This window comes from Paramisgurnus dabryanus, chromosome 10, assembly GCF_030506205.2.
Source record: "Paramisgurnus dabryanus chromosome 10, PD_genome_1.1, whole genome shotgun sequence".
Classification (NCBI taxonomy): domain Eukaryota; kingdom Metazoa; phylum Chordata; class Actinopteri; order Cypriniformes; family Cobitidae; genus Paramisgurnus; species Paramisgurnus dabryanus.
In genome coordinates, this window is record NC_133346.1 from 38059186 (window position 1) to 38131274 (window position 72089).

The 72089-nt window shown below is 39.2% G+C and overlaps 1 protein-coding gene and 4 long non-coding RNA genes across 7 annotated transcripts in view; 3 read left to right on the forward strand and 2 right to left on the reverse strand.

The window, feature by feature from the left end:
* Positions 1-23012: 23012 nt before the first annotated feature.
* Positions 23013-27846, forward strand: LOC135718166 (uncharacterized). Its single transcript, XR_010520620.1, has 10 exons — positions 23013-23151; positions 23718-23836; positions 24099-24123; positions 24209-24329; positions 24413-24495; positions 24595-24669; positions 26593-26666; positions 26870-26969; positions 27530-27592; positions 27711-27846. It is a non-coding gene; the product is annotated as an uncharacterized lncRNA (long non-coding RNA).
* Positions 23750-27837, reverse strand: LOC135718167 (uncharacterized). 2 transcript variants are annotated; one of them, XR_012337835.1, is made up of 7 exons: positions 27698-27825; positions 27123-27173; positions 26879-26933; positions 25716-26649; positions 24422-24475; positions 24218-24271; positions 23750-23889 (listed from the first exon to the last, which is right to left on the reverse strand). It is a non-coding gene; the product is annotated as an uncharacterized lncRNA (long non-coding RNA). The 2 variants fall into 2 exon arrangements; XR_012337834.1 differs by lacking the exon at positions 27123-27173 and having other exon boundaries at positions 27698-27837.
* Positions 27847-30824: 2978 nt separating the features above from the next.
* On the forward strand, positions 30825-36757 carry LOC135718165 (uncharacterized). 2 transcript variants are annotated; one of them, XR_010520619.2, is made up of 6 exons: positions 30825-30976; positions 32032-32335; positions 32516-32654; positions 33625-33684; positions 35059-35202; positions 35975-36757. It is a non-coding gene; the product is annotated as an uncharacterized lncRNA (long non-coding RNA). The 2 variants fall into 2 exon arrangements; XR_010520617.2 differs by lacking the exon at positions 35975-36757 and having other exon boundaries at positions 35059-35950.
* A 1814-nt stretch (positions 36758-38571) lies between these two features.
* Positions 38572-40603, forward strand: LOC141282937 (uncharacterized). The gene has a single exon (XM_073816129.1). The coding sequence runs from the start codon at positions 38572-38574 to the stop codon at positions 40162-40164; it is 1593 nt and encodes a 530-aa protein (XP_073672230.1). The 3' UTR covers positions 40165-40603.
* A 30880-nt stretch (positions 40604-71483) lies between these two features.
* LOC135718416 (uncharacterized) overlaps positions 71484-72089 on the reverse strand; it is a 742-nt gene continuing 136 nt past the window's right edge. Inside the window, exons 1-3 of the long non-coding RNA XR_010520772.2 lie at positions 72036-72089; positions 71825-71943; positions 71484-71740 (exon numbers count right to left, since the gene is read on the reverse strand). The exon at positions 72036-72089 is cut by the window's right edge and continues 136 nt beyond it. This is a non-coding gene — a long non-coding RNA (uncharacterized lncRNA). The remainder of the gene's footprint in view (positions 71741-71824; positions 71944-72035) is intronic.

Consider the following 72089-nt stretch of genomic DNA (forward strand, 5'->3'; position numbering starts at 1 on the left):
GGAGGTTGGTTTTAAATCGCCCTCGCGGTACTCTGATGTCATCCACTCATGTTTGAGTCTGTATCAGATGAAAATACAGATTTTGAGGAACAACTTATTGTTTGGAGATTGTCAATGGACGTTTCTGAGTGGTATGTTTGTTTTTTCAGTGTGGACCTGCAAAACGCCAAATGCATAAAAATTAATTAATATTGTAATGTCTTAGCATGATATGTTTTCTAAAATGTTTAAAAATGAACAAATCAGTTGTGCGAAACTACACAGAATTTTTTTTTGTTATGAAACATGTTCAATGGTTATGGGGTTGAACCCCTGGTTCAGTTTACCCCATCTGGTTCACTTTGCCCCACAGCCACCGTTTTGGGAAACTGCCTAGCTTAGTAATTCAGGCTAATCTTTAGCTAAATCATTCACATGGTTTTATACATTAGCCTATCACCAATATTTATGGTATAAATATTTAGACCTGGATAAATCTACTTTGACATAACAGCCATTATACCTGGTATGTATACATTTTACTTTGATAGGATAAAAACTGTTTTTTTTTTTTTTAAATCATACTTTAATCATAACTCTTTAATTTGTCCTTCTCTTTAACATAGCCAAATATAAATTATGGTTGCTACCTGTATTTGTGGTCACACGGCTACAAATCTGTATGGTTGCCTAGATAAAGGGGGTGGGTCAACTTACCCACTGGCTCACTTTGCCCCACTCTCCCCTACTTGGTATTGAGAAACGGGCATTGTTTATCGAAGCCGGAGCGCGAGCTACAAACTACAGAGCGAGTGCGCGGGTGCACAATGGTGAAAGAGCAACACACGATTTAAATAACTAAACCAGTGCTCGCAGTACAGACACTTTATATTTTAGCGTACTGCGTACCTTCACTTTCTTTTGCGTGCCACCACTTCTCATGTTGCTGGTACTTTGCCTTAAAGAGTCAAAGGGCGTTTCTATGTGGCGCTGCGCAGACAATTCGGCAACGAAGACATCAAAGTACCGCGAGAGCAAGTCGAAATGTTACAAATGGTCCGACTTTACCTTTGCTCTCGCGGTACTCTGATGTCATACGCCGACCAGTCAGCGCCGCACCATTTAAAGTCGAACACACAAAGCGTCAAGGCAGGGCCGCTGGAAGTCATTTTGAACAGGGGGTGCTGTGAATTTTTTTAACCAAAAAACCTATGAGCCTATAGGCCTATTTAAAATACATTTTAAAAATAAATACATTGAGATTTACTACTTTATTGTCATACACTTCAGGGCACACAGCCAGGGTCTGAAACACACAGACATCATCAGTTCTCAGATGAATATGCGCTATTAATCAGAAGCAAAAATACTTATCCCAGGGGGAATTACTTTCGTTACAATTTACATACAACATATAATATTATAACAACATATAATATTAATTAAACTTCACAGTTTTCAATGTCCATGCGGACGAACATATTTTACTTTCGTTTTTAAGTTAAGATCACACGTCGATTAACAGATGTAAAATATTCTCACATTAACATACCTAGTATATTTTTATATAGATCTTTTTTTACTAAATAGTACTATTACTGTCTTTTTTAAACATATAAATAATTCATAATTTGAACAAAAATAATAATGGGTTTAGTTCTGATATTGTATACTTTTATAAAGAAAAACATGGTGTATAATTACATTTTTAGAATAGGCTTTATATAAGGTTTGTACTGTAAAAATACTTTATTTGTTACAAACAAAAGATAAAGAATTTACAAACGTGTGGAGAGCCATTTCAGCACTTGGACAGCGAAATGTTTTTTTTAAAAGCATTACTTAAAATGTTTTCTCATCTCACCATATCTACAGGTGCAGAGTCATTATATACAATAAATCCGTTGGGTAGCATTTAAAAAAAAAACATTTAAAAGTAGATGCATTTGTTTAAAGCAAAGCATTTATTTACTTAGCTACAGATGAAGCAGCTCTTTGCGCCTTCTAACGTCTCATAATTGGTCATCATTTATGTCCAAGAGACTCAATAATAATCTGTTACATTTTAATCCTTTAATTTTTCATATTAAAAAGCGTTTTTGTGCTGCTGGGCATCCATGTAATAAACAAACCCGCGTTGTCATTCCGTTAATACGCATATTATCAACGCGCTCTTTACTCGAACAGAAAAAACTCGCCTCGCGAATTGCGCCGGTTGTATAATAGAGATTCCAAAGTCTCTCATGAGCTAGAGGACTAATATCCAGGGAGTTCAGTATTTCTGTGTGGGCATGCATCAGGGAAAGGTGTGTGAGTCTTTTCTGGGTCATGGTGCTGCATACCAATGTCTTCAAAAGATGCAAGGCGGAGAAAGTGCGCTCGGATGAGGCCACGGATAGGCACAGTAATGAAATTAAAATCCAAAATACACGTAATAACCTACGTGTGTCAAAAATAATTTCCTAAAATATTCATAAGTAATATATCAATTGTGCAAAATATTTTAACTTAAAAAAAAATATATTTCTCGCCTTCCCGCGACCATGGGTCAAGGTCTGGAGGAAAATGATACCTGCCCGGATCCCACGCACGCATCTGCAGTTATATACATTTTACAAAACCAGTATTCATTAGATTTTAAGAACTTTTTTGCCACTTTTAAAACTGTAAAACTAAATAAAAAAGATATCATATGCCGAATAAGCATGTAAGCATATGTTTTCTTTTTCGCTCCACGCAACACGGGTTTAAACGCCGTTTTTTTTCTAAAGAATAATGTTTACACTTTATTGGTGGTGGTTGAGAATAATTTATATTGCTTGCAGAATAATGTATATTGCATTTTAGCGCAATATAAATGTATCATATTGTATTCTTAAATTAAAGAATACTAATATATTTTTTACAACATTTTTAACTTTAAAACATACATATAAAGATGCTTTGTACAATAGCTTTGCTTCTGACAACAATTTTCTGTAATAAATCAGTAAATGAATCACAAAATGTGTTGAAAGTGGCGAATAAAATGCTTGTCAATTCAAACAAAGGTGTATAAAACCGCTTTAATTAACAATAACTAAACTGTGCTCTTTTGCATACCTCTACTTTTCTCATGTCTTTCTTTATACCACCTTTATCTTTTTAAAATCTTGCCACTTTTAGAAATAATTTGTTTGCATTTTTTGTATACTGCACACTTTATTTGCATCAACTATACCCATAATAACATTTTCTACGTTTTTCTTTCAATAAAAATAAACATATTTATTATTGTCTTAACTTAAAACTTTGTTTTTTAATTTATAAATTAGATTTTATATAAAAAAGTTTTAAAAGTGTTGACTGCGAACGTCTGAGATAAGATATCTGGAAGGACAATAATAACAAGGATAATATACGCCTATAATATATGTACATTTTTAATTAAAATGTCTGTTCTATTTCTAGCCATTTATTTTGTTTTGACCAACTAAAAAATACATAAGTGACATTAAGAGATTTTATAAAGTTACTTTAATCCATTATTTTAGTAATATATTTACAAAGCCACTGAAAAATATTTTTATTGTTATGAATAACGGCTGAAAGGATAAAAAAAAATCATAACACTGACTGCCTATATGCGCAAGAAAGGTATTATTAAAGTTTTAAATATGTAAAACTAAATAAAGATATCATATGCCCACTGTACAGTATGTAAGCATAGGCCCATGTTTTCTTGTTCGCTCTGCGTGGGTTTAAACGCCGTTTTTCTAAAGAATATTTTTTTAACTTTATTGGTGGTGGTTGAGAAGAATTCCTCTTTCCATATGTATAGCATTTTAGCGCAATATACATGTGTCATATTATTGTTCTTAATATATTAAGAACAATAATACTAATATATTTTTACAACATTTTTAACTTTAAAACATGTATTTTTATACCACATGAATCTCTTTAAAATATTAATACTTTTAGAAAAACGGACATAATTATTAATATTATAAACAAACAATGAAACGGTGTCAAAATTCGACAACACAAATAATTAAGATATTCATTGTAAATAGAGTTAAGGGTATTAGGCTCACACTAAATTCTTTGTTGCACTTAGTATAAATGCCCATTGCACGTACAGTCATCTTAATATATGTATGCGCTGTTATGCTGGCAAGAAGGGGTTGACGTCACTTTGCTGTTTTAATAGAAATATTAAATATTCAGCAATGCCCTTATTAACTTCTGGAAACAACCGCAATGACAACGCATATAAAAATGTAGTTTTTTATGCGCCACCTGGTGGATTTTCTGTGAAGCGAAACACATTAAGGGAAAAGGGAAAGTAGCCCCCCCGAAAACACTTGCAGAATTCTGCGTGACTCCGCGAGACGATTTGGCGAATGCCGCGGGAGAAAACGCGCGTTTTTAAAGGCCACATCTGTAAGAGACCGGACTCTATGGCTGTTTTAACTTTATTTGTTGTATTTCCAGCTTTAAAACACTGCCTTTTCCGACAATTGTTGTCTGATATGTCTGCTCAATTATGACTTGCTTATCAACAATGACATTTACGTTACATGTCTTAATAAATGAAACTGCCGTTTTTCCAAAATTCAAAGCATCGTTCTCACACAATAATGCAATTTAAACGAGTAACAGTTCATTTGCACCACTGTATGCGTATCGTGCTGACAAACATACACCTGATTTCACTGCTCTTGCGAAATCTAAAAACATATTCTGTCTTATTAGAAGCTAGCCTAATGTTTGCCAATTATTAAGATGGCTGTTGTAGTTGAAATAGGGCTACTGTAATAATTAGCTTTGACAAAAAACTGCATGAAACAATGTTATGTTCCATGTTATAAACTTTTTTGATATGTGCACTGAAGTGAGTAAATGAGTTAAATTCTCAATGAGTGTGATATGGATCTTATTTACCTATTTAAATGTAGAATAAAGCTTAATGTCAAGCATAAACTGAAAGCAGCTAAAATCCACAGATCTATTAGTTTTGTAATGTACTAGTTTTTGTTTCATGTGTAAAATTCCTGTAATTTCTGTGATTTTGGACATTAAGGGGAATTTTTTTTCAGCATTATATTGTTAACATAGTTACAACCATAAACTTCACATACCCACCACCTCAGTTTTAAATTAATGGCTCTTTGGAATGACATTAAGTGGGACCTAGGCTGTTACAGTATGTTTAATTGCAGTTTTTCACATGTGCAGTTTGTTGTTCATATTAAGCTGCAACTCATTTTACATTTACTTTTTCTAATTAAATAAAATTCATATAATAACTTCTGAACATAGCATTGCATTTGTGTTTAAAAAATTAGTTTTTGACTTAAAACAGTTGCATATTAAACTTAAATTTAGCTTATCCTTCCTATTTTGTTGTTTTTTGGGGGGCGTGTTAGAGTCAGATTCTGTTAGGTGGTCCTCAGAAAAATATTGGAAGATGAAGTGGTCCTTGGGCTGAAAAAGTTTGAGAAACACTGGTCTAAAGTATTAGCCTGGGTGCCAGCCGATCTTAGCCCCGCCCACCACGATTTGAAATACGGGGAAGATCGGTCTGGGGATTCACCGTTGAGGAGCTACTATGCGAATACCAAAACAGGCCGACGAATCAAATTGTGAGGGCGGGCTTTATACGATGATGGACAGATGATCAACAGTAACGTATCAACCACGTCACCAAAGAGCGCGTGTGTTCAATCTGTTTACAATGAAATGGCTGCAGCTGGTGAATTCAGATGTGTGGATTCTGACATTGAGTCTGTTCTAAAAGATATCGACAGAGCATTGATTTAAAAAGAGGAACAGAGAAACGCGAAGGCATTTGTTTATGTTTTCACCGTCCTTCCTATGGAGGACAAAGTTAAAGAAGCAACTGAAATGGGTATCACAGCGATGCAACTCGGCGTGCACGACGAGATGGATATAATTAGCGGTCGTTGCCAGCTTCTTTTCGGAAGCCTGGAATCGTGACTGCTGAATAAGTGGAGGGACATGCTAGGCTCCGATATTTTTCAAGCCAACGTAATGGGTAGCTATCGCTGGGATGAAGTTCAAATGGTAAGAGATAGTCTTACTGTATGACTTAGTAAATACTTAATGTTGTGATATAAATGAAATGTTGTAAACATAGTAGGTGTTGATGTACCTTCGCTAACTCAGACTTAGTATAATTACAATGATTTTAGTATCATTGTAGCGAAATTACTAGCAGTTCGGTCAGGCTGCTAAAGACGCCATTTCAACATCACACACTCCGTTGCTCTGATTGGTCGTATGTCTATCCAATTGAGTGCAGAGGCATTTTTCGGTTGAGACACGCCTCATAATTTTAGCTCAATGGAGCGGTATCAGACTCAAATTCTGACTAGAATTGAGTATGACAACGTCAGGCTACTAAAGTATGGCCATAGATATAAAATTTGTTCCCAATATTCAACAATTTGTTCCTTGGAATTAATTATTATAATATTTCGTAATTACTATTACAATTATTATTACTTCAAATTATGAATTAGCCTAGTAAAACATGTGGATGTCGTGGAAACAAATTGTTAATTTGAATTATATCTGGAGCTCCGTATCAAACTGGATCTTAGCTAACAAACAACTGTATGTAAATACAGAAAAACACACTACAAAAGTTACTACCTCATTTTAAAATATGATTTAAAAAAAACTTAACCGAACCATTAAGCAGACATATAATTTAGATGTAGGCAACAGTAAATAATAATAATAATAAATAATTATTCTTCTAAATATCAATTAAGCGTCATTAATAATACAAATAATAATACAAATATTACAAAACGTCATGCAATTATTACTGTGTCTTTAATCCAGCTCTTTAAACCCCCAAATAAAACAATTCTGTTTCTTTCCACTTCCCTGGTTTCTCTTCTTTGCCGTCTTCCATGTGTCAATGTCATAAAATGAGGGCGTGGGGGAGGTGGAGACTTGAATTTATATGGGCGTGTTATTCTAATGACGATCGTTTTCAGCCGCGGCATTTATGAAGGGCAGATACTGCTTACAGCTTCATAAATCAGGCGGTGAGAGGAGTGTAAGCATAATCTTACGCCAACATATACACCCGTTTCTACGTAAGAATGATAAATGAGGGCCATTGGATTTAGACGAATCACAAGAATGACCTATTTTGGGTAAAAACGGTGAATTTCGCCGAAAGGTGACAAGTTTGCACCCCTGTGTCTGGACTCTTATTTGTGTTTTTAAAATCATTATAGTAGAAATACAAGAAGGGACAAGCGTGATAAACTTATCAATGTTTGTTTACAGCTGCCGCCATTACTCCCTCACGTGTTGATCATGAAAGCAGTACATGTGTGCACATGCAAGTGATTCTGTGTTTAATAAACTTGCTGTGTGCAGATATACGCTTAGACGCAACTATAAAAGGATTGTACTGTTTGCAATCACGTATTTTATAAGAATACCAAAAGCGTGTCGAATTTCCTGACTCGTGTGTTTGTGTGTGTGCGTTCCCGTCACGTGAACTGTTTGACGGAAGGACAACGAAAACCCTCGCGTCTGGAGATACTGACACATATACGCAAGTAAATAAGGATTTAAATATCATGTTTGGTGCACTCGGATAAAACAACAAGGAATGGAGAGACTAGATTATGGATTGCGTATCCATTGACTACAGGAGGCACGAGTTATGCATATGGATGTCTCTGCTCTTTCACTTCAATGACGCGGGGGTGTGGCGATCTCATCTCATTACAGATAAAACAGGTAACAGGAGAAAGACGGTTCTTCTCCTCCTTCTCATAGGGCCTTTTTACACCTGGTTACTTCATTTGTTTTCTCTGATTGGATAGCTATCTGATTTGTAAAAACTGTTCCATTTACATTTGGCCACATAAATGTGTCTTGGCAAAACGGATATGTATCCGATCTTTTACCGCCGCCCAAAATGCAAATACACTATTTTTTTACTTCCCTTTAAAAAACTTAAGATGACGTTTATGCAACAATAGGCAGCACTTACTGTATGTTGTACTGTATGTTGGGCAGGGGACGCACTTCTCCTTGCTCGGCATGAGCTGAAGCTCGCAGTACAGCGCAGCAGAGAGTGACAGCGCGGTGATTTCATGTACAGATCCATGATGGGAAAAGCATTCACAAAACTCTCTTAAAGTTTTATTTCTTTGTGTAATTTCATTTGAGTTTTTCATTAGACTTTTATTGATTCTAGGAAGCTTTTTTACCCGCTGTCGTCGCTCCATAAAGCAACGAGCGTGTTGTCTTTGTTTGTTTGCCTCTTTGACGGCTTACGTTTGGGAGGAGTTATGCACTGAAAGATGTGGTTTCATCAACCAGATGTATTTACACTTGTCTAGTTTCATCTGAAATGCGTCCCAGACCACCTCCTGAAGTGGTTTGAGCGATCGGATTTAAATCCGTCTCGAAAACGTTTTGGAGGGCATTTACACCTGGTCTTTTTACGATCGGATAGCTATCCGATCAGAGAAAACGCATGAAGTAACCAGGTGTAAAAAGCCCCATACAGTTTACACTGAATGACAATATCTGTTTTCAATCTCACTTGCATCATTTAAAAGCAGACATTCCGCATTATGTAGACATGTATCTTTTGTTTCTATGACAAGTATTTGTTAAGTTATAGTAAATTTTTCTGACACGTTTCTGAAAGGACTCCACTGAGGGAGAGAGAACAAAACGTGCATCATGTTTATTTTCTTAATTTTGCGAAAAGCACAACATTCTGTTTTTATTGGGAGTGGACAGAAAAGAACTAGACACTTTAACGTTTTAAATGATGTATAAATCATATCTGTATGTCCAAATACATATATTTTTGTAATTAAGTAACATTATTTCATTACACGTAACTAGTCACTCCTCAACCATGCATACATTTTGTTATAAAATACAGATGTGGCCTTTAAAAATGCGCGTCTCTGAGAGCAGAATGTCGCGAGCACTTCCGAAATTCTGCGAGATCCCGCAGAAGGGGGGTTCGGTGGGGGACGCAGAAAATACAAAAACCTGTAGAGGGCAGTCGTGTTTCATGTAGGCCATACTGATGACAATGTGTGTGCTTGACTTCATGCCGAGCGTATACTGTATGATATTGAAGTAACATGACACGGATTATCGATGTTTAGGTGATAGACTTTGATGTCATACAAATGCTTGCTTACATTTCGTTGCCGAAGTTTTCTTTTACCAGTTACATAAACAGTCACATATTCTTCATAAAAATCCGACTCCAACGCGCATCAATTGTCCTATTTTTTCTGTGTACTTACAGTAGAAGAGACGTGATGTATGATAATCGAGTCTTATAACAAAATAATTCGCGAAGACCTTTGTAGAGACCGAGTGCATTTACGCAATATCATTAACTAGTTTATCTAATTTTACATTTAGTTCATTTTTGCATCTGAACGTTTTAATAGCTTTAACATGGTTGTGTTGCGCTTTTCTGCATTACTGAACAGTAGGCTACTTATTTCTCTATTTAAGACAGTCTGGCTGGGCGGTAATAGCGATACAGCAAACAGCGAAAAGTTTATAGGATTAGATATGGAAGTAAGCTTATGAAGAAAACAGCGGTCCTGACTCCTGGCTTTTTTTTATAAATTTGGCGCACGGCACGTGACATTGCAGTTCGGGGTTACGTTCAAATAATTTTCTTCAAAAGAATTATGCTCTGGCTCTGACCTGATTGTAAGAGGCTTATTAACTAATTCCGTCTTCGGGTTCGGACCTGATGTGATGGGAGGTTGATGTCAGAGCATTGGTTAAGTTATCAATCGTTCTTTTCCTCTTCTCTTATCATCCGCAGCTACATCCACTCTGTTCATCTGACGGGCCAAGGCTACTCACCTCTCTCTCTCTCTCTCTCTCTCTCAGACTGGAGCGCACACGTACTTTTAAACGTACACACACGTAGATCTGGACCATGGCTTTTTCCCTCAAACTCCTTGTCGCACCAGTGCGACCTGATATTTTTTTAAGTCGCACCATTGAGAAATTAGTCGCAAATTGGTCGCACTCTAGAGCCCTGTGATTTCTTCTCCTCATTTTGATATTATCCTTGGTCATCCCTGGCTCGTGGCACATAATCCCAAGATTAACTGGAGGTCTGGAAAATGTTTACAGTGTTCTGCTCGTTGTATGGATGTTTGCATCAACCACCCCAAACCCTGTCTTTCTACCAGTATTGAAAGCCCGTCTGGTAAGAACATTAAGATTCCTGATATATACAATGAATATTCTGAAGTTTTCAGTAAATCCAAGGCTACTGAGTTGCCTCCCCACAGACCAGGGGATTCGCTATCGAACTACTCCCGAATGCTATGCCCCCTAAGAGTAAAGTGTATCCTTTATCTCGTGCTATGGAGGACTACATTTCTGAAGCTTTACAAAATGTATTTATCCAATCATCTACCTCTCCTGCTGCAGCCGGTTTCTTTTTCGTGGAAAAGAAAGATGGAGGCCTGAGACCATTCATTGATTATAGAGGTTTGAACAATATCACTGTCAAATTCCTGTATCCTTTACCTCTTGTCCCTTCCGCCCTTGAACAGCTCAGAGAGGCAAAGATTTACACCAAGCTTGACTTATGCAGCGCCTACAACCTCATCTGAATCCGTGAAGGCGATGAATGGAAAACTGTGTCACAAGGTGATGATCTTTTAGGGGCGGAACCAAAGTTGGGGAAGTTTGGTTCCGCCCGGAAGGTTTCCGCTCGGACCGGAAAGGAAGAACACCAGAACTTCCGGTAGCGCCGTAAGAGGGAAAATCAGCGAATTGGATGCACCAGTGCCTAGTTAAGAAGAGCGGTTGGCGATTGGAGGACACGCTAAACAGGGCAGTACTTAAGACTAGTTGTAATCACAGTTTGAGAAGCTTTTTGGTGTGTGTTGAAGCGCTGTGTTGTGCTCGTCTGGTGCGTTGCTGGTGGCTGTCTAAACTCTCTCTCAGGCTGAAGTTGCATGGTTGTGAAGACATCGTGAACCTTAAAGGTTGAAAAGTGAATGGAACACGTTGTAAACTGAGACAAAGACAAAGGAGTCGAAAAACGGCGTTAATGTGAGTACCAAGATTCAATTGGAAACGTATTGTATACTGACCTGCCTTTATACTAGATACCTCCAGGAGAAGGAGGGCGGCCCTACCTCTAAGATAGCGTGGTGGGTGAGCCGAAGGAACACATACCGAAGCAGTCACAACGACGACACTATCAACTAGGCCGTATTATTCATCGTCAGATCCGATCAAAGCGAAGTGGAGGAAGACGGGCGTCCTTTGTGTACACTTGTGTGGTGGGTGAGTCCTTGTGCTGTGGAAACTTTTATTTTGACGTGGTGCTGTATATTGCTGTGGATTTGCTGTGTGTTGCTGTGTGTCTTGTCAGACTAACCCCCGCCTTCACACACTTCGTCGAGGGAGGACGAGGAAGCTGCCGGTCCTAAACTAATCAATACATCATACGTTGTGAACGTGCTTCAGGTCTAAAGCAACGGTGCGGTGCCCCGGAATGATTTTTCCCCCCGCTTAGACATTGAGCGGATTAGAGAGTGGCGGTGAAGAGCAGAAGAATTGGCTATCCTTGTTGATGTTTTCAACTGTATAGTAATTGCTGTTGCAGAGAGAGAGGTGTAAGAGTTCCACCGTCCCGAGGCCTCTACAAAGGGGCGCCCCTGTCCAGTGTTCGATCGCCTAACGGTAGTGAGGAGAGGGCAGCGCTCGGCCCGGCGAGACGGTGTGACGTTGCACCCCTCTGTAACCATCGAGCTAGTCGAGAGGGTTCGCCCCCGACGCCACGTAGGAACTGCTTACCCCATCTGACACATCGCAAAGATAAATTGTCGTAAGTCTGCCACCTTTGTGATAATTAAATACCAACCTTTTAGGCCCGTTGATTGACAGAGACGGAGAACGCACTGTACCCGATCGGCACGGGAGGAGCAACACGAGAAGGAACTGAGTGAAACCTGTACTTATGGTACGCTGTGTCCAGTAGAGAGGTGAGAGCCATTCAAATTGAATTAAATGCGCCTTTATGTCCCAGTCACTGCCTGTGGAGAGAGAAAGAGAGAGAGTGAATGACCTAAGAAGGAACTAAGTGAAGCCTGTACTTACCGTGAGCTGTGGTCAGCGAAGAGGTGAGAACGAATCCCGTCCAATTAACTGTGCCTCTGTGTCTCAGCTGCTGCCTGTGGAGAAAGAGTGAGCACCACGAAAACGAGCCGTGTGGATCCTGTAACTTACCGTGAGCTGTAGTCAGCGAAGAGGTGAGAACGAACCCAGTTCAATTAACTGTGCCTCTGTGTCTCAGCTGCTGCCTGTGGAGAAATAGAGAGAAAGAGTGAGCACCACGAAAACGAGCCATGTGGATCCTGTAACTTACCGTGAGCTGTAGTCAGCGAAGAGGTGAGAACGAACCCAGTTCAATTAACTGTGCCTCTGTGTCTCAGCTGCTGCCTGTGGAGAAATAGAGAGAAAGAGTGAGCACCACGAAAACGAGCCATGTGGATCCTGTAACTTACCGTGAACTGTAGTCAGCGAAGAGGTGAGAACGAACCCAGTTCAATTAACTGTGCCTCTGTGTCTCAGCTGCTGCCTGTGGAGAAATAGAGAGAAAGAGTGAGCACCACGAAAACGAGCCGTGTGGATCCTGTAACTTACCGTGAGCCGTAGTCAACGAAGAGGTGAGAACGAATTCAGTCCAACTAACTGTGCCTCTGTGTCTCAGCTGCTGCCTGTGGAGAAATAGAGAGAAAGGGTGAGCGCCACGAAAACGAGTCGTGTGGATCCTGTACTTACCGTGGGCTGTAGCCGGCGACGAGGTGAGAGTAAACCAGGTCCCATTTAACTGCGCCTCTGTGTCCGAATTGTTGCCTGTGGAGGAAGAGAGTGAGTGACACGACAAGGAACTGTGTGAGCACGAGTGGAGAAGTCTCCATAAGGGGAGCCAAGGTATGCAAAAAGGACGTTAATTCCCACACTCATCTTGCTTTGATTTCTGCCTCCAGGAGGAAGAAGGAGGGCGCCACGGATAGTTAAGACCAGGCCGGAGCATGAGTCCCACGCCCCCTGGTCTACAGTGGTCCTGGACCCCCCGTCGCCCCCTACTCCCTGTCATTCTCTTGGCCGTAGCCTACCTGGAGGGCAGAGCCAGATATAATAGTTTTAATTCCCCCTTCCCCGTTTCCCAAGTACATTTTAAATATTTAAATAAATAAAGATTGTTTTATACTTACCTGTCCTCGTTGTTGTCTGGTCATTGGGTTGGCTTTGGGGACCTCCTCGAGGTGGAAGTTGAGAAGGGGCGTGGCTTTAGCCAAATAGCAGGCAGCCCCTGGGTGTGACAACTGCATTCCACACCACTAGAGGGCACAATGAATACCTTGTGATACCGTATGGGCTATTTTACTCGCCAGCAGTGTTCCAGTCCTTCATTAATGAAGTCTTCAGAGATCTTTTGAACCAGTTCATAATTGCCTACATTGACGATATCCTCATTTACTTCAACAGTATGGAGGACTATGTCTGCCATGTGAAAGAAGTCCTGTCTCATCTTCTCAAGAACCAGTTGTACATCAAAGCAGAAAAGTGTGAGTTCCATGTTACCAAGACCAACTTTCTAGGGTATAATATCAGTTCACAGGGAGTCGAATTGGACGACTAGAGGGTCAAGGCAGTCACAGAATGGCCCACACCACACACAGTCAAGGACCTACAGAGATAAGTAGAGTTTGCAAACTTCTTGGCTTTCTAATACAAACAGTCTCTGAGAAACCTAAGGAAATGTAAAAAGTGTTGCAACCATCCCCACTCTCCCCTACTTAGCGTCGAACTTCTTATTTTTTTCGCTGACGAAAGCAGAGTCGTGGAGAGCCGCTTCACCATGGTTTCAGTGTTTTGGAGGTGGTCTGAAAGGATGGGAGACATACGTTCTTCTCCCACACAAAAACAGAATTTTATTCAAAATATGTAAGATTCCGGGCCCTATCTTGCACCCAGCGCAATTGACTTTGTCAGTGACGCATGTATCATTCGTATTTTGCAACGGCGCACAGCGGGTTTTTCCCTCCACAGACGCACGTCGACAAACTAGGGAATGAACTTGCGCTCCCTGGGCGTTTCAGCGCAAAAAAGAGGCGTGTTCCGGCGCAAACCATCCCTGATGTTATTTTGCAGTTTCAAAAAACAATTGCGCCACTGACCAGAAAAAAAGTTTAAAGTCAGTGGCGCGTTGCGCGTTGTTCATTATGCTATTTTAAGGGCGCATGCTTGACCATAATGTATAGCTTGCACAACGCGCATACACTTTGCATCTAATCTACACAGATGCAACAGTTATTTTTGCAAATCATAAATTGTTACACTAAAAAATATTAATACACGAGATAAGGGGAATCATAGTGGTGAGCATTGTGGTGATAGTTTTTATTTATTGTGTGGCTGCGTTAAAAAATTCTCATGCAAATAACGATTAAAATATTTTCATAAGTTTGTTGTGTGGCTGTATTACGTTTATTTTATGTAAATAATAATTTAAATGTTTTCATAAGAAACCTTAATGTATATGAACTTGATTTGTTAGTCTACTTTGGGGTTGGACCTTGCTTGCGTTTCTTGGGTCCAATTTCAAAGCCCCCAAACCCTTTCCACATCCCGTTACACGGCGTGCCCGATTTATGCTGGCAAGCTTGGGATTCCCCCGTACAAGAACGTCTGTCTCCTCGGCTGTGAACTGCTCCTGGCGTGCGCCTGGTAAATCCGTCATAATAATAGCAACCCGCCACGGAACTTGCGCCCTTGCGTTTAAAGGGAATGTTGGATAGCGTTCTGATTGGTTTATTTGACGTTACGCCCAAACCACACCTATGAATAATGAACCTACTTCAGACCAACCCCTTATTGATTTGCGCCCGGCGCAAGAGTTATTTCTCACGCCGGGAAAATAGCAACAGCGCCCAAGATCCGCCCACAAACTCACTTGCGCGTTGCGCTTCGCACTTGCGTTTCAGATCGTTAAAATAGGGCCCTCCATGCTAATTAGCCAATTCCGTGATTCCGTCCGCGATTTTATGATCGCGGAAATTATAGGGCCCTACTGGTTGCATTATGAATATGCTTAGCTTTACCAATGTCACGTAACATAAAATTTTACAGCTTGTGACTCATGTTTAAATGGTTTTACTGCAACAGATAGGCCTTGCAATGTGAATCTGACCTCTGACCTATGCTTTTCTCGTCTAGATACTGTAATATCTTGGTGCTGGTTGCATTATGCATATGTTTAAGCTTTACTAATGTCATGTAACATTAAAGTTTACAGCCTGTGACTCATGTGACTTTTGTGTCATTTCAGAACATTGTAGCGATTCAGCGGGAGGAGGGGAATAACGTTATTTCAAACACTATGAACCTCCGACCGACACACTACGGGGATTCCACAGGGAATCTTAGATTTTAGCTCAAAGGGAATATTGTGTATAATTAACTGTAATTAACTATACAAATTTATCAGGTTTTACCTGGCGTAGCAGAATTAATAATAACAATTAATTAATATGTTCGTCCACCGAAGACATATATCCATAATCGTATATTAACGTCTAAGAAATGTTAATTTCATGGCCTTTAAAATTAACCTTCTCACTGATATACAGTGCTACTCGCAGCTTGTAGCTGGATCAAAAGGCAGAAATAGTGACTTTAATTTCATGAGCATTGAACACAGAAACAATTCAATTGTGAAAATGCAAAACCGGTTTATTAACTACAAACGAAGTACACACAACGACTAACTATACATACAAACAAACAAACGAAAAACATATATGAAAGAGAAAGAATGGAAAATTAAGAGAGAGAGAGAGAGAGTAAAAGAAGGGCAATATCACTATAGACTTAACTTCTACACAAACCACCTTAATTAATAAGGGGCAATAACTTTTACAGCAAATGAACAAGCAATACTTGCATTGGCTTTTGTGATGCGCATGTGCCCGTCCAGCTGTGGGTGCATGGAAGAGAGTTCCTGAGTTTGTGGTCACGTGACGGAGTCCTGAGGTGTCCATAGGAGCTGTTCCTTTTTGGGTTAATCCGTCGGTCTGGTTAATCTGTGGCGATTAATTTGTCCAGTTTGTTCGAAGTTTGTCCAAGTGGCGGATGCCTGAAACTAGAGGGATAGGGGTCCCACAGCAGAAAGCTGAGCTAGATTGGTGCAATAAAGACAGCCAGAGAGAGTCGATAGGTCTGGAAATGTGTGTTATCAGGAGATTAGGATCTTCTGTTGAAAGCGTCAGAGCAGACCTAGTGACAAAACTCTAAAAATCTAGGGTCACAGCATGAAACCGTTAATGACCCAGACTGAAGAGACCTCCAGTTGACGTCCAGCCAGATGTTACAACATGGTTAAAGTTAAATGCCCATTTTGTGCTAAGAAGCTTGCTAACATGAGGCAACACCTGGGGCTCACGCACGGTGTTGCCAACCTCCGGGAAAGGCAGCTGTGGGTCATGTTTTCCCAGAGGAAGGTCACAAAGGCTTTCCATCTGTGCCCATTGTGTGGCCGTGCTTTAAAGCACATCCGGCTGCACTTTGCGAACTCCCACCATGAACTGTCAGTAAGTCTACTGTTAAACTTTCCTTATTGAAATGTCGATAACTGGTAAATCTCTATGATCCAGATTTTAAACACATTTTGTCTCCTAGGCCAAGGAGCTAAGACGAGCTGTCCAACAGTTCAAGTGGGAGGTCACGATGGAGAGGCTCCGTGACCTGCAGGCCAGCGATCCTGAGGTCAAATTGGTTACGCTCCAGGAACCTTCTGGTAGGTGTCAATCAGGGACTCCTGTCTGAACTGTCTTGCTCTATTGTCTTTCCAGAGACAGCAAGTAAAGCTAATTGTTTATGTTTTTTGTGATGTTTTAGAAGCCTCTGAGAATGAAGGAATTCCTTCAGCTCCTACACCCTCCATCACGCCTGCAGTCTCCTTCACGTCTGCACCCTCTGTTTCCCCACCACACTGTGGTGTCATCCCTTCACCCCCCATGAGCCCACACGCCTGTGCAGTCGTGAAGGAGATTGTGGTGGAGCTCAAGGAATTCCTTATGGGCATGGGTGAGTCTGATGTCACCAGTTTGCTCTTTGCTCATCTCTGTCATTGTTCTCAAAACAGGAAATTTTACGTTTGTTTTCCCTCATTGGGTCATTTCAGACATTCCTGGGATGCAGTCAGTGGGCATTCCGAAAAGCGGCCTTTCCTCGCCTGACCTTGGCATGGCCATCAGTGATTTTCTGAGTAGGCCTCAAGTCAACGCCCTGAATGACCCTTTGTCGTTCCTTCTGATACAGAAATTAAATGTTTGTTCCTTAACAGTGATCCTGGAGGGCGATGCTGAGGCCAGAGCAGGGATCGAAGAGGTCTTTGGTAGGTTTTCCATTTCGAATCACTACTTTCTTAGTCATCGGTCCAGAGACTAAAACGAAAGCTAACATTTTGCTTCTCTTGTTTCATTTTTCATGCAAAGAGTGGGACGCCCCGGCATTCATCCCGGTTACTATGGGGTTTCTCCAGATGTTTGAAGACTCTATGGATCCTCTCCAGTTTGGCGAGATGGCCCTAGGTATGTTTCACATCGATGCTGTGCCTTTAATTGTGTTACTGTTAAAGGAAATAATTTCAGAACCTAACAAGTTTTAATCTTTCTTTTGTTTCAGGGCCACGGTCGCCCACACTGGAGTCTATTTAATTGGTTTTAATTGTTGAATTGTTGTTTTTGTGTTTTAATAAAGTTTTAAATGTGTTTTAATCATGTGTTTGGTTGTTTCTTTATATTTTTAATTGCATGGTAAATAACATGCAATATCACTGCATAAATGGATGCATTTTTGGTAAAGCAATAACATTGTGTTACTTAGAACTGGTACATTTTTAATTGCATGGGAAATAACATGCAATATCTCTGTTTAACAATGCAGGTGGGATAGAGCTGTAATCGGGCCTTAAAAGTTTGACCAGTTCCCTTAGGCATGCCAGCATTAGTAAGGTCTTTGAATGAAGTTACAGAAGTTATTCTTGGTGGCTCTTTTGGTGCAAACCAATGTTTGTGTGGTATAAACTAATGCATTTTGTTTTTGATTTTCAAGTTAATACTTAAATCATGTAATTTAAGCACAAATTATGAAATTAATAAATTATGTCCACTCTAGGAACACTAACATTTTTATCTTATGTTTAGTGCATTTCTAATGCGAAATTCAGTTTTCACAGCAATTGTATGGTGGCGCAGTTTGTAAAGATAGTACCTTTGTACAGAAGGGATCTGGGTGCAAATGCAGACATGCACAAGATTTGTATACAAAGTGGTTTGTATGAAGTGTCAGTGTAAAGCAAATATTAAATCCTGGTGTATAAATCAATGTAAATACATTACTTGATTGATACTTTATTTATCTAGAAGGAAATTATGAAGAAATACTAATATTTTTTAACTCTTATACTCTTAAAATCTAATTTAGTTGCATTTGTAATGTTATCAAAATAAATTTGAAGTGCACAATGAATGTTCTGTTCTGTATATTGCAAAAAATTAGGGAAGATACTTAAGTTGTACTTTGAACAGTTCCACTTTAGCACAACAAAATATATTTAACGCAATTTTAGTTGGACCCCAGCACTACTTTCACACAACTTAAGTGCATTAAGTGCAAAGTTAGTTGTTCCAATTTAGCCGACTTGAAGTATACCAATATATAGTGTTTAACAAATACTTTTAGTTATACTAAAGTACATGTGAATAAATTGTACTTAAGTATACAATTTTTTTCAGTAGGGTTTGCATTCAAGTCATGCTTTTTTTTCAATTTATGTATTTCCTGGTTATCAAACCCATGACCTTTGCATGACTATAGTGCCATGATCTCCTACTTAAACTACAAGAACGTTAATGTTTATGCAATTATTAACATTATCTTCATAATCAGAAATTGTTATGTTTGCTTATTTGTTTTTTTCCAGGAAGTTCAATTTGTATCATGCTGTGTCATATTCTGATGTAACTGATGATGCCCTCGATGAAATGATCAAGGATATTGCGGCTGGAAATGACAGGCTTGGATCTGAGGCTGTCAGAGCACAGTTACGGCAGATGAAGTTCGGGTGCAGAGACACAGAGTCAGAATGAGTTTAGCTCAAATCAACCCTAGGGTGGCTGCACTAAGGGCAATGTCTCAAAGACCACATAGATTATTGTACAGAGTTGCTGAACCAAACACCCTGTGGCACCTTGATGTCAACCATAAATTTATAAGGTAGAGATCAGAAGGTTACACATCTATGCTTTTTACAGATTTTTTTAAAAATTAAATATAATTTACATTATAAAAACTATTTATGAACCTCCCATTATCAAAATGTTTGTATAAAGATGTACTGTAATGTATTTTTCTCCTTAATGTCTCTTATAATATAACGCTTAGGTTACTCACGTAACCCCGGTTCCCTGAAATAACGGGAACAAAGCATTGCGTCAGTTGCTGACGCTATGGGGGAAACTCCTGTTTACTCCGCGATTGAAGCCTATTGTTTAACGTCTGTAGAAAATACAGACCAATGACGTTTGAGCCCGTGCGGGGCATGGCACACGTCCCTATATAAGCCCGGGGAAGTACGTCAAGAGCTCATTATTATTCGACTGAAGCGCACAGCCGAATAACACTCGCTGCATAGACGTTTGTAGCACGGCCAGCGATGCAATGTTTCTTTCCCGTTATTTCAGGGAACCGGGGTTACGTGACTAACCTAAGTGTTCCCTTTCAATACGGTTCACTTCGCATTGCGTCAGTTGCTGACGCTATGGGGGAACGTAATCCCATCACGCCGTGCATACACAACGGACTGAGGTGCCCTTACCAGAGAGACACTGCATGTGTCGTGCACCAGCCAGAAAAAATAGACCACTTTTGAGCGTAAAGGCGCCTGGTAGATGGGGCCCTAGCTTCCGATAGAGTATTTAACACTCGTCCTGAAAGGCGTGACGGTTGCTGTTCAGAGACCAAACGTGTAGATTCCATAGCTCCGGCTGTGAATGCCATATCGTCCCTCTCACCTGAGATAGGAGGTCTTTCCTCAGCGATACTGGCCATGGTGCTGATGTTTTGAGCTGCCATAGGTCGGGGAGCCACGGTTGATTGTGACAAAAGGGGGCGATCAGAATTATCGCGCATTTCGTCTCTCTTATCCTCTGAAGGACCTGTGGTAACAGAGCCACCGGAGGAAAGCATATAGAAGACACGCCGGCCATGTTCGCGACAGGGCATCGTGGTGTCTCGAGAAGAAGATCAGGCAATGCGCGTTCTCGTCGGATGCAAACAGATCGATCTCTGCTCGGCCGAAGACGGTCCATATTTTCTTGACCGTCTGAGGATGCAGCCTCCATTCTCCCAGCGGCGGACCGCTGCGCGAGAGAATGTCTGCACCCGTATTGGGTACACCCGGTACCTGAGTCGCTTTTAACGAACGTACGTTCGCGTGAGCCCATAATAAAAGCCATTCCACCAGCCTGATTAGGGAGCGAGATTTCAGCCCTCCTTGGTGGTTTATGAATGAGACCACCGTCATACTGTCCGACCGCACTAGAACGTGTTGATGTTGGAGTTCCGGTCGAAAGTGTCGTAGCGCTAAGATAACCACCCACATCTCGAGGTGGTTGATATGTAGCTGAGACAACTGGTTGTTCCACGTACCGAAGGCGGGTTCGCCGTCGCAGTGAGCGCCTCAACCCGCATCCGCAGTCACCACTTTCCTACTGCTCACGGAGCCGAGCTCCGTGCCCGAGAGGAAAAGGTGAGGGGATGTCCATATCGAAAGCGCTTTCCTTTCACGCAGCTGTACGTGATTTTGATTAATAAGCGGCCCAACAACCAAGCACGAGGCGGAACTTTCGCTTTCAACCAAAACTGAAGCGGTCTCATGAACAGCATTCCCAACGGTATTAGTGGGGATGCTGTTGCCATCAGACCCAGCATTTTTTGGAATCGTTTGAGAGGGAGATGTGAACCCGCTTTGAACGATGCCGCCTCACATCTAACCGTGAGCGCGCGTTCCAGTGTAAGCCATGCCCGCGTCTTTATCGAGTCAAGCGTCATGCCCAAGAACGCGATCCGCTGTGTGGGGGTGAGCAAACTCTTCTGGAGGTTGATTTTGAACCCTAAATTCTCCAAATGCTGGAGTACAACGGTCTTGTGCGCGATAATTTCCCTCTCTGACTGGGCTAGAATAAGCCAATCGTCAAGGTAATTCAATATGCGGATGCCGCTCTGTCTGAGAGGGTAAATGTGCGTGGTGCCAGAGATAATCCGACGGGCAGAACTTTGTACTGGTATGCTGTCCCGTCGCAGGCGAATCTTAGAAACGGCCTGTGATGAGGAGCTATCGGAATGTGAAAGTAAGCGTCTTTCAGATCCACTGATATGAACCAATCGCCCGGTCATATTAATGCCATGATTCGTCTGGCTGTAAGCATTTTGAATGGCCATTTGGCAAGAGCGCGATTCAAAACGCGTAGATCCAATATCGGTCTGAGGCCGCCGTCTTTCTTTGGAACGAGAAAATAACGACTGTAAAAGCCTGATTCGCTTTGATCCGCTGGGACCGTCTCTATCGCGTCTTTTAGCAATAAAGAATGCACCTCTTTCCTGAGGATCTGCATGCGATCGTCTGGGACAGTGGTGTAGAGAACGCCGCGAAACCGGGGTGGTCTCCGAGCGAATTGAAGTGAATAACCGTGTTGGATCACGTTTAGAATCCAGCCCGGCATACCGGGGGTGGATTGCCAAACGTGAAATTTGACGGCTTGTGTCGATATGCTTATGGACGTTAAGCCGTGTGTGTGTGTGTACAGAGGAGGAAATTTGCTCTTTTTGTGAAAAGGTAAAAATTTGTTTTCCACTGTTACAGCGAGGGTGTGTCCAGCGCCGGAGGGGACTGAAACATGCAGAACTTTCGAGGGCGGGCCGGCCGAAGCGGGACCAGAGCCTCTTTTCCTCCTCAGACTTTCTTCAGGGAGGCGGCGCCGGGTCCAGCGGCGTCGAGGCGGGCCAGCCGGTCGTGCAGGACGCTGGCGCAGGGCACTGAAAAAGCAATGTATGCAGCATGAATTTTGCATGAATAAAACAGCCATGAATTAATGCTTAGTGGAATTAAAAACGCTAAATTAAATTCGTTTTTCTGTTATTTCCCAGATAACACACGTACGTCGCGGAGATGTCTGCGCGATGTCTTCTTTTTCGTCTGGAAGACGTATTATATAGGGCGTTTGCTCATCTGGAAGGCGTCGCCGAGACGTCCGACCCAGCTGTTTGCAAGACACCCAGCAGATCTTTAAAAGATGTATGTTATTTAGAACGATGGCGAGCCGCCGTTTCCCAGATCTTTATAAGATGTTAGAACAGCAAGCCGCTCTTTCACAGATCTTTAGAAGAGCTTTAAAAGATGCCGAGCCGCTCTTTTCCAGATGTTTAGAAGAGCTTTAAAAGATGCCGAGCCGCTCTTTCCCAGATCTTTAGAAGAGCTTAAAAAGACGGTAAGCCGCTCTTTCCCAGATGTTTGTAAGATTAAAAGATCCCTCATTAACAAATTGAATTGCCCTAAACTACAGCAAATTATTTCTACACACATCTACACATGCATGCTGTGTCGTCGATATTAAGTAATTAAAACACAATTTTCAATTGATCTTAAAACAGGCAGTTGTTGATTTTATAAAACACATTTATTCAAATTAAACAATGAAAACTTTCATTCATTTATCTTTAAAGATGCATTTTACACGACAGTATGCGAAAACAACAACATATAAACATAACATATTTAAAATAATAAAAACCTTTCCGCGTCTGCTTTATTAATCTCCATTCTGAAATAAAACATTACAAAAAAATACCAGGAAATAATCGTGAAAGGCTGTTCTTTCTTCATAGCGTTAATTAGGATCTAGAAGATAAAATTACCCGAAAGTGTTGTCATTGTTAAATAAATTACGAATGTGCGTCTTTGCGTCAAGGTCATGATTCTACATAACAACATCCGCTTGACCTCGCAATGCCAAGAAGAAGAAAGGCGTGGAACATTTGCTTAAGGTATGTAGTAATAATGCATTTAAATAATAAACTGTTTGCTGTCGGATCATTTAAATAATACCTCGAAATTGGGTTGATAACAGTTATTCATGCTTTAATATTGATCTTTCGCCCACCTGTCTGACGTTAATTTATTTTGATCGTTCATGTAACACGAGTACACGAGTTACACGAGTCTTGTGTAAGATTCTAGAAAGATATAGTGGCTTACTTTTTTAAAACGATCAGTATTATGGTTGATATTTGTATTACACTTGTTAATATTTGTTTTTGCCCCCATTTTTCATTTCATGAATATTTTCTATGTCCCCAAAAGGCCTATTTCTCTCAAATGTTATTCACAAATCTGTCTAAATCTGTGTTAGGGTTGCGTTTATAATTGTGGTTAGTGTGTGTGTAAGGCTCTGCCTGTGAAAACACATCTAAAGTCTTTTTTGTGATGTACTGTTTTCTACATAAAATCATCCTAAACAATGAAAAGAACATTTTGTAAAAATATCTTATCTTTAATATTGGCTGAGTAAGATTCTTTGTATAAACCCTCAGTCTGTTAATTTTGTCTCCAGCCTGTCAAGATCTTCAGCAGATGTTTGAGCAAAAAGTCATCATCCTCTTCGTCACTCTTCATCCGTATTTGGGGTAACAAGCACCTGCTTCCCACAAGAGACTGGACAGCTGATGTCAGGTGGTTAGTCTTTATTTGCATTCATCCTAGTACCGTCAAGACTGCTATTGCAGCTGCAAAAAGGCAAAGATAAATGAATTAGGAGTGTAGCTTTTAAAATGCTTTTACTATTAAATGCATTATTTTGATTTATTTAAACTTAAGAATCAAATAGGTGTGTAGTTTAGGTAAAATTCTTATAACTGCATTTGTCTGTTTTACAACAGATAAACAGTAACCAAGTATAAATTTACTGTTTTTTTTATGTTGGATGGATCATCAGACCTGCACCTTCCTTGAACATGTTGGTAAGGTAACACTTCATGCAAGTTAATGATGATGCTTTTTTATAAGAACTTTTTATAAATAAATATTATTATTGTTTTTATTTAGGTATCTTACTCTGTATTTGTTCACGGTGGTCACCCCAGGGTCTCAGGACTCAAATTGAGTGCTCTATGGATTAAACAGAAAATGCAGTATAAACAAGTGTTATGTTGTCTTCAACATGTTGGTAAGGTAACACTTCATGCGAGTTAATGATGATGCTTTTTCATGAGAACTTTTTATAAATAAATATTTTTATTGTTTTTTTAGGTAACTTACTCTGTATTTGTTCACGGTGGTCACCCCAGGGTCTCAGGACTCAAAACGAGTGCTCTGTGGATTGAACATAAAATGTAGTATAAACAAGTGTTATGTTTTAAAATGCCACTAATAATGTGTTTCTGTTTTCTTTCTCATTATGCTAACAAACACTCTTTTACCCCTCATGTTAGGTAGATCAACACTCCAACCATCTGCATTAGGGACTGAATAAAGGATGCCCTCTGTAGCTGGGAATGTTAGATCAGGTAATTTGCATTTGATATATTTTTAAAGACACACACACTAATGCTGCTTTTACACCGCCAGCGACTAGCAACACAATCTCGTTCATTCCAATGAAAGCTTTGCCCCATTAAGCAACATGAGCAACTGTGACCAATGACAATAGGAAGTGGGCATGTCCAGCTATGCCACAACTTTGAGTAAAGTTCAACTTGATGAAGGACTTTTGGGAGCAACTACCAATGAGAGTGAAGCAGTGAAGTTCATGTCATCCGTCTTTTGTCATTTACTGAGAGGATTGTTACTCATTTGTTTATAGTATTTACTAGGACAACCAGAATTGGGAACGCCTTCTAATAAATGCAGCATAAGGCCTTAACTGTCTGTGGCAAATATTTTTAGCACCTAAAATAAATAGGGGTGCTGCTTTTAAAGAAAAACACCACAGTTTTTCAATATTTTACTATGTTCTTACCTCAACTTAGATCAATTAATACATCCTTATCTTTCATCAATGCATGCACTTAATATTTGTACAGCACGTCGTGAATGTGTTAGCATTTAGCCTAGCCCCATTCATTCCTCGGCGAGCAGTAACATCATCACTCCTGACTACTCCCCCCCTTTTGAGTTTGAGCGAGAGGTGGAGTAATCAGGAGTGATGATGTTACTGCACGCCGAGGTCGAAGTGCTGCAAACTTAGTGCTCTTTTGCCATACAATATAGTTCTCATTTTTATCCGCTTAAAAAAATCGCCACGTTTTATTTTGTGCCACCATACTTACTCGTATAACTACTCATGTAACAGTCTTTAAATAAGGAAAACATGAAAGGGTTGGGTGGCTTCTAAATTCATCCCTGTTTGGATTCTAAGGAATGAATGGGGCTAGGCTAAATGCTAACACATTCAAGAAGCGTTGTACAAAGATTAAGTGCACGTATTGAAAAAAGATAGGGATGTATTAATTCGTCTAAGGTAAAAACATAGTAACATTTTGGAAAGCGGTGGTGTTTTCCATTTAAAGGGATAGTTCACCCAAAAATGAAAATAATGTAATTAATGACACACCCTCATGTTGTTCCAAACTTGTAAGACCTCCATTCATCTTCGGAACACAGTTTAAGATGTTTTAGATTTAGTCCGAGAGCTTTCTGACCCTCCAAAAAATGTATGTGCTGTATACTGTCTCATTTCCAGAAAGTTAATTAAAACATCATCAAAGTAGTCCATGTGACATCAGTGGGTCAGTTAGAATTAGTTGAAGCATCATTAATACATTTTGGTCCAAAAATAACGATCTATTCAGCATTGTCTTCTCTTCCGGGCCTGTTGCGAATGCGCGTGCACAGTGGCGCTGCTGACGTACGACGCTGCTGACGTGTTATCCTTAGACATGTTTGCGAAGATTGTTTTGTTTACAGCGTCTCTCTCAGACTGTAAACGGAAAAAAAAGCTTGGGTGCACCAGATAACAAGCCAACAGCATCGTACGGAAGCAGTGTCATGCACACGGTTCACAACAGACCCAGAAGAGAAGACAATGCCGAATAAAGTCGTAATTTTTGGACCTAAATGTATTTTTGCCGCTTCAACAAATTCTAACTGACCCACTGATGTCACAAGAACTATTTTGATGATGTTTTTATTACCTTTCTGGACATGAACAGTATACCGTACATACATTTTTAATGGAGGGTCAGCAAGCTCTCGGACTACATCTAAAATATCTAAATGGTTACTAAAATTGAGGTCAGATTTTTGAAAACGTGGTCATCCAAAGTTCTCGGTACAGAAAATCTGTTTTGTATGGATCAGAGTTAGACATGGTCATGTAATATATAACAATGTAATAGCAAGTGTTATGTTGTTTTTGAAAATGCTCTGAAAATGAAAAAAGCTTTGTTTATCCACTATGCTATCAAATGCTCTTTTACCTTGCATGTTAGGCGGATCAACATTCCATCCATCTGCATTAGGATCTACCTTAGAGACACTCACTGGAGCTGTAAATGGGAAGCAGGTAAGTTGCACAACAGGTTTCTTGTAGCATTCTTAGACTAGCAATTTTTATGTGAGAACTTTAACATGATAGAAATTGTTAAACTACAAATATGGTCTATATTGTCTGAGAGAAATTCTTACTCAAGAATCTGCATATTGCTGTAGATATGCAGAGTACTTATCTCGAAACAGTCGTAAAAGATTAATGTTTTTGTTTTGTAGGTCACTTACTTTGCATTCGTCCTTGGTGGTCACCCAAGGGTCTCTAGAGTGAAAATTACTCAATCTATGGATTAAACAGAAAATTTAGTTGTATGAAGTGGTATGTTGTCTTTAAATGCCATTAAAAATGTGTTTCTGTTTTCTGTCTCATATTAAGAAATACTCTTTAACCTGCCCACTGGAGCTGGGAATGGTTAGCTGCATTTTTTACATTTACAAATAAACAAACAGAGTTAGATAAGTCCATACATACCATTCTCATCTCCGTGTGTGCTGTAACTCTGTCTGACGCAGCCCCTGCTAGCTAAGCTTAGAACAAAAGACTGGTAGTGAATTTATACAAATCACAACACATAAATTGGAAAATGTCCACGTTACTTTGTCACTTATTGGAAGCAGTATGCTAGCTGGAGCCATTCACTTCCAGTCTTTGTGCTAAGCTAAGCTAGCGGGGGCTGCATCAGACAGAGTTACAGCACGCACAGGGATGAGAAAGGTATGTATGGACTTATCTAACTCTGGGGGATACGGTGAATAAGCTAAATTCCCAAAATGTGGGCGTGTTCCTTTAAGGATTTAGGGGTATTTTGAAGTTAAATGAAGCCGTTTTACTTTTTAAACTGTCTCTTTTATAAGGACTTACTGAATTTATTTTTGCAGCAATTTGGGACATTCTTCCAGTTGTCGGCAACTTTGTGAAAAAGGCTGGAAACTTAAATGCAGGTACTGTTTCATTCTTTTGTTTTTTTTTTACAGCTATGAAAAATAATGTGTTTTTAATTGTACTGTCTATTAATTCTTTTATACAGTTTAGCTGATTCTGCTTACCTGACTCATGCAGAATTCTGGCCTGGTGTTTGGTCTGTGCTGTCTTTGGCTCTTGCATCTCCATCATCCTGACCCTCTTTAGCAGCCTGTCCATGTATTTATTTGGAGGCCACCATGAGCACCCATCTGCATAATATGACTTTGTTACTCAGATGTCCATGCGCTCCTACAAATTCTACATTTTTTGTAAAGCTGCAACAAGTTGAAACCCTATAATTATTAACGTTTGATTTTGAACTATGTAATTCAAATACATGAATAAGTAACAAAATCAGAAATTTATTAAGATATTACCTTTTTGTTGCTTGTTTACTGATCTATCAATCCTTTTGCATTTTCATAATTGTTCATCATAACTTGGTATACAGTGGATGTGTGGCTGCAGATAACTTTCTGAAGTCAATTTAAAAAGACAAAAGTTAATAAATGCTGAATTGGTCAAATATACATTGTTGTATTTTCACCATTTTGATGTTTAGGCATTTCATAACTTGAGGGTTAATTCACGTATAGTGATGTTTCAAATCAAAGATTAATTTATTAATGACAGCTAATCATTTTATAAAGATTTTTATTACAATATTTATTTAATATCAATTTAATACATTTAATTCGTTACACCTACATTACTGAGCGCAAGGGAGTGCAGCCAACAAATACATTCAGGTGTGTTCGACTTAACACCGAGATGCGCAGACAGCACGTGGTATGACATCAAACAGGCATGTGATTGACTAAGGACAAAAAAGCAGGAAAATATATTAAGACCCCCCTACACACACACGCCAATCAAACTGGTGGCGGATCTATACGGATAGTAAAGCAGGACCCATAACAACTTATTTGAACAAAAAAACACATTTTAATTTATTTTACAGCTAGATGTGCAACATGCAACTTTTTTTGTACAGTATGACACATAACAACTTATTTGGTGGATGTGTAACAGTGGGAATCAAAAGCAAGTGTCTTGTCCACTGCTCCATCACCACCTCTCTCTGTAACAACAACCTTGACAAAAATATGTTTTAACTTATTTTTGTTTTACATTTTTACCCAACTTTAACAGCTAAATGTGCCACATGCATATGTTCATGTCAAAAGAAGGCCTATTTTGCAGACATCCAAATAAAATGTAGGCAATGGCTTATAAAGAACGAATAAATCTTACAAAGATTTTTTTCATATCCACTTAGGTTCCTCAGTTTGCACTCTAGCATTTGTTTGATCCAGGTAACGTTAGCTTTGCATAAAAAATGGTTATCATTCGCATGGCTACTTTTACTTTTATACTTTAAAATGATAGTTCACCCAAATATGAAAATAATGTCATTATTTAATCACTCTAATGTTGTTACAAACCTGTATAAATTTTGTTGTTCAGATGAACACTCAGGAAAATATTTTAAGAAATGTTTGTAACCAAACTGTTCATTGACCCCATTTACTTCCATAGTATTCTTTTTTTCCTACTATGGAAGTGAAGGGGGTCCACGAACGGTTTGGTTACAAACGTTTCTCAAAATATCTTCCTTTGTGTTCATCAGAACAAATACATTTATACAGGTTTGTAACAACATGAGGGGAGTAAATGATGACAGAATTGTCATTTTTGGGTGAACTATCCCTTTAAGTAAATTTCCAAGCCTGTACTTTGGTACTTTTACTTGAGTAAAGAAGTTAAATCGGTACTTCTACTTTTACCAGAGTATTTTTTAATACAAATATCTGTAAAAATGTGCTACACAGGACCTTTAGTTATAATAAAGTGTCTTAAAGGTCTCTTTTCCTAATTTTAGACCCCTGTAGATGAGTCACTTTGTTAGCTGTTAAACATAAACAATAGAAGGTTGACACTAATAAATAAAAGTAATTGTACAAAAAAGTACAGGTGCTATTTATTTTAATCAAACTGGTCAACCTTAAAACTTTAAAAACACGAAACCTTTGAAACAAACGATGATACAGAGGCCGTTTCTCAATCCTAGGCTGCAGCCTTCCGGAGGTCGCATTTCTAAGCTGCATACGTCATCAAGATTCACAATCATAAAGTTTACTATTATTCTTACTTAATCGTAAATTGTTGTAATATGTTTATGACTTCCGAATGTAATGCTCAGTTGGGTTTAACCAGGCTCGATGACCTCTGCAGCCTTCCGATTGAGAAACGTTCAGAGGTAACTTATTTCCTTGCCTTTTTTCGGAACCAATATTGTTGCATCGTCCCTCTCTGTGTCGCCACCATGATTTTCTGCAATGGCGTTCGTTTTTCCTCTCATTTCTGTGAAAATTGCCGCTCCAAATCCACCAAGTAAACCGACGTATATGTTTGCCGCTTTGTTTCGCGTCACGCGAGTGACAGCCAAACGTCGCAAATGAGAAGAGAGGAGAGAAACAATCGGGTCTGATTGGTGAATGAATAGGGTTTGCTTTTACACTGTGTGAGTGTAAGCAAGTTTGACAACATAACATCTGGATTGTTTTAATGTAAACACGTGAATGCAGCATCTGAATACAGGGTATGAATCGAGATTGTGATTCTTTTTTTGATAGACACAAGCAATAATATATACCCAGATCATCCGATCTGGAGATGTTCTTTTCACGATACCACTGTAGCGCGAGGACGACTGAGGTACACTGCAGGACCCCTCGCAGGGAGCTTGATTGATCTGAGCAATACAATCATACTTCGCCATCCGCCATTTGCGAACTGTCGGAAACACGTCCTTGTTGATATTTGGAAAGGAAAATGCATCTCTTTGTCATCTGACGTGCCGCACGGTGTGGCTCTGTTGCGCATGGACGGCGATTGTGGTTCCGGCCCGGTTTACCATGGTGACGGCTGTGAGATGCCCCCCTCCCCCCTATTTTTTTTTTTTTACATATCTGCATGATTCACGTAGGTCACATTTTCAGGTCGGAAAATTCGGAATTCCGGATTAAACCGGAAAAATCACATCCCTGATCAAAGTACCGCGAGAGTTTGGGAAAGCCCCGGAAAAGGTTTGATCTCGCGGTACTTGATGTCACGATCGGTTTGCGTGTAGATCAGCATGAAGTAGAACACATCTGAAAGATGTGTGGGCTGCCTGCACTCAACATTGCGATAATTCAGTAGAGTGTAACCTCAATCGGTTTTTGCAGCTTCTGGGTGTCGTGTCGAACGATCGCAGAACGATTTTTTGTTATTTTCCAACTCGATTTTTAACTCCCTAGACTAGTAGGATGTTCCAACGGGTGAAGCAACAGTGCTGACGGCAGAGTTTCAGTGTCAATGTAAGTTAACCATTTTAACAGAATATATGTTGTTATGCAGGCATGTAAGTTAGTCGATCTACAGAATGATCGTCGTATATTAATGTTCTAGACGCGATTAAAAGCTTATTAACATTTACCAATGCACTGCTATTCAGGCCGCTGCAAAGTCCCGAAGCCACGTTGTAATGTTAACTTCACATGTTACGCACTGGTGGGGATAAACCAGCCATTTTAATAGAGTTATTAAATGTCTCAAACCTTTCCCGCCCTTTAACGTTACGTTAAAATGGCCCTTATACGGATAACGTTACTGTCATTCAGACCTTTTCCTAGAAACCACTCAAAACCGTTAACGTTGTTCTATTGGAGTGGTTTGATAATTGTATTTATTAATTGTTTCAGTTATATTAGTTATATCTGTTCTTTAATTCGTATTTCTAACAATTAAAACCCAGGAATGACAAGCTATACTTACCAAGATTTTGACGATCAAACTGACAGGAAAACTAACTTAAAGCCGACTATTAAACCAAAAAACATACTATTACAAAGTGAAGAGGAACGTAATGTGTACAAAATTTATTATTTACAGGTTATTAATAATGTTATTTGCGACAAAAAAGTTGAGGGTACTCGAGCAAATAACGGTCTTCTGGTAAATATTGTGGTCACGTGATGGCCTCGCGACATATAAGTCGTTTCCGGTCGTTTCTCAAACGCACAGCTGCGTCCTTTTAAAATTATTTTTAATATTTTTTTTAAATAATAAGAAATACAAAGGGGGACATTATACATATATAAAATAAAAATAAATAAGGCTCCGTCCTTATTATTATTATTTTTTTTAAATAAGGCTCCGTCCTAGAAGGCTGCATGTCTCGGCTGCCACGTTATCAAGCATCGTCGAAGGACATCTCAATCTGCTTGTTTTCTATTTTGTTGTTTTAATTTAATTACAAAATGTTTAACTGTCCATGTTGTAAAGACAGTTGATACATGACTTTTATTCACTGTACTACATTATTGGATTTTTTTGGTGATGCATTGCTAATTTTCAACTTCTCTCTTTAAAGTTTTCATGCCATGATCACTGGGGCGGAAACCATTATGACGTTGCCTTGGACATCAAACTAAACCATCTCATTCTGGCTTTTTTCTAACATCGAAATCTCAGAAGGCCAGGACTAAGATGGACGCAGCCTCCACATGCAACCTTGCATTTGAGGAACACCCATAGAACGGTCAACTTACCCCATACTCTAACCTGAATGCAGGGATCATAAAACTTTATCTTTTACCTTAATTGTTAGATGGGTGTTGATACCAAACTTTTTTGTCTCGTCTACCCAGTAGAAAGTCATGGGTTCTGCTGCTGAGGTTGTCATAAAGCATGCTTTTTCCATTTGTTGCATTGGGCAATATTATCAAAAGATTCTGAAAGAAATAAGATAATTTTCAAAGCATTAACATGAATATGAAAGCATTAAGTCATTAATGATCATCTTTTATTATTGTTTATTTATAGTGTCTTTTATTCTGCTTACCTGACTCATGCAGAATTCTGGCTTGATGTTTGGTCCACCTGTTAGCTGGCTCTGGTGCTTGGTAGTCTTCTCAAACCTCTGAATCAAGGCCACCATGAGAGGCCTTCTGAAGACCATCATTACGCTTCAGATCCAGTTGTCTTAACTATGAGGTAAATCTTTTTTAACTGCAGCATTGAGCGTTATGTGCGCTGTTTATGCGCACTGAACGCCTTGCATTTTTGCCCTCTACTGCAACATGCATTTTTGAAGGAGCGCTAAGAGCGGAAAAGCACCCAACGTCATTTGTGTCTTTCCATTGTCCAATTGAATATGGGGAGAGGCGGGCCTTCCGTTGTAGGGACCGATGTTTACAGTTATTTGAAACAATCGTACTTCAGTCACTTACTGTCTCCTGTGTGTTTATGCACCTCTCACCTTCGATCAAAGTCAGTGCAAGCGTCCTCTTTTTAAAGTTTCTGCTTATTTGACAGTTAACAGCAAAAGAGCGCTCACGCTTCAATATTTGATTGACAGGACAGCTGCCTCTGTGGTTGCCTAGCAATATAAAAATCTGCGCTGCACTGCTTTTTATAAAGTGACCAAATCAAGGTGCACCTTGTGTTTCCACGTCTTTAAAACGCATTTGGTGTGATTGGCCCCCAACAAGGGTTTTTTCTGCTGCTTTTTATTTTTTCAGCTTTTGCCTTGATATTGTATTTTACATTGGTAAATGCCTATGGACATTGGCTACTAGCCTTCTGCATGTGTAAATCCACATCGATGCGAACAATGACGCAAACGTGTAAATGAAAAGTGGCGGATAGCCTACTGTGTAGAGGCATTGGGGTAGGTCTGACTAAATCAGCCTTAATGACAACTGCATCAGTCTTCAATGATGGTTTAACTTTTACACAGATAAACACTCACTTTGTCTATCCAGACCTCAAGGTTAGAGTTCGAACAGATTCAGATAGTTGTTTTTGTTCATTTTCTAAGTATTTTGTTGATATTTTAGTCCTAATTGATTATGACAGATTTGTTACAGCCTTATCTGTCAAAATGACAGGCAATAAGAAAGTTTAATTCAACCTCTGGTTGTAAAGCAGATTTTGAACCAGTCTTCTTCAATTGTGTCACTAGCCTACCACAATCCCTGTGCACCAGCTATGGAAAGTGCAGACCAAACTTCTACCTCCACCTGTGAGTCTCTTCCCACATTTAGTAAAGTAATGAATGGAGTTTTACAAATTTTTTTAGGGTACATTATTTTAATTACCAAATGATTTCTCGGATGAATTGGATAAAAAAGACAATATTTTATTTTTCATTTATGAAAACTGGTTGTTGCTGCATGAACTCAAGCACATTTATTTCAAACACATCAACGCAACGTCATTGCTATAAACAGATATTTTGGATAAAAGATAATGCACATCAGGTCACACAAATCAAACACGAAGAGTTGTCATACACCGTGTGTACAGTCAGTCATTCAAATTGGATATACACAAAAATCAGATTTAAACTGACAGTGTAAACATAGTCTATGAGATCAATGAGGGGTCAATAGATCTAGTTCAATCAACGCCCTCACCATGCTCTCCCAGCTTTAGGTGCTTAGACCTGTTTTTCTAATCAAACAATACAAGGACAGATGTTTCGGCGTTATTGCCTTCATGGCATGAAAGATTAAAATCTGCATTTAAACCCAAAGGGGATATGATCTTTAAATAAAATTGCCTGTCATTTTATTGATTACAACCATAATACTGAACAACTTTAAAGGTCCCGTTTTTCCTGTGTTTTTGAAGCTTTGATTGTGTTTACAGTGCACAATATAACATGTGTTCATGTTTCACATGCGGTATTTTTCACACAATCTACTTATCTATATAGTGCTTTCACTGTCCTAAAAACGGCTGATGTCTTCTTTGTCCTATGAAGTCCCTCCTTCAGAAATACGTAACGAGTTCTGATTGTGTAGTTTGTTTAGTGTGTTGTGATTTGACAGCAGCTTAGCTTAGCCAGGGTGGAGTTTAGTCAAACACACTTGCTTTGACGTCATTCAACCGGGAAGTAGAGGGCTGTAGTCCAAACCGGCCGTTCGCTGTATTGAAAGGGGAATTCTGTTAAAGATAATACATCGCCTGGCTGGCAGTGAACTTTAAGCTTTAACATTTACAGGTATTATTTATGCTATTACATACAGCAACATTACACACTAACTAAAGTTTGAAATAGGGGATCAGAAAAAACGTGACCTTTAATGTTTAAGTATTGAGAAAAGAATTAATTCTTACTGTGGTGGAGATATTGAAAACTCTTACAAAGAGAGTCATTTTGGGTGTTTTATTTAAAGACCATGTCCCCTTTTAGCCTGACTACGTCAGACTTTGTACTTCCGCTCAAGCAAAGTAGCAGAGAATGGTATTACTATGCTAGTCCCCTTTGGGTTTAAATGAAGATTTTGATCTTTCATGTTTTTAATATTTTGGTTTTTCTTTGGGTGCAATTTATATAAATGAAATACTTTGTCTGATGTGATGATGTTCTCATTGTGTTCTGTTGTTACAGATAGAACTGAACTGGAGTCTGTGAACTAATGCTGTGTTCGAGACAACTGGAACAGCAAACAAAGTTGAGTATCCGACCTCTCAACTTGTGACTGATCGATCAGCACCAACCTCAACGAGATGCATCATTTGACATTGCAGACAAGTTGGTGGCTAGCCTTTCACAGCCTTACATGAACCGCAAACAAACTTTAAACTATTTTTACAGCACATAATATTTATGAACATGAATGTTAAATTATCCAGTAACCATTTTCTGCCATAATTGGCACAAGAGCACAAACTTCTCCTGGCGTCTCATTATGTGGTAAACACGCAAATGTGATATGTGATTGACTGGAATGCATTGAGGTCGGTGGTAGGATATTTAATGACATAACATCAGAAATCCGAATTGTAACACTGCGCAATATTTCACATAATTGTCATGACCTGATTATCCTCCCATGTTTTTAACACAACCATTGATTGGTCACACGGAAGCAGAGACTTTGTCCTTTGTATCTCTCAAAAAAAAGAATTCTATATTTAATGTTAAAAAACACTTACAGTAGACTGTGTTAGATAACTGTGCTTTTGGAAGTCATTTCTGATAACCGCACACCTAACTTGTCTAATGTCTTAAAAATAGGCACCAGAGCAATGTTTGTGGTAACCGTGGTATAAGAGGAATAATTGACTCCGGTCTTTTGAATTATTTGAAAATAAAGCACACCCGCGGTGTAACGGCACTCTGCTTCGCGTCGTGCCGCATTGCACCTTGGGTGTGCATTATTTTCTTATAATTCAATGGCCCGTCGTCAATTATTCCTTACATATTGAAGGTTGACAGGTTTGTTTGCATGTAATTGCAGTATTATTAATTTGGGGTTGATAGTCCAATGTTGATTTGAGAGAAAAAAAATTTTTCTTTTTAGATCCTTTCTCTTTTTAATGCAGCACTTAAGAAGGATGAACCACCCTGATCTACTAAGATGCACAGATTCAACTCTGGCCCAGCATCATCCCCACACCTCATCTGCCATCAGTTTAATTTAATGTCTGTCAATTGCAAATGCTATTTATTTCAGTTATATTACAACTTAATGTTAACTTTAATTGAGACTAGTATTGTGTAAAGCTGGGGTTTCCAAACTTTTCATTTCAAAACCTATTAGACAAGTGTAATCTATTCTAGACCCACTAAAATATTTTTACATATACATTTTTTTAATGGGGTAACACATTTGTTCTCTTTCAGTGGAGTCATTTTATTTTCATAATATTTCATAATGTAAAGCAGTGGTTCTTAACGTTATTCCTCGAGGCCCACTGCTCTGCACATTTTGTATGTCTCTTTTATCTGACAGACTCAGTTCAGTTCATTGAGATCTCTTCTAATGAGCTGATGATTTGAATCAGGTGTGTTAAATAAGGGAGACATACAAAATGTGCAGGGCAGTGGGCCTCGAGGAATAACATTAAGAACCACTGATGTAAAGTAAATACAAGTTTATTTGCAATACCAAATATTTTATGGTATATTCTTTCAAAACCATTGTCATTGTTAATTATTAATTTGGCCAAACTGTTGTTGCATCATTAAGGTGTGCAACACACCTTAACCTACTGTGTGACCGACAAGTGGGTCCTCCTGACCCACAGTTTAAAATCCCCTGGTGTACTGAATGTATTGTAATTAAAGTCGCATCTAAGTCTTGTGTAACAGTCTCCATTATTTAAATTGTGATTATATTCAGTTTCACATGATACTTTCAGCACTTACTACATCACAGTGTTTTAATGCTTTAATTTTTAGGTTTATTATAAATTCATTCATTTTTAAAGAAAAAAATTTCTACTATATTTCTTTCTTTATGTAGAACATGCAAAGTCTAAAATGGAAAGTGTCATGATCAGCTCTGGGTCTTGTGCAGTGATTAAAAGAGCAGGTAGTAAATGTCATAGCTTTGACGTATATTGGTAGGCTCTGGATGTAATGAACATTCAGAACATATGTTTCATAAATTAAATTTGGTAAACTAACTTGTCAGAACAATTCATGCTGTGATGCTGGATAATACCTGGTCAAATTAATACATGTATAGTGTGTTTCGACATTGTATAAGGTTTCTTCATCTATACAGACATCTGTTAGAGAACGGTGCAGAGACTGCTGTCCATTATTGGTTACAGTATATTTGTTAAAATGTTGCCAGTAAGATTATTTCCGTGTACAAGGTACTTTCTTTGAGAACCTTTAAGTGTTTTATTCTGCACTTAAAGCATAAACGCAATTTAAATGCAGGAGTCCCCTCGTCCTTACTGCCAAATATGCAAGTGAAACTGGACTAAACGCATACAGTATACATACGGGTATGATTTCATGTTTCTATATTACACGTGATACGAGGTAGGGTATATAAAAATAATATTTTATGAATGCTACATAAATCCAAACTCTTAAAAAATTGGCAAATTATATGCAGCTGGGTTTTTTTTATCTTTTGTTTGTGTTTAATTACAATTAAACAAGAAATAAGTGTAAACAATGAAATTGTCATGGTTCTGCCATCTTGTCCTTTATTTAATCTAGTCTTGTGGCAGAATCATGACAGACCCATGTTTTGTGTGGGTTCACGTGGTCTTAGTATTGATTTACTGGACCACGTGTTCCCAGTGTCTTGTCTCTTTTACCCCGCTCCCTTGTCATCCTCCTCATTATTGTTTGATTTATATCACCTGTTCCCCTCTTGATTTGTTACCCTATTTAATCCTCTTGTATTCATTGTCCTGTGCTTGTGCATTGTTTCTGTGTTCCAAATACCTGTGAGTACTCTGTCCGAAAGTCAAGTCTAGTTTAGTGTTTTATATATCAAGTGTTTTGTCAGGTTTATTGTTAAGTGTACCCTGTTAAGTGTAGTTATAGTCTAGTCTTGTTTAGTGTTCACTTCCCCTGTTTAGTATCTTGTTTATGTTGTTTTGCCCCCTCGTGGGTTTTGTTTTCTGTTTAATTCTTTAATAAATATCCTTAGTTAACCCCTTGTTGTCTGCATTTGGGTTCATCTACACATCCTTCAAACCATAACAGAATGCACAAGCCAGAAACGAACCCAGCAGACAGAGTGGACCCGGCGGAGCGAGCTCGCCAAGCCCATCGTCTTTTTGGCCTCCGCCAGAAGGAGGCGGAGGTCTTTCCCTTTGCGGTGGACTTTGTGCGAGCAGCTAGAGACACCAATTTTTCTGAGGACGAGTTGAAGGTAATTTTCAGTCGTTGCCTTAATGAGCCTCTCAACTCCGGCGAGATGAGGATGCTGAGGTACCTGGGCTTCGAGGACTTGGTGCGTTATATTAGTAATCGGCCAGAGCCCAGGGCCTCAGCTAGGGCCGCACCTCCACCTGCCCCACTGCCTCCTATACCAGAGGGTCTCACCATTGGCGTGCTGGCGCTGGAGGACCCAGCGATCACCACTCCAGTTCCTGCCACCTCTGTTCAGCCACCTGACCTCGGAGGAAAGCGACAGCGAAGGGTATCATGGGAGTCGCCGTCCGAGGGGTCCTTTCGGAGCCGGCTGCCCCCACCACTGTCCTCACCTCACCTGCCACAGCATCTGCGCCACGTCCGCGCAAGAAGAGGAGGAGGAGGAGAGCGGTTGTGGACCCTCAGCTTGCGCAGCCACCGCTGCAGCCCCTGCCGTCTGCGCAGCCACCGCTGCAGCCCATGCCGTCTGCGCAGCCACCGCTGCAGCCCCTGCCGTCTGCGCAGCCACCGCTGCAGCCCCTGCCGTCTGCGCAGCCACCGCTGCAGCCCCTGCCGTCTGCGCAGCCACCGCTGCAGCCCCTGCCGTCTGCGCAGCCACCGCTGCAGCCCCTGCCGTCTGCGCAGCCACCGCTGCAGCCCCTGCCGTCTGCGCAGCCACCGCTGCAGCCCCTGCCGTCTGCGCAGCCACCGCTGCAGCCCCTGCCGTCTGCGCAGCCCGTCGCAGCGCCCCCTGTCACGGTCCCTGTCTCGTCTCCGCTGCCGGACGCAGCGCCCCCTGTCACGGTCCCTGTCTCGTCTCCGCTGCCGGACGCAGCGCCCCCTGTCACGGTCCCTGTCTCGTCTGCGCTGCCGGACGCAGCGCCCCCTGTCACGGTCCCTGTCTCGTCTGCGCTGCCGGACGCAGCGCCCCCTGTCACGGTCCCTGTCTCGTCTGCGCTGCCGGACGCAGCGCCCCCAGTCACGGTCCCTGTCTCGTCTGCGCTGCCGGACGCAGCGCCCCCTGTCACTGACACTGTCCCGGTCTCGTTTCCGCTGCCGGACGCAGCGCCCCCTGTCACTGTCTTGTCTCCGCTGCCGGACGCAGCGCCCCCTGTCACTGTCTTGTCTCCGCTGCCGGACGCAGCGCCCCCTGTCACTGTCTTGTCTCCGCTGCCGGACGCAGCGCCCCCTGTCACTGTCTCGTCTCCGCTGCCGGACGCAGCGCCCCCTGTCACTGTCTCGTCTCCGCTGCCGGACGCAGCGCCCCCTGTCACTGTCTCGTCTCCGCTGCCGGACGCAGCGCCCCCTGTCTCTGTTCCTGTCTCGTCTCCGCTGCCGGACGCAGCGCCCCCTGTCTCTGTTCCTGTCTCGTCTCCGCTGCCGGACGCAGCGCCCCCTGTCTCTCCGGCTTCTTCAGTTGCTTTCTCCCCGGCACTGTCATCCAGTTTGTCTGCCTGTTCCCCTGTTACTGTCTCCATGTCCTCCCTGAACTCTCTCCCCTACCCTGTGAGTCCTGGCTCGCCCCCATCTGCTCCCTTGTCTACCCCTACCACGCCCTGGAACCCTACCTTGCCTCCTTTTGTTCCCGTTTCCCAGCCTGCATCCCCAACCAAGCCTGTTGCCTCCAAGCTTCCCACCAAGCCTGCCCGGACTCCTCGTCCTAAGTCCTCCACCACCCCTGAACCCAAGACCCCTTGCCCACCCAGCTCCACCCTACCTGGACTTCCTTTTGTGAACTCTGTTTTGCCTCCGCCCCCCCTCCCTTGTTTGTTGTTTTTGTTATGTCACCCTAACCCTCTTGTAATTTTATCTTGTCTGCCCCTGTGTATATTTGTCATGTTTTCTTGGTGTCTGTCTATCTGTCAGTCTGTCTCGTCATGTGTCTAGTGTTCCCCTGGGGAGCGTCTGGAAGCCGCTCCTTTAGGGGGGGATTCTGTCATGGTTCTGCCATCTTGTCCTTTATTTAATCTAGTCTTGTGGCAGAATCATGACAGACCCATGTTTTGTGTGGGTTCACGTGGTCTTAGTATTGATTTACTGGACCACGTGTTCCCAGTGTCTTGTCTCTTTTACCCCGCTCCCTTGTCATCCTCCTCATTATTGTTTGATTTATATCACCTGTTCCCCTCTTGATTTGTTACCCTATTTAATCCTCTTGTATTCATTGTCCTGTGCTTGTGCATTGTTTCTGTGTTCCAAATACCTGTGAGTACTCTGTCCGAAAGTCAAGTCTAGTTTAGTGTTTTATATATCAAGTGTTTTGTCAGGTTTATTGTTAAGTGTACCCTGTTAAGTGTAGTTATAGTCTAGTCTTGTTTAGTGTTCACTTCCCCTGTCTAGTATCTTGTTTATGTTGTTTTGCCCCCTCGTGGGTTTTGTTTTCTGTTTAATTCTTTAATAAATATCCTTAGTTAACCCCTTGTTGTCTGCATTTGGGTTCATCTACACATCCTTCAAACCATAACAGAAATGAGTTGAGCATTGAGGTCAGCTGATTCGTCTGCGTTTGCTCGGATTCAAGATCTCCAGAAGATGCATGCAGCTCGTAAAAATTTCGAATGTTTCAAGACATCGCCAAGACGTCTTGCAGAGATGTTGCAGACGTCTTACTTTTCAATGTTCGCAGCCGATCTACAGAAGATGAAGCGATATTTAGCAGACGTCTCCGCGACGTACGTGTGCTATCTGGGTTATGCTTATCATTAACATCATAAAATCACGTTCATATTGCTGTTCACTTACCGGGGTTGAAGGCTGAAGCACAGCCACCACATGTAACTAACTTTTAACAAGATTTACACTAAGTTATATTAACCCTCTGGGATCTAAGGGGTTTTTAGGGCCCTTGGGAAGTTTTGACATGCACTGACATTTGTGCTTTTTTCAGTTGCTTAAAAACATATTAATGGCAAAAGTCTCATAACACTGTGTTCATCACAAACTGGGCTACAATATCATATAATCAACATGTATGTACATGTTTGTATTTTTGAGAGAAAAATGTTTATGCGTGGTTTTTGAAAAAGCAAAATTTTTAAGTCACTGATATAACACCACAAAACTCATTCTAAACATGTTTTCCCAAGACTTTCCAAACTGGATCTAGTAGTCTAGAGTTTTTTCTTCAAAATGATGTGAAAATCATATGGCCTACTCAATCACATAAAGCAAGATATTGATTTACAATTTCTAAGACACTTTTGCTTGGGAAAGGCTGTATGCATGGAGGCGGGAAAGCTCCTGAATAATCAGTGATTGACAGCTGAGAGACAAAAGAGTTGAATAATGAGCCACTAATGAGCCTTGTGTTGATGTTCAACAGGAATAACTTTCTCTGTAGTAAAACCATGATAAGGTTTACTTTTCAATATAATGTAAATACACACACACACACATTATATATACTTATATATATTTCTATTGAAATATTTTCTATTAATTTCACAAGTATAAGTTACCTTTTAAAAACCATAGTAGCTTAATCATGGTAAAGATACTGTTTGGCCATCTTAACATGAACACACTTCAACCCAGGGTTAGTGTTTGGTTGGCCAGCGAGAGGTTTACTTCTGTGCAGTAAAAAGCTCAAAAGAACAACTGCCTATCGTTGTCTGGACTCTTATTTGTGTTTTTGTAATCATTATAGTAGAAACACAACAAGGGACACGCGTGGTAAACGTATCAATGTTTGTTTACAACCGCCGCCATTACCTCACGTGTTGATCATGAAAGCAGTGAATGTGTGCACACGCGAGTGATCCTGTGTTTAATAAACTTGCTGTGCGGAGATATGCGCTTAGACGCAACTAAATAAGGATTGTACTGTTTGGAATCGCGCATTATATAAGAATACCAAAAAGCGCGTCGAGTTTCCTGACTCGCGTGTTTGTGTATGTGTGTTCCAATCGCGTGAACTGTTTGACGGAAGAACAAAGAAAACACTAGCGTCTGGAGATACTGACACACATACGCAAGGAAATAAGGATTTATGTCATGTTTGGTGCAATCGGATGGAACAACAAGGAATGGAGAGACTGGATTGTGGATTGCATATCCATTGACTGCAGGAGGCACGAGTCATGCATATGGATGTTTCTGCTCATTCACTTCAATGGCGCGGGGGTGTGGCGATCCGATCTCATTACAGATAATGAGGTAACTGGCGAAATACGGTACTTCTCCTCCTTCTCATACAGTTTACACCGAATGACAATATCTGTTTTCAATTTCACTTATATCATTTAAAAGGAGACATTCCAAGCATTATGTAGACATTTATCTTTTGTTTCTACACCAAGTATTCGTTAAATTACAGTTTATTTTTCTGACGCGTTTCTGAAAGGACTTCACTGAGGGAGAGAGAACAGAACGTGCATCATGTTTATTTTCTTAATTTTGCAAAAAGCACAACATTCTGTTTTTATTGGGAGTGGACAGAAAAAAACTAGACACTTTAACGTTTGAAATGATGTATAAATCATATCTGTATGTCAAAAATCAGCAGAGTAATTTAAGTCTCTTTGCAGAGTGATTGAAAAATAAAGAGTTTGCGGCGCCCGCGCCACCGTCGACCCCAGAGTGTTAACATTTACCAGATAAACATTATTTTGCTAAAATATCTAAATAAATGTCTGTGGATATTAATTATTTATTACCTTCGCAAGCTGTCACGGTTTGATACAGTTAATGCATGAGTAAATGCATAGATAAACAGCGCTGTCAACAGCCATTTCATAAGCTATAACAACAAAATATTAATTATTATCAAATACCAGTTAAGAAATTCAATGATATATAAGCAATTTTGTTTGTTACTTTCCTGACAATGTAGTACTCCAGTCAGTGATATTATGTGTAAAATCTCTTTGCTAACTACTGGTTAGATTGCGAAAGGCTACAGGTTGCTGGTCAAGACAATGATATTATATCTCAAAAAAGGCACTTAATCCACCTGTTTTACTCTATAAACTATGTACAATATGCAGCCAACTCCGCTATGCTGTTCTCTCTCCTGCTTCGTCAAAACCGCAGCGTGAACTTTTGATCAGTCCATTTCTGACGAAATGATAGGGGTGTTTGGAATGGTCCATGTATTGGGAAAATAGTTTCTACATTATTCATTAAATTAATATTATTCTTCACTCTTTCAGACCCCTCTATTTATGACTTTGTATGCAAAGAGGGAGTGATTATGACGATTATTATTATAAGTGTTTGTTCAGTTCAGTCGTGCTGTAGTAATTATGTCAAAAACAGAAGTATAACAGTAAATAAAAATCGGTTCAGCATATCGGTTATCGGGCACATAAGCATCCAGATAGTTGTTATCGGTATCATAAAAAAAGAGTATCGGTCGATCTCTAGTGGACATAGGCAATGTAATGCACCTATGGGCTCTTCATTATGTCTACTTGCCAAGGACCAACAGGGACTTAATTGCCTTCACCCAACAATGGAACATAGTAGGAAATATTATTGGACTTTAAATGTCCTGCATGTTCTTAATGAGGAGATCAGACACGTAACTCAAATCAAATTATTTTTAATAAGTATCTCAAATGAAATATTACAGAGCTCTGGGTCAAAACTGTCCCTGTCTTTACACAACACCAATGCAGAAACAGATCCCCCGAGCATTTTTTGCCTCTCCCTCTGACCCAAAAAATATATATGTGCAGTTGGGTGGGGGCCTGTTCGATGGAAAGTTTTACTTCTTTCTTAAAAGTTCACCAGACCCGTTCGATGGAAAGTTGTACTTCTGTTTTAAAAGTTCATCATGCTATAAACAACTATGACCGTTATTTCACCCTGTCGCCCCGACATCCTGTTTTTCTCTCCAGGTGTTTCTGCAAAGCAAAAGTAAAAAAAAACACACATACATACATACCACACACAACTGCAAGCTTCCAAAATCTGCAGACATGACCTTTTAAAGTCAAATGCAATGGCATCTTATCTCTAAGCCTGCTAGACTATTCTAACTTTAATACTATATTCTAAAGGTTAATACTCAAAGCTATTCTTAAAATCTTTATGATTAAAGGCAATGCAATCATTAATAATGCAATAATAAAATCATGATTATTCAAAGCAAGGTTAATATTCATATTGCAAGGATATGCGGATGTGGGGATGTTTTAATTGTCCTTCAATATATAATGTGGTATACTGCAAAGTTACCATGATAAATATTATTTATGATATCTCTGGAGATAAATAAAACTTTGCAAATCTGCTGATTTGATCCATTTATGTCCTGACCAGCAGGCTAGAGATTTTAAAACTTCCTAATCCACACTTACTAGTCTATCAAATAATATCTCAAATAAATTGTTTTGTAAAATAAAAGGATGCTTTGTTATATTGTTTAATAATAATAAGACGTTACATTTATATAGCGCTTTTCTGCAGCACTCAAAGCGCTTTACATATGAAAGGGGGATTCTCATCAACCACCACCAATGTGCAGCATCCACCTGGATGATGCGACGGCAGCCATATTGCGCCATAATGCCCACCACACACCAGCTTATTAGTGGAGAGGAGACACAGCATGCACGAGTATGTTAATTGTTTGTTTACTTTCTACACGAAGTTATACTACATTATGGTTAGGGATGCAACAATAAACTTAGTTCATGGTTCAATACAATTTTCGGTTCTTGTCCACGGTTTTCGGTTCGGTTCTGATGCCTTGGCCTATTAAAGTGTTTTTAAATTATTCTATACTTAGGTTACAGGAACAGTGAGATCTTAAGAAGCAAAAATACTGGTTTTAATTGCAGTTCTCCTTATTTTATGTAACTGCAAAAATCATCTTACACATCTAGTGTATTGATACAATAATATAAGATATAATTAAATAAAGATATATAAAAATTATATCCTATTCAAACTGGGGAACATGTGAATTCATTACGTTACATAAATTGGCCATTTTATATACCTGTACTTAGTAAATGAAACTTTACATTGTAAATGAAGGCTAAACCTTACTGCACTACTGTTAAGTCCAATATCATGCTGTCTGTGTAGAAACAAAAAATGTGTTCCTCATTCAAGATTACTGGTGGGATTTATTTTAGCATCAGGCGCATTCTCTTCTTGAGTTGAACTATTTCAACTTGCGTGGAAGACGTGTATGAGGCAAATACCGCGCGTTTGCATCAATAACAAGCCCAATTTGCGTCATTCGCATTGCCCACGTGAATTTGCATCTTTACATTGATTTTGTATGTAATCTACACACGCAAATAATTAATCCACACTTCAGATTTAAAAGACTTAAGAAGTGCTGCTTCTTTTTGTTGTCGTACTTCTGTTGGGTGTGTGTGCGCGCTAATGAAATCTGACACCAGCATTGCAATCAGAGTTCAAGTAAGAGTTAAAGCAGTTAGGGCACAGTGACTGGATATCAACTCACTGTGGCGTTTAAGCATGCAGATCAAGCGGGTGCGCACATTAACAAAAGTGCAGGGAATATAAAACTGACAGATTTGGATGGATAAACCGAAAAAAAAAAAACACCCCGCAATTCACATGCGTGCAGACCAGCCAACCTTGGAATTTTGTTTTGAGTAGCAACTTACCGCAGAGGCGCGTGGTCACCAGCATACAGCACCAAAACACAACATATGCTGGTCTTGCTGGTATGCTGATTACCACCAGCTAAACCAGCACCAAACCATCATGAGAATTAAGCTGGTCTGCTGATGGTCACCAGCAAACCAGCACCAAAACACAACATATGCTAATCTTGCTGGTATACTTTTTTTCAGCAGTGATGCCAACTGTTTATGTAGTGTCCTAAAGTAGATCTAGTGAACTAAACAGTAATTTCATATCTGACAATACTGAACAGTACACAAACATGTGTTGATTTTTTTCAGCAATAGTGCAAACCTCTATACTTGGTTTTGACTGGTTGAGCCTATAGTTCGTTTTACCTCCCTCATCATCTATATTTTCTGCTTCTATTTCCCTGCTCTGCACAAAAACATCTGATGTATATCGACAGGAACCAGTAACAATCGAGTAAGATAAAGATTTATATTATTTAGAAACTTTTGTTTTGTCATGTTTTTTCGCGTGCTCTTCTGAGTGAGCGGCGGCTGAGTGCTACAAAAAGTAAACACAGACGTTCCGCTCGCGGACATCGATTTCTGCGTGCTTGCACCAGTTTGTCTTTTCTGTTAATGTGGGACTGCAACGCGTTTACAAGCGTGAATTACGGTTCATATAGCTTAGTTTTTTGCCGCGATTAGCAATGTAAATTAATATACTGGCAAATAAAGTAAAATTTTAAACTTGAGGCACAACATAGGACACTGGGTACAACAGATTGCACTGTATTTTGAAGTGACAAAATACAGTATTTTGAAGTGACAAATCGTAGCAGCATAGTTTGGTGTCTAAATGTGTATCTGTTAACGCAAAATGTGTAAGGGTTGGCAGGTCTGTGCGTGTATTGGACCGTGGGGGTCGAACCGAACGGTTCAATATTATATTGAGAATTATGGCATCCCTAGTTATGATATCTGGCTGTCTGCTAGCCTATCTGTCTGTCTGTCTGTCTAGTCTATCTGTATCTATATATTTATTTATTTATAATCTGCGCTATCTGAATACTGTACTTTACTCGTCTTTCTAGTCACTCTCAAGGCGGGTTTGGTAAATTCTCTCCCCAATGTGACGTAATGTATTGCGTTGTGGGGGAAAGGAGAATAATTGCAAACCGCTGTACTTTTTCATATTATATTTTGTTTTGTGATACCCAACAACATGAAATACAATAGATATCAATTTAATTGTTTATTATCAACAAGGAAATTACACAAATTTACCCTGCAACATGCCCATTAAGTATTAACAATAAAATTACTGAAATGACAATTATGAAATAAGTTAAACACAACATAGCAGCTAATGTGTTTAGTACAGTAACTAAACAGCAAAGTTGTTAAATATAAATCTTGTCATTTGCAGTCTTTATTGATAGTTAATGTGCACACTGTCATAGATATCAGCTGACATGCTTTCCTCCACTTTTGACAAAGAAAACTATTTTTACTTCCTTCATAGTTTGATATAATAAACAAAACGAGAAACTTTTAAGATCATAAATTCCTTTGCTTAATCTAATAATAATAATACTTGTGTTAAAATTGATATTCATATGATATGAATTAGTCTTCTATAAATTGAGTTAAACTAGCAGACATGTTTCTACTATTAACGAATACATCACCTCTTGCCAGTCAAAACAACTGAGTTTGTAGATAACTAACTATTAATGTGTAACTTAATTTATCAATAAATTAAATTATTAATAATTTACCTAAAAAAAATCCATAAAATATAGCTGTAAGGAAGGCTCAGAAACAGCTAATATAGCTCTTAGGAGAAAATTTCTCAAATTGCAGTTCTTTTAAAGTTTAGGCAGCGACTCGCTGTGCAAACAACAAAATGAACTTGTAATCACAATTGCTCCTGACAATTCAGTGTGCAGTGATTGTTCACGGTTTCCATGAAAACACAAAACACCTGTTGAGAGCTGTAGGAGGCACAAATTTTAGTCAATCTCCATGCAAGAAAAACACTCCACAGTCATTTCAATTTAAAGCTGCGGTCGGCAACTATTTTGATATTTTTTTTTACCATATTCACTGAAACCAACACTATGCTCCGATAGAACAACATAAATTAAGACTGTTTAAGAAAAAACGCTTAGGTTACTCACGTAACCCCGGTTCCCTGAAATAACGGGAACGAAGCACTGCGTCAGTTAGCTGACGCTATGGGGGGAAACTCCTGTTTACTCCGTGACTGAAGCCTATTGGTTAACGTCTGTACAAAGTCAGACCTGCCAACCTTGGAAAATTTTTTTGAGTACAGTAGCATCGGCCGAAAGGACAGAACACGGGTTTTTAACATATAATTTAACACATGCATGCGCACATGCACGCACACACACCTCTTGGTAACTTTCAAGGTAACATGCTGCACATTGCACTTTTTTCCCCATCCTGCCATAATCTGCTTTAAAAATAATTATAAATGTGAATAAAATCATGTTTAACTAAATTTGCCTTACATGGTGATTAATAACATTATTAATGTTAAATACTGTATTCTCCAAAGTTTAGCATGTCTGCACAAACACTGTTAAAAGTGATATTACTGTTAAATAGTGGGAGATGGTTAACCCACAAATGACATTCTGTTTTCATTTACTCAACCTCATATTGTGTCTAACCTTCATGATTTCTTTCTTGAGTGAAACACACACAAAAAAATTCCCTGACTAGCAAAAAATAAAATGGAGTGGGGACCAGACACTGTGGTTATCAACACTCTTTAAAATAACTTGGGTATCACACAATAAAGAAACTCATAAATGTTTGGATGGTCTGTTCTGTTATGTAAACTATGACTGAATTACATGTTTTAAGTTAACTATCCCTTTAAGACAGTATTTTAGAGTTAACACTGCTTCTAAATTCAACCATAACTGTGACAGTAGTGCTGTTAACTGTATGTCTGTCTGTAATTTATTGTAGCTTTGTTTACAGTGCAGTAAAGTACGGCACGCACCTATCACGTGGGCACTCGAGACACGAGATATTCTCCATTTATAAAACTTTATTTGATGTGGTTTGTATATGACGTTTTATTTTATTGACAATTATCAAGAGCGCGTTATTTCAGAAAGCATTTAATCCGCTTCACTCGGATGTCAGGTGGATTCCCTTCACTGAGAGTGAACTTTCCGTTTTTATTTGACTAAAACTTGATGCTCTCCCCATGGTAAAATCATTGTACTTTTTCGTAAGCGCTCCATTATAAATGATGCTCATTTACAAATCAGAAGTAATGTTAGCGCATCTTGCGGTCAAGCAGTGGCGGCGTTTCACGAAAACCTAGGGTATGGCAAAAATTCTTCGTACAAGAAGGCCATTCAAATAACGAATCTATGAAACCACATTATATCCATATGTGTACATACTACACCAACCTGTATAAATACTATGATTGCACGGATGTACACTTACTGATAACAATACGGAAGCAATACAAATGAAAAACAAAAATAGAAATCATGGTTGTTTAAAATGCTTTTCAAATGTTGTCATTCTTAATTATAAGTGCAACTCCAGCAACAGATAAACTAAAACAAGATAATATCAAAACATACTGTAACATCCCTTCACAAATCTTGTCATGACAGCCACCAATAAACACTTATAAAAACACAATAAAGACTTTTAATGATGTGATGGAGCACACGTAGTTAACCCAGCGAGCTAACCGACTAAAACACTAAATAAAACAGGGCTAAATGCAAAAACAAGTCTTACCTTTTGTAGTCGTACAGTTTTTATTCCACAAGTCGCCATATTCAAAAACGCGCGCAAATAATTAATTCAATTCACTTCGACTGCGCTACCATTTCCCAGTGTAAGAGAACATGTTTTATTTATCCAAAGAGAACAAATCATTTTACTTCTGGAATAATGTATGCAAGATATGCATTGCGTGAGTGTGGGGAGAACCGTGAGTCTGTTTGAATGTTAAAACAAAAAAGGAGTTTACTTGCGAAAATAAAGATGATAACAACAGCGGTCATGAAACCTCCTGCACAATTCAAGCTGCGCTGCAAGAACAACAGGTTGATGACATCAAAGTACCGCGAGGGTGAGGCGAGAAATCATCGGAAGAGTTTGCTTTCAAACCGCTCCCGCGGCACGTTGATGTCATCCACATGTCGGTTCCTGTATTATAGCATGAAGTCGAGCACACGCGTAAATTATCCATATTAGTGATGTACCAATGTTCAGATATGTTCTACCGAAAATATTTAACATTATTTTTAATGAGCTTTATTATAGCCTGTTGATTTCTGGGGTTTTGTCTGAATGCTACTGTAGGGTATGGCAACTGCCATACACTGCCATACGCAAACGCCGCCCCTGCAGTCAAGTGCAACGGAGCCCGCGCGACCGTCAACTTATAAGGATTAAGCTAATGCATTATTTCATTATTTGCACATCCACCCTGACCAGTATACCTTAGCGGGTCAGACGTCTTGACTCTCCGTTGAAAAAGATGGTCAGAAACTGCGGGTGGAGGAAGGAGATCACGCTGGATTTTGTGATTCCATCGATAGCAGACTCTTGTTACTGATTGGCCATATGACTTGTTGTCAATCATCCCCACTTTCTATGTGGTGGATGAGCCCAGTGCTATGATTGGACATATTTTTCTTTTTTCTGTTGCTTCTTTTGAGTACTTCGCGCGGCAAAGGGCGTCATCAGGTTTTTGCGTAGTTTAGAGTGACAAATCGTACCACCGTACTTTGAGGTCAAAATGAGTACCTGCTACGCAAAATGCGTACAGGTTGGCAGGTCTGCAAAGTACAGACCAATGACGTTTGAACCCGCGCGCGGGATGCACACGTCCTTATATAAGCGCGGTTCAATCGTCAGGAGCTCATTATTATTCGACTGAAGCGCGCAGCCGAATAACACTCGCTGCGTAGACGTTTGTAGCGCGGCAAGAGACACAATGCTTCGTTCCCGTTATTTCAGGGAACCGGGGTTACGTGAGTAACCTAAGCGTTCCCTTTCAATACGGTTCACTTCGCATTGAGTCAGTTAGCTGACGCTATGGGGGAACGTAATCCCATCACGCCGTGCATACACAACGTACTGAAGTGCCTTACCGGAGAGACACTGCGTGTGGCCCTATACCCGGCATATTCACAGCTTTAAAAGCAAATATGTAAGCACCATATAAATTGTTGACGCGCACACGGTGGGGTTTTAAACGCACCGGGGGCACATAACATAGCACAAGACGGCGAGGTACCGAGCGCGCCGCGGCTGTGCGAGATAAGTAAATTCAGAGTCACGTTGGTGAGCTCGCTGAGCGCACCGTGGTGTACACATAAAACTCATGAGCGTGCATGATTGAGCCGAGAGAACCTGCGCTCGTAGGGCAGGGACGTCTAAGCTGTACAATCTGACAACGTAGACGGCGAAGACCAGCCGGCCGCGTAGCAGATATCAAATATAGATACCCCTGTAGACCAAGTTCATGAAGAAGCCAAACTCGCACAGAGTGGGCTCTATATAGGACTTAGCTCATAGAGGGGCGTGAGCCAGTGCGATGGTTTCGACAATCCATCTAAATAACCACTGTTAGCAACAGACATACGTGTAGTGAGTGATCTGCGAAGCTCACGAACGGCCAATCTGACTATAATATGCGGCAGAACGGTTCGTAGCGTGGGATTATAGAGATACCACAATAGTGTGAACCCAGGTGCGCCCTCGAGCGCATCGGGATGCATATAGGTACTATTATAGTGCACAGATCGGTGAGCTTTCCAAGCGCACCGTAAATGTGTATTGACTATAAATTGCACGGGCACAGGTGAACACTTGAATACATCGTGAATGCATATAGATGAATCAGAGTGTTATAATGCACAGGCCGGCAAGATTCTCGAGCGCGCCGTCATGTGTTCTGATAATAAATTCTGCGCACACGGGTGAACCCTTCAGTGCACCATGAATGCGTATAGATCATTCTGATTATATGTTGACGTATAACCGTCGCACGTGCTCGCCTCTACGTTCGCTTTCTGCACATGCGCACTCTCACGTGTATGTGTGTTGTGCTACGGTTTTAACCATTTATTGAAGGTCGCGTTCTCACTGTTTTTTAAAATGTCTGAGGACTTATATATATAATATATATGGGCCATTCTACCGAATTCGTGCAAATTGCTGTCCCAGAACCAAAAAACGAATGTAAAAAGCATTAATGTAGGAAAATTTTTGATAATAAAAAAATATAAGCAAATAGCAATCAAAACCCAAAGTAATATTTGAGGTAGCTGCAGGCTTTATATATAAAATATCATCATTTATATGGTGCTTTCAATTGAGAGGTGGTTGTCCCAAACCCCAAGGTCTGAATTTCACTATAGAAAAAAAAATGAAATAATTTTTTTAATAATTTTTTTTATTCTTTAAAGAAGTATCATTTTGAATACTTTTGTTAATTAAAACCAAAAATATATTTATTGGATATTTTCAGTAAAAATCATGAATAATCATGTAAAAAAACACTGTAATTTTCACGTCACTACCGAAACATTGCATAGTTTGGTCAATAATATAATAATGCTTTAAGCCACTCCCCTCCATTTTGAACCAAAAACTTCGTCTGTGCCTCTCTCCCTTGTGGTGACATGGTGATTAGATTAGTCCCATTGTTTTAAAGTAAATGTGATCAAAAGTTTGAAAATCAGTGTGTGACATTTATGAATGTCACTACCGATCACACATTTTCAATGATTTTTTTTTTCTACTGGTCATTTAGGTTTTACTCATGTTTCAATGTCGAGAACTGTGCTGGCTAACTACGTACTAATTAGCATCTTAGTAGTAGGATTAAAGTTAGCTTAAATTGTCACTACCAAAACAGTCAGAACCGAAACATGTGTTGACGTTTCGGTTGTGACGTGATTGTTTCGGTAGTGACAAAATGACACTTATTTCTTTATTTTAATAAATAAATAGAAACTCTCAAGTGCACATATATTCTTTTTCAGTACAAATAATTTGTCAGTCATATTTCTGTAATGTTGTATGTGATTTGACTAGGACTACAAACTAAGATAAAATGAACTAGGCCAGATTAATTTAATTAATTAATAGTAGCTTGACTCTTTATTGAGATAAATGAAGGCTATATGATTCTACCTCTGGTTTTTAGGAAAACTTTCTGCGCTAATTTAGCGGGACTTTGACTGATTGCTTTATATAATTGATATAACAGATAGCACTTATCAGTATCATTGTAATTTGACATGTCATTGTTAAGTGTAGACAGGGCAGGCTCACACTAATAATGTAAATGTAAATATCTTTGGTTAATTTGTAGAGATAGCTACAGAGAGAGAGGAATTGCCAATATGCATAGACGGAAAGATGAAAGTAGAGCAGACAGACTGAGAAAATACAGACAAAGATTGAGGGAGGACCCAGAAAGGTACCAAGAATACTTAGAAAAGGAAAGAGAACGAAATCAGAAACGCAGGGAAGAAGGGATGCTGAAAAGTATCAAATAATTATCTGACAGGGAGCAAAGAAATGTCAGAAAAGAATGGAGGAAAAGACTGGACAAACACAGGAAGATGGTTAAAAGAGAGTTCTGTGTGTATAGTTCTTTTTAGGGATCGACCCATATGGATTTTTTTTTGTGCCAATGCCGATTTTTGTTTCATCAGTCTTAGCCGATGACCGATACAGGCTGCCGATTTTCTTGAGGCAATACTTGGAGCCGATACTGCTTTTGCTCACTCAGTTTACATTATAAATGTCTCAATTTAAAAAAGTAACATTTATTGAACTTAAAAAACTATATTTAACAAATAGTAAAAACAGGTGATGGTTCTATGGAACCATGAACTGCACTCTCCACAATGATGAGGAACTATCAGCAAAGGATATTGATTTCTAGCACTTTACTACTACAAATATATATAAATAAAAAATTTATATAGAAATTAAAACCCGCTTTGTCCAGTTATGATCAGCTGTTAGGCCAAGCTTTCAGTGTTGTCACGGAAAGGTTGTTTGTTTTTAGTCACATGACCTGCAATCGCTTGTGGCTTCTAGCACTCTGTCTGTAAATAATGCCGGAAAAACTCAGTGAACACAGCAGCCACATATTGGCCAATATACACATAAACACATAAAATATACACGATACACATAAAACTCGCAAAAATCGGCTATCTTGCATCCCTTTAAGGTCTGAACTATCCGCCATCTCTTCAGCGTAATGTCAGTGCAAAATGCTTTTATGTGTTGTTGCTTTAGATATTTTTTGTGCTGGATGTTTTGACTGCATAATGCCAATAATATTTGACTAACTAATTCCTTTTATTTACACAAAATATGGACAATCCAATATGGATGTCACTACCGAAACATTACTGTCACGACCGAAACAAATAATGTTCTAGAAAAATAAAATAGGTTTTGTTATCAGAAAAGATGACATAATTTTATTTAGTTAGATTAAAATTTAAACTAATGAATCCTTGAATTTCAAATCTGTATCAGTGCATGTATGGCAATTACAGAGAAATATTGCTTTCAAAATGCATTTCATTTGATAAACCACTTTTATAGTTTTGTTAAAATTATATTTCTAATCAATATAACCATGAAACTGTCTTTAAAAAATTAAAAAAATATATTTAGAAGGTTAATGTACAGAAAATCAGAATAGGCTATTAAAAACCTATTTTTTATATCAAATGTTTTTGTGTTTCGGTAGTGACACATTTTGGGAGAGAGAAAACATTTCGAAATTGTATAAAAACATGCTAGGAAACTAAAGTGTCCAATCAGTAGATTAGTGTTCCTTAGATGTTCTCCTATGTTTATGACTACAAAGCTTGCAGGATAAAACACACTTTTTTCAAGAAGTTTTGAAGTGTCAATTTGCACCAATTCGGTAGAATGGCCCATATTACAAAAAGTGGAGAGGGTCATCTGAAAAGCAAACACAAAGTTTCTAATGGCCATCAGTGCAAAAGATAGACTCTCAGTGACACTGAGATTTTTGGGCACAGGTTTGTATGAGGGACATTATCACCGCTGTTGTAGAAACATCTTCCTAGTTGTACCCCATACTCCCAAACAACTCATGTTGGCCTGGTGATGAAATTTACTTGGCAGATATTAGGGGTGGGCAATAACTTTATTTTTAAAATATATCAGGGTTTTTTAAACACGGTCTGCTTGTTTGCCTTCTCTTTGCTGTGCTCGCTCCTCCTTAAGACCTGAGGGACCTGATGAAGAAGTACTTCAAACTTACCCGAGGTCCAGGTACCATGGCAAGAGCGCCACATTTAATGTGTGCACTTTCCCTTACACCACATGTATAATTATATATATATATATATATATATATATATATATATATATATATATATATATATATATATATATATATATATATATATATATATATATATGTAAATCCTGTTCAAGTCTGCATTTTCATTTAAACAAGGAACATTTCTGTTTTACTGGCGAAAACTGTACTGCTGCACTGTACTCGTCAAACCATTGAATAAATAAAGAAATACATTCAAAACAGTGACTACGTTTACATGCAGCCAATAACCCATTCAAATCCGGAATATTACCAATAACCCGGTCGCGCACATTCATGTAAACACCGGCAAAACACGAATATGCTCATATTCCTGTTTTTAAAATCCCAAATATTAGCCCTGGGTTACCCCTTTTCTAACCCGAAATTTTGGTCATGTAAACACGTATCGGCATATCCCCATCAAAAGGAACAATGATTTGTGTACTGCGCATGTTCTATTCGCATGGAATCTTGGTCTTTTGAGTAGAGGAGTAGAGGTAAGCATGGTGAGATGCAGCACAGCACCACACTTTTAGAGCGAGGAGGAAACCAATCGCAACAAGCTTTTCACGTTAAATTCATATATAGCTATGCCCTTCTTGTTTTTCACATCATACATGTATAATAAATGCCAAATAAATTGTCAAGAGTTAAGAGAGTAACTTGTTTTTTTTGTGTATTTCAATTCAAAATGTAATGCTATTCATATTTCGTTAAATCATACAGTGAATGTGTGAACAAGTGAAAGCTGACAGAATAACTGTAGCGTCGTCTGCATCTAGATGTAGTTTCTAAGATTAAAATTACTTTAATCTAACTGATCAGCACAAATACAACGCGCCATAATATAACTGATTGCTTACCAGCATTAAAACCACTTAATATAAAAACCTTAGGTTTTTTCTTTGTATACAGCGTCCGCTCCATGGAAGCTGCAGCCAATAACGCCGGTGGCTTTATTAGTATTAACCCTCTGGGGTCCGACCCTTTTGGGACACTGTAAGAGGTTCTGACATGCTCTCACGTTTGGTCTTTTTTCAGTTGCTTTAAAACACATTAATGGCTAATATCACATAACACTGTATTCAGCACAAACTGTGCTATAATAATATGTAAGATAAATGTATGTACATGTTTGTATTTTTAGGTAAATGATGTTTATGCATGGTTAGTAAAAAAAAGTAAAATAAAATCCTAAACATTTGTTAACAAGCTCTACTCTTGTAGAGTGGAGAATTTGCTACAAAAAGATGTAAAAACCATTTTACCCACTTATTCACATGAAACAATACATTGATTTAACTTTTGTAAGACACTTTTTGCTGTGTAAAGGCAATATGCCAGGGAGGGTCAATGGTCATGAATATTGATGTGTTTCACACCAGAGACCCAACCCCCTAATGGCTCAGTGAGGAATGTTGTGACAAAAGAATGAATGTGGGGAGACATAGGGCCTGTTTACACTTGGCATTAACATGCGTTTTCGTCGATCGGATCACAAGTGGACGAGAGAGACACATTCTGTTTACACTTGGTAGTTAAATCTGTCTCTGTTGTCCACTTTTAACCACTTCTGTACTCATGGGAGGGTCTGCGGGAGGGTCTATAATGCTTTCGTCATAAGCGTGTGCCGGAACTTAACTCTTTCCCCGCCATTGACGAGATATCTCGTCAATTAAGAGAAAACGCTTCCCCGCCAATGACGAGATTTTCCGTTTTTCCGCAATACCGCTATTATCAACTATTTATTAGCAACTTTTTAAAACCGGAAGTATTGCCCTATGGCAAGCTGCTGCATGTCCGTGTCTGTTTTAAAGATCGCTCTGAATCGGATCTCTATGAAAAGTCCGTCACAAAAATGGAATTATCTCTGCTTTTTGCTCAAAATATGGTGTTTTTGCAAAAACCTACCCATATTCAAAAGCTGATTGCAAAAGAACCACTAAAGGTAGGATGAAACGGGTTTTTTTGTTTGAAAGCAGAGGGTCTGTTCTTTCATTTGGTATATTGTATGTTTATATATTTAAAGAAGAACATTTTCTGGAAGGCATTAAACTTTGGTGAAAATCATGAAAAACGCTGGCGCTGGCTGGCAACTTTTTTTAAAAACGCTGGCGGTGAAAGAGTTAAGAGTCGATGCGCCGTAACATTACGTCAGAGCTGCCCTGCTTGTATTGTTGTTCCAAACATGCTGCACGAGGTTTTGTATATGTATATGTACGGGCTCTTTCAGATATTTCAGAGCAATGGACGAAATACGCTCACACAAATGTCACTAGTTTAAAAAATGAAACACAGGAGAAATAGGCGGAGAGCTGCCACTTTTGTTTCAGTAATGATAGCATCAAGACCCTGTCGAATATTGTGGAATCGGCGGCGAAGTCGGGAATGGTGGAACAATATTGTCCTCGGCAGGCACGTGCACAGATAGGGCTCAACCTGTGCAGAACGCATGCCCTATTTGTCCTTACACTCCGAAGTGCCCTTTTTTGGAGGTGTTTTATTATTTTTTTAAATATATAAATTAATGCTATTGTTAAACATTTACGTATGTCTGTGTTTTACAAATATATTTATCAAATAAAATTATTAAAAAACTAAATATTTTTGGATCCGCTCAAACTGTCTGTCAAACCTCTTAACTCCGCCCCCTGAGTGCAGCGAGCTGAAGTTCCACAGCAGTCAGAGGCAGCTGAACGTCTTGCAACGGTAAATAGGTATCTTGTTGTTTGAGTACAATGCTGTGTCATTACGAAAGAAACACTAGTATGTATATAACGGCGCATGTTTTATAAATTTGAGCAGAGCCGAATTTTCCAGACGGGATTGGTCGAGTGGGCAATCAGGGGGCACTTAGGGCTCCAAACTGCAACCAAATTGAGTTTTTGACAAAGCGCGAGCAGTTTTTAAACAAGTGTTCACCCATGTGAAGGGCACCCGTGACAACAATACGGAATGCACGGTCGGGTTTTTATCGCTTTTTTTGCATGACGCGTCTCAATCGTTAAACTAAAGTCAACACATCTCACGCGAAAAGACGAGCCCGCGCGGGTAAATGTCTAGCCTACATTAACACCAAAAACATATCAGATTAGAAAGGTCTTAGACATCAGATGCCCAGTTGGGAAAACTGGATAGAGACGAAAAACGTGTAAAGGATACAAGTATGTACAATGTACATTATATTGCCCTGTCACTCATTACAGTATGCAATCTGGATATAATTTATTGTATATGCATGTATTTTATGCATTGAATTAGTCAAGGGAGTTGTATGATTATTTGGTTCATAACTTTTTATTCTGAAATCAACTGCATAGAGTTAAGTCTATTTAGTATTTAGTATATTTTTCAGTAATGCAGTTATTTGCACCTTCAAAAGACCAAGGTTCCTGGTCCTCAGCACAGTTTTTGCCAGGTAGGCAGATACATGTTGAATATGCTAATGGTATGGCTATAGTATAGTATAATCTCCTATTTTGATCTTTAATCTCCTATTTCCCCCTCTTCTCAATCACATACATAAACATGTTAACAAAATAATAAAAATTAGCTTATAAAACCAAACAGAATACCTTTTTTTTCTTCAAACATATTTTTATGTAACTTTATGTAAGTAAGCAGAGGAAAAAATTAAAATTAATATATTCTACAATTAAATAAGAGCGAGTACACAAGAGCACTTCACAAACACATGACAACAAATAGGCCTAATACAGACAAACACCCAGGATGTAAATTGTTAAAGCCAACTTACAAGGGCATATATCCTTTGCACTGTATAATGCCAAGCTATCATAAAATGTCATTTTTCATTCATTAATAGTGATTTTTTTCAATCATTAATAGCGAATAAATATAAAGCTATTAAGATGATTATTAAGTGATATTTATTTGGAGGGGGTGCCCTTTTTCAGTTTCAGCACATGCCCCTCAAAAGGTCTGTGCACGGCCCTGGTCCTCGGTACGTATATTGATGATCAATGGCTTGAACGTTTTCGTATACGACGACGCACATTTAATGTTCTGTGCGACAAATTGCGGCCACTGTTGAAGAAAAAACAAACCCATTTACGACAGACTATTACTGTAGAACTGCGAGTTGCAGTTGCTCTGTGGTACCTTGCATCCGGAACAGACTACCGAACATTGGCTGAGTTGTTTGGAATGGGCAAAGCGACTGTGCACCGCATTGTTTGGGAGGTGTGTGAAGCAATACGAACACTGCAAAGCTTTTTTATCAATTTGCCAAAGGGAGAGAAGCTCCAGGAAGTTGTTGAAGGCTTTAAAGAGAGATGGGGTTTTCCTCAGTGTGCAGGAGCAATTGATGGATCCCATATACCAGTTACGCCACCTTCTGAGGATTCAAAGGACTATTACAACAGAAAAGGAAGCTACTCAATCATATTACAGGCAGTTGTGGATCACAGATCACGGTGAGTAACCAGTCACATTCAGTAGTTTTTCTTAACCATATTTACTTTTGGTTGTTTTATTGTATTGTCTCTTTTAAACAAACTAATACCTGTTTAATTTACAGCTTTACCAATATAAATGTGGGATGGCCAGGCAGTGTTCATGATGCGCGAGTGTTGCGTAATTCCACCTTGTTTCATCTAGCAGAGAATGGACAGCTATTCCCAACGGAAAGACGTGCAAATTAATAGAAACAATTTATTACATTTTCTGGCAGTTGTGCAGTGCATGAATTTTACTTTTGTATAACATGTGTCTGTTTCCTTCTGTAGGAAACACAAGAAATTGAGGGTGTGCACATTCCAGTGATGCTACTTGGTGACCCTGCATACCCACTCATGAGCTGGTTGATGAAGGGATTTCCTGACAATGGTCATCTCTCCAGAGAAGAGAGGCTCTTCAACTACCGTTTGAGCCGTGCACATATGACTGTTGAATGTGCATTTCGACAGCTGAAAGGGAGATGGAGGTGTTTGCTGAAAAAAATTGAAGTCAGCATAACAAGAGTCCCAACCATTATCAGTGCCTGCTGTGTCCTACATAACTTGTGTTCAATGAACGACGACACATTTTTGGATACAGGATGTAGAGGAGCCGGTTGAAGTGAATGCACCTGACATTCCAGTGACACACGAGAGAGATGAAGGCCCACAGTGTGTTAGACAGGCACGCTCATTATATTTTGACAAAAATCCAGTTTAAACAATTGATTGAACTGAAACCTTGTATAGAAATTGTACAGTATCTAAACTTAGGTTTTTGTTTACTTCTTATTGATTTGCTTGTGTTATTCTCAATAAATTTCAGATGTTTGTCTAGCTGCATAAAGCGTCTACTTTATCCTTGTTATTATGATGTCCAAACATTTTCTCACATCATTTCATCATGACCTACAGTGTATCAATGCCAAATGAGCACGTGTCTTTTGGTCACTTCACAAAAACATCGTCCTGCAGGGCTTTTGGTAAAATGGCATGCAATTATCTAAAGTTAATGTGCACCTTCTCACTTAATGTTGTGTTATCATAGATATTTAAGTAACAATAAAATATGTCTTAAGACATATTTTCATAGAATTCTAATGTTTACATGTTGTCACGTAGTGCCCCCTGTGTCCCTGTTATTCTGGTGTTTTGTTATACTTGTGTTTTGGGTTTATATCATGTCCCTGTGTACCTGTGTTTGACCTGTGTTCATGTATACCCTTGTTCCTAGTTGTGTCTCCCTGTGTTAATTAGTGTCTCCGCCCCCTTGTTTGTACCATGGTTATTCATTGTGTTCATGCCTCTCCCCTTGTGTGTTGTCCTGGTTACTGATTGTTTCTGCATTGTCATTGGTCTTAGTCATTCATATATACCCTGCTTGTTCATTCTGTGTTTGTGGTTTGTTGTTAGATGTCGCTAGTCCTTTTTGTTCCCTGGTTTTGTTTGCCTTGTTTTCACCTTTTATTTGTAATAAACTGCACTTGGATCCGTACCTTTTTGCCTCATCTTGTCTCACCCGGTCCCATCCGTGACAAAACAAACCACCAACCTGGATCCAGCAGCAATTCCTCATTCCCCGTGTTTTTCCCAGTCTCCTGGAGTATTCCTCGTGTCGACATGCAACGTGTGGGCAGCATTCAAATTCAGGCTTGTCCTCCCTGCACGGAGCAGGAGTTATGGGACAAAGCAGTGGAGTTAGACGCCCTCCGTCAGCGGGGCCAACCTGTGAGTAGTCTCGCCCATGTATTTTTAACTTTGGCGTCTGGATTGGGCTACACTGAAGCGGAGCTGAACTACGCCTTCAACAACTGTTTGGACGAGCCTCTACCGCTTTGGAAAATGGCGGAGCTTGAACAGATGGAATTCTTTGAATTCTTCCGTTATGTGGACAAGCGTAGAGGTAGGTATGCACGATTCACGCCAGAGACACTTGAGTTCCGGTCCGCTGCCTCCGTGTATAGGACTATTGAGACTTCCGTGCCGGTGAACACTACCCCCTCGCGTTGCTCACGACACCGGCGATGGAGGAAGAAATCCATGCCCGAACAAGCCACTGTTGGTGCGGACGCTAATTCCCTGAGTCATGTTTCCCCTGTGTCAGCGCCCGTGCTCAAGATTGCCGCCACGACATTCCACTCCATGCCTCAGTTCGCGGCTGTTAAACCTGTCCCAGTTTTCAAGTTTGCCACAACCATTCCAGCTCCGATTCGTCAAAAGGCCACCATCATCACTGTCCCAGCTGTTAAAGGTGGCCCTTGGACTTTCATAGCCTTGGCCCTTGGACTTTCAAAGCCTTGGCCCACCATCCCTCCCCCGGGTCCACCTCCATGCCACCGCCCACCTGGACTTATAAACTTTGAGTGTTTTCTGGTGGGCATCTGGAAATGCCCTTTTGAGGGGGGGCTATGTCATGTAGTGCCCCCTGTGTCCCTGTTATTCTGGTGTTTTGTTATACTTGTGTTTTGGGTTTATATCATGTCCCTGTGTACCTGTGTTTGACCTTTTGTTCATGTATACCCTGGTTCCTAGTTGTGTCTCCTTGTGTTAATTAGTGTCTCCGCCCCCTTGTTTGTACCATGGTTATTCATTGTGTTCATGCCTCTCCCCTTGTGTGTTGTCCTGGTTACTGATTGTTTCTGCATTGTCATTGTCTTAGTCATTCATATATACCCTGCTTGTTCATTCTGTGTTTGTGGTTTGTTGTTAGATGTCGCTTGTCCCTTGTGTTTCCCTGGTTTTTGTTTTTGCCTTGTTTTCACCTTTTATTTGAAATAAACTGCACTTGGATCCGTACCTTTCTGCCTCATCTTGTCTCACCCGGTCCCATCCGTGACACATGTATTTTCTTCACATTTAAAACAGTACATGGTCTGACCTGTGGCTTTAGCTACAGTGCATTTATAGATTCATTCAATTGTACTTACATTAAGGTACCTATATCACATGTTTATTGTAAAGTAATGATACCTATATTTTTAAGGTCTTCATAGCTTAATTGAAGTATTAGAGAACGATAATTATTGTATTCCATAAAAAGTCTACTATCCAACTGAGACCATAATCATGTATTTTGTGCAAGGGCATCATGAAATTAATCTGTTTTTGTTTGAGTGTGACATTTTTAAAATGAGATCGACTGCCAAGAATTTATGGGGATAGTTCATCAAAACATTCATATTCAATACTCTTCCTCATATTGTTATAAACCTATACGAGTTTCTTAAGGCAGTTGAACACACAAGATGACCAATAATGATAAGCGCACAGCTGATTGCAAACATTGACCATTGACTTCTATAGTATGAGAAACAGATATGATGTATCAATGGGTACAAAAGCTGTGTGCTCACCATCATTTATAAAAACATCTTTTATGTTAATTAAAACCAAAAATGTAATACATGTTTAGAACATAAGGGTGAGTAAATTATTACAAAGTTGTCATTTCTGGGGGAAACTAACATTTAAAGATACCTGCTAAATGTCAAATTAATTTTAATTAGGGAAGATTGCAATTATAAACCATTCTTAGGCAATGATCTCATGGGTTTCATTTAAAGCCTGCAAAGGCATTGGCAATGTTTGATTTCTCGCAGTAAAAGTGTCACAGTTATATTAAAAGTGGTCTATACAACAGCACGTAGCCTCCTAATTATATTTTTACTTTGTAGTTGCATTGCGTTACTTTATTAGGGTTGGATTTAATAAACTGTCTTTAAACAGTAACCTTTTCTTATATTTGATGTATTGCAGAAGCCAAAGAAACAATAGTAAAATGAAAACCAGGACTCTGATCTTGAAAATAAACATTTATAGAAACAACGAAAAGTAGCCGTTTCAATACAGTTCTTTCAAAACAAGACAAACTTTAAAAAAAAATATATATATATACCATAAGTTTTGGCCCATTGCTCTTTAAGTGTCCTTTTTATAAAACAATAAAGGGAACTGTTTAAATACAGTACTTTGAACACAGAAGACAAAAGAGATATTTTAAAAAATATACAAAAAATATATACATGTTTTGGCTCATGTCTTTAAGTGTTCAGACTGTACGTTTCATTGTGCATTTAAAAAAAAAAGTGTCATTATGGCCGATATTGCTGAAATGCCCTTACGGCATATATTTTAAGTGTCCTTCGTATGCTAATACTCATCCAAGCGAGGAGAGCTACGGTCAGGTGTGCTGCAGCGTGCAAATTCTGAAGTGTGAGGCAGTTCAAGTGAAAACCCCATTGGATGGTGAAATGATGGTCCTTGGGGCTGGTAAGACGTCGATGTGCAGGGCGCTTGCGGCTGGTAACATGAATATGGTGATGGTCGTATAGGGGATGGTTGCACAGGAGATGCCATGGCTGAAATTTACTGCATCATCATTTTAAAAAGTCTCTCTTCGTGGGCATGCTGCCTCTCCTGCATCTTCAGCAGCACCTCGTCACCATTTCCCTCGTTCATAGAGTTGGCAAACATCTCGAGTGTTGTTTCAAATTTATTCTTTTTTTTGCCTCGACCTCGAGTTGGCTTCTTTCGCTTAGACGACACTTGTGACAAAGAAGCATCAGCCTCACTTTCAACTGTAGTATCTATAAACAAACAAATAACATTGGTTAAGAACAGTTGCATTATTTTTGTGTCATTTGCATCTTCACATTCAGAGATCTACTGCTGCAAAATCCCAGTTTGGGTGGTTCCAAAACTAACCCTTACTTATTAGGACGTTTAAGTAGTTTTTTTACAAACATACCGTACAGAAAAACAATACTGATATGCATGTTATCAACTAATTGGCACTAATATATGTTAAGATACGTCAGTACATGTTGTCTTTGAATGGACATAACTACCAACTTTCAAAATAACCCTTTGATTTCAGTCCAACATCTTTCAAACAAACACATAAGAGATTATTGTGGGATAAATGGCCTTGCTCCTTCAAGCTTTTATAACAGGAAACAAATAATGATATTAGCCCAACAAAGTTTATCCATTCTTAACATAAGTACTACACACGGCTACACTGTGTGAAATGGTCTTAATAACGGTGTTCTGTGGGTAATCAATGTGGTTTTGAAAGCAAAACAAACAAATCATGAGTAACTGTGCAACGTGGTAAACGCGAAAATCCAAGATGGCGTCGCTACCGGAAGCTATTGATTGTGTGTTTTAAAGTTTAAATATAGTTTGTTTTCTTACGAAATTGCATTAATAAGCCACAGAAAACATTTATTAATCGATTGTAGCCGTGTGTTTCACTTAAGTTAAGAATGGATGCCGTTTTGAGGGGCACATAATGTTTTCACAACTTCTCAGTTGGTTCTCACCGTTTCTTAAAGCCAATCAAATTTGGTTCATTGATTCAATCAAAACTTACATAAAAATAATTTTACCTTCGTTTTCCTCGGGGTGGCATCGCCGGTAGCGTCGGAGTCGGTGGAGTCTGTTCTTGTTTCCGTAGACATACCGGCGTCTGCAGAGTCCAAAACAAACCCATCCGCCGGACAAAATGATGGTTTGTCCTTTAGAACCTCATCTAGCTCGTCGAAAAACGGACAGGTTACCCTTTCCATGCCAGACCTGCCATTGATATCCTTTGCCCTTCTGTACGCCAGCTTTAAGTAATTTATTTTGCGTTGACACTGCTGCCACGACCGGTTGTGTCCACTTTCCACAATCTTCTGCGAAATCATCTCGAAAACATGACGCTTTCGATAGAAATCAACGAGTTTTCGCTGAACCTCCTCTTCTGCCCTCACAGAGATGAGGCACCTAGTCTCACTCGAACTCCATCCACGAGGATCCATTGCTTATATTTATGATTTTGGTTTCAGAATAAACTTTCCATTTGGCTACACAGACTTTAAATTCCTTCTGACCCGGAAACACGTCCCACAATGATTACACGTTAGGTCAGTAGGCGGGGACTAAGCGGTCTTTCGAAGCTGTTCGAACACATTCAACCACATTGCGTTCCGCAACTCCAAAGCGATCCGATCGAAAGTGGTTTCGACTACCTCTGGATGTGGTTAAAGTGGTCGAAAGTGGACGAGCTCAAAACGTTTTGAACACCGTTTACACCTGGCATTAACGTCGTTAGGGCTGCAACTAACGATTATTTTAATAATCGATTAATCTGTCAATTATTTATTCGATTAATCCATGAATCGGATAAAAACCTAAAAAACAAGAAAAACATTCATTTCCAACCCATTATTCAAAACAGAACTAAAATCTTTAGAAATTGCACAAACATATTGCTCCTTGAACACACCTGAGCTGTTACAATAATAATAAAATAAAATAAAAATGGACTAACACAAAAAAATACACATGTATGCTTTACATCTGCCAAATATATAGACTTTTTTATGATGCATTTCCCATCAAGAAGCCTCTCTTGATGGGATCAAAAAGATAGTATATGAGTACACTCTCAGAAATAAAAGTACAAAAGTTGTCACTGGACAGTACCCTTTCAAAAAGGTACACCTTTGTACCCAAAAAGTGCATATTAGTACTTCAAAAGTACATATTGGCAGTTCAAGGATACATATTTGTACCTAAATGGTACATGTTAGGACCTTTTATAAAGGGTACTGCCCCAGTGACAGCTTTGTACCTTATATTTGACTTCATGTGCTTTTCTCTGATCGGATAGCTATCTAATTTTTTGAAACTGTTCGATTTACATTTGGCCACATAAATGCGTCTTGTGAAAACGTTAAATGTGTCTTCTACTCCCACGCAAAATGCAAGTACACCATTCATTACTTCGTCTTAAAAAATGTACGACGATGTTTATGCAACAAAAGGCGGCACTTACTGTATGATGTAATGTATGTTGGGCCGGGCACGCGCGTCTCCTTGCTCGGCATGAGCTGGAGGGCGCAGTACAGAGCAGCAGGAGAGTGACGGCGCGATGTTTTAACATACAGGTCCATGACGGGGAAAAGCGTTAATACAACTCTCTCTCTACGTTTTATTTCTTTGTTTAATATCATTGGAGTTTGTCATTGGAGTTTTTTATTTGTTCTAGAAACTTTTTTTACTCACTGTCGTCTTTATTTGTTTACCTCTTTGCCGGCTATAACTTTCAGGTGACGCGCTTACGTTTGGGAGGAGTAAAACACTGACATGTGGTTTTCCTCTACCTTTGCTGTTTTTTATCTTTTCTCCGCCGCCCTGTCATTTATCCGCCCTGTTTATGAGGCGCCGAACTCTGCAAGCAACAGTGCGCGAGAGAGACCGACGCTCCGTCCCAAACCGCATACTTCCATACTATATAGTAGGCAAAAAGCACTACTTCTCGTACTCTTTGCCTACTATATAGTATGGAAGTATGCGGTTTGGGACGCAGTGCGAGTGTGTTCACTCCGCTCCGCGCTTAACTGAAGTTTTTCCTTTTTTTACTTAAACGTCTCTGCATGACGTCACGCGACACAACGAATCAATTGTGAAATTCGTTGCCAAACACTTTTAGTAATCGATTTTTAACTATTTTATCGATTCGTTGTTGCAGCCCTAAACGTCGTCCACTTGTGATCCGATCGACGAAAACGCATGTTAATGCCAAGTGTAAACAGGCCCTTAAAGAAAAAATATTTTGCTTGTAGCTTAAAAAAAATAGGTTACAATAAAGTACAAAAGACTTAAGACTGTATTTTTATCTGAAATTAGTAAAATAAAAGTCTTATAGGGTTCCAAATAATGCTAAAAACATGAACAATACATTAGAGTTAAAAAGCTTTATTGTACAATATGGCTCTTATTAATGTAAATTGCTGTTGCTCTGGCAGCCTGAGTTTTGGTGTTATGGCATAGAGTTGAAACTGCATCCTCAGGAAAAAAAAACATTTTGAAGAGACTCAGTGGTGTGTGTGCGTCTGCAGGACTCAGCTGTGGTCCAGATTCCCGTGCAGGAAAGAAACGCAAAGTGTGTGGAACCACATCAATATCAGTCTCTGTTTTCCATAACAGAACGGACCTGCTGCTGCTTGCAAGGATGTTGGTCTTGACTCTCTTTGCAACAGGGGCCTTATCACTGTCAGGGGTAAATCTGTAAATAAATAAATAAATGGTTTGGGTTAGAAAATGTATAAACAAAATATAAAAAAAAATATTAATCAGTATTTTACTGTAGTAGTGACACTTTAATAAACTGTACTTACAAATTAGTCTCAGTTGCTTTGAGAACTGAAGGTGACCTACAGATGTGGCCTTTAAAAAAGCGTGTTTTCTCCCGCGGCATTCGCCAAATCGTCTCGCGGAGTCTCACAGAATTCTGCAAGTGTTTTCGGGGGGGGGGGGGCTACTTTCCCTTTTCCCTTAATGTGTTTCGCTTCACAGAAAATCCAGAAAAAAACTACATTTTTATATGCGTTGTCATTGCAGTTGTTTCCAGAAGTTAATAAGGGCATTGCTGAATATTTAACATTTCTATTAAAACAGCAAAGTGACGTCAACCCCTTCTTGCCAGCATAACGGCGCAAACAACTAAGATGACTGTACGTGCAATGCGCATTTATACTAAGTGCAACAGAGAATTTAGTGTGAGGCTAATACACTTAACTCTATTTACAATGAATATCTGAATTATTTGTGTTGTCGAATTTTTTGACACGTTTCATTGTTTGTTCATTATATTAGTAATTATGTCAGTTTTTCTTAAAGTATTAATATTTTAAAGAGATTAATGTGGTATAAAAAATACAGATTTTAAAGTTAAAAATGTTGTAAAAATATATTAGTATTTTTATATATTAAGAACAATAATATGACACATGTATATAGCGCTAAAATGCTTTATATATGGAAAGAGGAATTATTCTCAACCACCACCAATAAAGTTTAAAAATTATTCTTTAGAAAAACGGCGTTTAAACCCACGCAGAGCGAACAAAAAAACATAGGCCTATGCTTACATACTGTACAGTGGGCATATGATATCTTTATTTAGTTTTACATATTTATATTTATAATACCTTTAATAATACCTTTCTTGCACATATAGGCAGTCAGTGTTATGACTTTTTTTAATCCTTTCAGCCGTAATTCATAACTGGTAAAATATTCAGTGGCTTTGTAAATATCACTAAAATAATGGATTAAAGTAACTTTATAAAATCTCTTAATGTCACTTATGTATTTTTTAGTTGTTCAAACCAAAATAAATGAATAGAAATAGAACAGACATTTTAATTTAAAATGTATATATATTATAGGCGTATATTACATCGAATAAAATAGCGAACAGAGAAACTGCGCCTATATAGACAAACACACCGCGTCTCCTTCCAGATATGTTATCTCAGACGTTCACATTCAACAATTTTCAAAACTTATTTATATAATATCTCATTTATAAATTAAAAAACACATTTTTAAGTTAAGACAATAATAAATATGTTTATTTTAATTGAAAGAAAACCGTAGAAAATTTTATTATGGGTATAGTTGATGCAAATAAAGTGTGCAGTATACAAAAAATGCAAACAAATTATTTCTAAAAGTAGCAAGATAAAGGTGGTATAAAGAAAGACATGAGAAAAGTAGAGGTATGCAAAAGAGCACAGTTCAGATATTGTTAAATAAACCGGTTTTATACACCTTTCAACTTTGTTTGAATTGACAAGAATTTTATTCGCCACTGTCAACACATTTTGTGATTGATTTACTGATTTATTACAGAAAATTGTTGTCAGAAGCAAAGCTATTGTACTAAGCATCTTTGTATGTATGTTTTAAAGTTAAAAATGTTGTAAAAATATATTAGTATTCTTTTATGTTAAGAATAACAATATGATACATTTACATTGTGCTAAAATGCGATATAAATTATTATGCAATATAAATTATTCTCAACCACCACCAATAAAGTTTAAACATTATTCTTTAGAAAAAAAGGCGTTTAAACCCGTGGAGCGAACAAGCAAACATATGCTTACATGCTCATTCTACACATGATATCTTTTTTATGTAGTTTTACAGTTTTAAAAGTGGCAAAAAGTTCTTAAGATCTAATGAATACTGGTTTTGTAAAATAACTGCAGATGACAGCAGATTTTATTCAGTTCACCTACTAAGAAATAGGAGAAGTGATGATTTGTCATTGATTGGGGCTAATAGAATGACTGCCACACTCAAAATACACAAAACCAAATGAGGACTTTATATTAAACTAAAGCAATACAAGCAATGTGCAAGTCATGACCATATAACTTTATTTTGTATATAAATATATTATTGTTAATAGACGTCAAATATCAATTGATTTTTTATATTTTTATTAAAAACTGTCACAGCAAACATCACGCAGGCTTCTACTACTTACAAACATGCACACGCGGGTGAGGGTTAATAAATTTGCCGTTTCTGAGGGTATCTGCGTGCGTGGGATCCGGGCAGGTATCTTTTTCCTTTTTTAAGTACAAATATTTTGCACAATTTATATATTACTTACGAATATTTAAGGAAATTGTTTTTGACACACGTAGGTTATTACGTGTATTTTGGATTAAAATTTCATTACTGTCTGTGCCTACCCATCCATGGCCTCATCCGAGCGCACTTTCTTTGCCTTGCTTCTTTTGATGACATGGGTACGCAGCACCATGACCCAGAAAAGACTCACACACCTTTCGCTGATGCATGCCCACACAGAAATACTGAACTCCCTGGACATTCGTCCCCTAGCTCATGAGAGACTTTGGACTCTCCATTATACAACCGGCGCAATGGGCGACGCGAGTGTCTTTTTTAAGAGCGCGTTGATAATATGCGTATCAACGGAATGACAACACGGGTTTGTTTATCACATACATGTAAAAAAAAAACTTTTTAATATGAAAAATTAAATTAAAACGTAACAGATTATTATTGAGTCTCTTGGACATAAATGATGACCAATTATGAGACGTTAGAAGGCTTAAAGAGCTGCTTCATCTGTAGCTAAGTAAATAAATGCTTTGCTTTAAACAAACACTGCATGAAAAGTGGGATTTTCGTCCCCGTAAGCGCCTGTAGGCTCCCGAAAATCTCCCTAATTTTCAGCAGCTTTCCTCAATCTACAGGCAGCGAGTGTCGCGTTTGTCTGTGTTACAAACTGTCATTAACAAACCATGACGTAGGTGGAGAGCCCCGCGCGGGTGCGATGCCTCTAATTAGCATATGAATAGCAGCGAAACCTCTGCCGGCCAGTTAGAGCGTCTCTGGCCTAATTAGCATGTGAATAGCAGCAAAACTAGAGTAACGGCCCACTTGAATGTAATCACTCAGTATTGGCTGAAGCCACAACTCTTAAACAAGTAAAATCCCCCGTGAATGGTTGGCAGATCACTTCAAGCCAATCACAAGGGATTTTTCTTGTTTAAAAGTAGTGGCTTCAGCCAATACCGAGTGAGTAAATTCAAGTCGGGCCGTTACTCTAATGAGGGGGGTTATTGGGCACCCTGGCTCATTATAAATGTAAACCCCAATAAAAATAATAAATAATTTATGTTATAATCATTTTTTATATATTAATATGTCATTATGCTATGCGCTACATTATTCACAACATCAAGGAATATAAGAGAAAACACAGAGGTTTATTTATAAACACACAGCTGTTTATTCAAAGAAAGAGCTTTATTTATAAACACACAACTATGTACAAAGCAGCATAATTTATCTTATATTGTCCTCCAAACACGTCAAAAAGGGCCTAAGACGTTCGGGAAAGATCCCTAAAAATATTTTTCAAAGTGATCAAAGTGTTGAAAAAAAAGTGATCAAAGTGTTGAAAAAAAATCAAAAACGTTGTTAAAAAGTCACTTTTTCAGGCGTATATGGTGAGTTGCCCTGTACTTTGGTATCGCCTCTAATCTGGATTGCAGCGTGGCACAGAGCTCGGAGAGTTCCAGGCTGCGAGAGGGCGGTGGCCGCACAATCCATCTAGACACCCCGCCAACAATGCCGTCTTCCTCATCAGATATGAGATCTATGGTGGCGCACTTCCAAATGTCCAACTCATCCTCAGCCAGCACACTTCGTCTCACTTCCAGCAACTGTAATACAATCAATAAAGACAATAAGTGACCTGAAAAATACTCACATTGACAAAAAACCTGATCTAATATAATAAATCTTACCCTTTTTCTTCTGGATCGACTACGAGCTAAACTTTTCGCATTTTCCGCCTGCGATGCGAGTTCAGGTTGTTTGTATCTGAAACTCCGGCGTACCGACTCATAATACGTCTTACGGGCAGCTGGAAAACAATTAAATGAGACTGGTATTAATAAAAAGAGTCACGGTACAATTAAACAAGAAATGAGGAAAAACATTAGAAGTTATACTTACAAACAATGTCGTCATTCTCAGCAGTAAAGCTGGACTTGCTGAAATAGCCCCAAG

What these genes read in the sequence shown, in the direction of transcription:
- LOC141282937 (XM_073816129.1), top strand. Translation starts at nt 38,572, where the DNA reads ATGGGAGTCGCCGTCCGAGGGGTCCTTTCGGAGCCGGCTGCCCCCACC.